A 72,089-nucleotide genomic window follows, 5' to 3' on the forward strand; every position below is an offset into this window, starting at 1 on the left:
GTTGGTGGCACCTTCATTGGGGAGGATGGGCTTGTGGTAATGGCTGGAGCAGAATTGGTGGACTGGTAGAACGGTTTCAATGTGTTTGATGCCATTCCATTTGCTCTGTTCCAGACGTTATTATGAGCCATCCTCCCTTCAGCATCCTCCATGGGTACAAATTTAGTCTTTCCTTGTCACTCACATTTGAGACCAACATCAACCTTTTTCTTGCTGATCATTTTACACAAATTAAACTATTTCACGCTCTTTTCCCAGGATTCAACAGCAAGCTGAAGATTGAAACATACCAGAACAACAAGAAGATTCTCCATCTTCTCCTCTGTGATGTTAATGAGGTCTCACTCCGAGAGAAAAGCCTCCTTCCCTGGCCTCTCAGCCCTGATGTCACCCACCTCCCCCATACAGAGAGACCTAAACTCCCCCAGGGGGTCCATCTTCGCACCCCTATCCCTTACCGATCCACCCAGCTGGGTGACGCTGGCCCTCTTCAATGTAGAGCAGGGTGAGAAAGAGCTGCATAGCCTGAGAAAACGACAGACGAGTGAGGTGGAGGAAATGAACCGAGAGCTTGACAACGCCATCATTGAGGCTCAGAGACAAGAGCGTCGACTGCTGGAAAAAGTTGAGCAGGACCACCGAGAAGCCCAGCGGCGCCTGGAGCAGGTGAAGAGGGAGAACGCTGCGGCTGTGCGGGTTGGACAGTCCCTGGTGGACCGGCAGCTCCGCAAACTGGGCCAACTGAAGGAGCAGGTCCAGAGATGGGGTGGAAGCAGTGGGGGACCCAATAAGAACCAGCTTCAGAGGGGTGTGGCAGAAGTTACACAGCCTTGGGAAATCTCCCTCTCCTTAAAGAGGGTCACTTTTCAGCCAGGTACGCAGCTGAAGGATGTTAGGTTAGGGGAGGTACATGTCCAGGATCAAAATCTGAACTACCCTATTGGTGTCTGCGGTGAAACAGGGAAGAAATGTGCTCTTCACTCAGGGGAGATGAAGTTTGGAGACAGTGGATCATTTGAAGTTCGGAAGGACCTTTCATCCACATCAAATAGTGGGAGCATGCGTGTAGTCAGGAAACTCCGCCTGTCCACCACAGACAAGGATGAGCCAAAGTCACCAGTCTCAAAGCCACCGCTCAGTCCCCGGCATCGAGGAGCATCTGAGTCATCCATGGATGAGGAGCTAGATACACATGGCCAGGACCTCTTCCTGGCTATCCCTCCAATCTCCAGCCAAGGAGAGTCGGAGGGAGACGAACCAGGCTGTGGACAAACTGGAAACAAGAAAAGCTCCATCCTCAAGTGTCAGAGAAAGCAAAGGACCCTGGTTCTCGTCCCCAGCAAGGAACCCTCCTGCCCTCCAGAACATAGTGACCAACCACAGACCTCTCCCCAAATCAGCCATGGAGAACCCCATCCCATGTACAGCCTCCTGGACCTATCTTCAAGACGCGCTCACTCGCGTCGAAGCCTGTCACGCAGCAAATCCCCCCGTGGAACATCCACTAATGGGGGGAGTCCCCCATCCCCGGCTGGCAGTGAGGACTGCTACAACTACATCACCAGCCCCTCTCCTAGTAACAATGTCTCCCTGAACCAGGAACACCGACGCGCCATGTCGATGGCCGACCTCTCCAGGAAGACCCGTCCCTTGATCAATGGGGGAAAGGGTGCTCATCTGGGATTTAAGAGAGACAACCACTCCTGTCTATCATCTGCCTCCTCAACCCTGGAGCAAGGGAATGGATCTGAGTCTGGCGGAAGAAGCCCCACAAGCTCGGATGAAAGAGAATCAAGATACCAGGGAAGGAGTGTAGGTTCTAACTGTGTGAGTCGATCTCTGTCCATGTCGGCTATTGACGCCGAAAGCCACCCTACAGTCAAGGAGAAACAATCAGACAATAGAAGGAGAGACAAACCAGAGCCAATCCTGAGAGACCTGGAGGAGGATGCGGGTTCAAGTGCCTTTGAGTCAGCAAATCTGATCAAGCAGTTTGGAAAGCAGGGCTCAGGGCGCTCCGACTTCAACCTGCCCAGCGGGCTCCACGCCACTGTCAAAGGGCAGCTCTTTGTGGTGGACTGTGGCAACGCCCGAATTCAGGTGACCGACCTTCAGAAGTATGTTGTGCAGCAGGTGTCCCCTACTGGAACTGAGAGATCCGCCCGCATCTGCAACTACTTTGATGTGGCTGTGAACGACAAGGGCCTCATTGCGCTGACATGTGCTGCAGAGCGTGCCGTGTTGGTGTTCAGCCGTCATGGACGCCTCCTCCAGACCTTCGGGGGTAACATGATAGGATCCACCCACGAAGAGCTAGATGCACCCAGGGGAGTGACCGTCACCCGTCTGGATGAGTTCCTGGTGGCTGACATCAAGCGTGGAACTCTAACTGCCCTGATGCTGGACACCAAGACAGGTGCGAGGCTGGAGCGCACCATAATCACAGGATTCCACAGGCCCTACCTGGTGGCTGCCTGCCTGACCTCTGGGCTGATGGCTGTGTCTGAGCGGGGCAACGAGACTGGCCGTGCGCCTTGCATCCGAGTGCTGGAACCTGGCTGGAACACCATCCGTGTCCTAGGGTTGTGCTCCGGCATGGGGCCCGTCCTGGCCTGCCCCTGGGGCCTCAGCATCGACAGTGATGGGGATGTCCTGGTGGCAGACTGGGGCAGGTTGCACCGCATCCTGCTGTACCCTGCCAAGGGCCTAGGCTGGCCCCTTGTTACCCAGGGTCTGAGCAGCCCCCGAGGCCTGGCCCTGCTGCCGGAGGGCCAGCTAGTGGTGTCAGACAGCATGAACCACTGTATCAAGATCTACCAATACAAGTGAGACACTGGCGGGGTGAAGCTGTCAAGATGAGGATGGAAAGAGGAAGATGATGAAGAAGTAGGCATTCTCTAGTCAACACCGATGCCGATTTCAGTAAATAACAACTACTTTGGCATAATCCTAGAGGATCCTGTTGAGAATTTCATGTTCTTCTAGAAAAAGTGAATCATAAGTCACAATGTAGGGTACAAATTGTGAAAGATGACAGACTGTATAGAGTTGTGGAGAACAGTAGAGAAGATGACATCTTTATTACAGCAGAGGACAATTTCATTTGCAGCAAATGTTTTATCTTGTTTTTAATTTGCCCATTGTCTTAAATGTGATAATCATAGTTTGATAATGAACCAAATGAAAATGGTGAAGAATAGCTGTATATAGCAAAAATATATTTAGCAGAAGCATAATTGTATTTTAATAGCTACTACAGTGTAGAGCAGCAGTGAATTATTTACACCATATAACACAAAATTAAGGGTCCGTGCTCTCCGGCATCCTTGGGACATCCCTACCCCATAAATGTTTAAGGTAACGGTTAAGGTCAGGGTTAGGTAAGGGTTATGGTTAAGGTTAAGGTAAGGGTAGGGGTTAAGGTTAGGGTTAGGTAAGGGTTATGGTTAAGGTTAGTGTTAGGGTTTAGAGTAGGGATGTCCCAAGGATCCCCGATAGCACTGACCCAAAAATAAGGGTGGAACTTTGTATCTGTTATTAGAGTTCTAGGTATTTCAATGAAAATTGAAGACACATTTAAAATGGCTTGCTGTTGTTATGAGTAGTTGATTACTCACAAAATAAACTAATTGTTCGCAAAATTGGCCATTTTATATAATGTGTAACAACAGGTTATGTGATGTTGCTGTAATTTCACCTCTGCCCTTACAAAAAAAGATTGCCGTTTTGAAACTGCAGTAAAGTGCAGTAACTGCAGTCAATTGTGGTATTTTGGACGCAGTAATTGCAAAATTACTGCAGTAAAAAGAAAGTGGTATTTTGGACACAGTATTTGCAGCATACTGCAGTTATACTGCACTCTAACTACAGTTATACTACAGTGTACTGAAGTTACTGTACACTGCAGTCTGACTGCACATTTGCTTCGTAAGGTTGAAGTCTAAAAGCTTTTGAAATGCTGTCTATCCCCAGTAGTTATGTTGTGAAATACAGTAATGTGTAATAGCCTACGGTATGGTAATGACTTTGAATTGAATACATTTATCATGAGACTGCCACCTCAAATATAATCAAATATACTGTGGATTTAATCACATTTTATGTGTATTGATTGTCAATTACATTGTAAATATTTAATTAAAATTTGGATTGGGTTTAAATCTTTATTGCAGTGTACTCATTCTTTATTTTGACTTCTTTCTTAGAAATCCAGTGTCTATAGTTTGAAATGATAGAACAAAGATAAGCAAGGGTCCTTCTGTCACAGAGTGGTGTTTACCGCCCTGTCTGACTCTGATCTCTGTGCTTCTACTGTGTGAACTCGTCCAAAGTCCTGGCTAAAAAGTGTGCCACCGGGAAATTATATTTCATCTGACCCAATGATGTTGGCCAAACCAGATTAACGTGTAACATCCCAACATGTTCAATATTTTACTTTTATCATAATAGAATTTGCCATATAAACATATAGTTGGATTTATACTCATTTTTTTATGTGCTCATATTGATTGCATTGTATTAGATGCATATATAAAACAGTTTCCGCTAAATAATCGTTTTGCAACAGCAAAAAGTCCTACACTCCCCCTGCTCTTTCAGTAAACAGAGCACAGAACTACCCACACTCTCACACACAAAAGACACGTTGGGAAATTCACCCACTCACAGGCAGATCCAGTATAAACGGTCTGGTCAGCTCCTGCTCAGGCTCCTTTCTCAGCTCCGCTCTCTTTGGTACCTGGACCCAAAGGAGGACTGCTCAACGTGATGCTTCTCTTCCAAACACTCTGCCTGTGCTTGGCACTAGCACTCAGCTATGCTGCTCCAACGTGAGTACTGCTGATCAACTGCTAAGCCTTTACATTTACATGTTAGTCATTTAGCAGACGCTCTTATCCAGAGCCACTTAGGGTTAAGTGCTTTGCTCAACAGCACATTGACAGATTTTTCACCTAGTCGGCTCGGGGATTCGAACCAGCGACCTTCGGTTACTGGCCCAACGCTCTTAACCGCTGGGCTACCAAAATGGCATCCACGTTCAGTGTAGCCACAGCTAAATACACTGCCTCTAAATTGCCTCTGTACTTGCTTTGTTAAACTGTTACTTTATTCAACACATTATGAGCTTCGCTGTGCTGTGTTAAGACATGTCTTATGCAACACAATTGGATACTATGCTGCCCCACATTGGCTGGGTTAGTTCCATAAGTTTGTTTGCAATATCACAGAGGTCAAAGGCAGGATCAATAACCCAAACACACAAAGAGTGGTCAAAGTCAATCATGTACCTCAGCACTTCTGTCACTGATTCACCCCATTACCTCGTCATTACAGATCCCCTTCATATCAGTCAGGTATCCCTTTGAGCTGCTCTATTTGGAGTAGGGCCGTGTATACTACAGCATCATTATTGGTCTATCTACCCAGAGGGTGGAGTTATGATGTGCAGTGTATTATCTCATTTCCCATCTCTATTACCTGACTCATGTCTCATCAGAATGAGGACATTATGTTTTATGATGAATAATGTCTGCTTTTTTCTACGCAGGCTCCATGATGTAATGATGGCAGGTGAGTCTAAGATCCATATTCATTTAACAGCCTGTCAAAATGCAACTCATTGACTGATCCAGGCATGCTAGGCAAGGCAAACAACTAGGGTTGCAACTTGCCATGGGCACAGGTGTTATTCAATTCCATTTCAGCCCGTTACGCATGTCCTACATGTTTTTATATGAGAGTAGGATGCATGACTTCCAAATAACCACATCGCACCCTTTCATGCGGCGAAATGTTGGAATAATGAAAAGTCATTCAACCTGCATCTCACCTTGACTCTGACTGGCCCATTAGACCACGGCAACGACCACCACGAGGATCAGGTCCACCACAATGCCAACCCAGACCGGTGTGACGGCATCGAGTTTGATGCCATCGCCCCCGACGAGAAAGGAAACACCTTCTTCTTCAAGGGTATCAAAACCATGTTATGAGTCATCCTTTTTACCCTCATTCTCCCTTGTCATTGTCATGATATGTCATTATGTCCCCATCAGGATGGCCAGGGTTACGGGTACACTCTTAGAAAAAAGGTACAATCTAGAACTTAAAAGGGTTCTTTGGCTGTCCCCATAGGAGAACCCTTTGAAGAACCCTTTTTGGTTCCAGGTAGAAACATTTTGGTTCCATGTAAAACTCTATTGGGTTCCATGTAGAACCCTTTCCCCAGAGGGTTCTACATGGAACCCAAAAGAGTTCTACCTGGAACCAAAATGATGGGGACAGCCGAACATCCCTTTTGGAACCCTTTTTTCTAAGAGTGTAGTGGATTAGTTAGTGGCCATTTTGTTATGACCTGCAAACGCGTGTTTGTGCTAGATATTTTTGAATTGTGTAAGGAGCGTGTAAGCTTACATTTCCATGAGTATAACTGATCCCAGAGCTTAACTATGCTACTCTAAGGGGATCACCTGTGGAAGGGCTTCACTGGTCCAGCTCAGGTCTCCAGTGCCTTCTTCAAGGAGCTAGACGACTACCATCACCTGGGGCATGTTGACGCTGCCTTCCGCATGCACAACAAAGTAAAGCCTGAAGACCAGGATCACATCTACCTTTTCCTGATACTGTCAATATCAATGATGTAGTCGATATCCATATGAATAGGCCCTTAAACATGTAGTTTTACTAGTGACTCATCAGCTTGGGCAATCTTTTTAAAAGTCAAATTATGCAATCATGTGTTCCCATTACCATTGTAAACAGCATTCAGAGGCATCATGCCCATAGGGGGCATAGTAGCACGTGCCCCCTCATATTTGTCCTGTAAAAAATACATACAAAATATACTGCTCAAAAAAATAAAGGGAACACTTAAACAACACATCCTAGATCTGAATGAAAGAAATAATCTTATTAAATATTTTTTTCTTTACATAGTTGAATGTGCTGACGACAAAATCACACAAAAATAATCAATGGAAATCCAATTTATCAACCCATGGAGGTCTGGATTTGGAGTCACACTCAAAATTAAAGTGGAAAACCACACTACAGGCTGATCCAACATGGATGTAATGTCCTTAAAACAAGTCAAAATGAGGCTCAGTAGTGTGTGTGGCTTCCACGTGCCTGTATGACCTCCCTACAACGCCTGGGCATGCTCCTGATGAGGTGGCGGATGGTCTCCTGAGGGATCTCCTCCCAGACCTGGACTAAAGCATCCTCCAACTCCTGGACAGTCTGTGGTGCAACGTGGCGTTGGTGGATGGAGCGAGACATGATGTCCCAGATGTGCTCAATTGGATTCAGGTCTGGGGAACGGTTGGGCCAGTCCGTAGCATCAATGCCTTCCTCTTGCAGGAACTGCTGACACACTCCAGCCACATGAGGTCTAGCATTGTCTTGCATTAGGAGGAACCCAGGGCCAACCGCACCAGCATATGGTCTCACAAGGGGTCTGAGGATCTCATCTCGGTACCTAACGGCAGTCAGGCTACCTCTGGCGAGCACATGGAGGGCTGTGCGGCCCCCCAAAGAAATGCCACCCCACACCATGACTGACCCACCGCCAAACCGGTCATGCTGGAGGATGTTGCAGGCAGCAGAACGTTCTCCACGGCGTCTCCAGACTCTGTCACGTCTGTCACGTGCTCAGTGTGAACCTGCTTTCATCTGTGAAGTGCACAGGGCGCCAGTGGCGAATTTGCCAATCTTGGTGTTCTCTGGAAAATGCCAAACGTCCTGCACGGTGTTGGGCTGTAAGCATAACCCCCACCTGTGGACGTCGGGCCCTCATACCACCCTCATGGAGTCTGTTTCTGACCGTTTGAGCAGACACATGCACATTTGTGGCCTGCTGGAGGTCATTTTGCAGGGCTCTGGCAGTGCTCCTCCTGCTCCTCCTTGCACAAAGGCGGAGGTAGCGGTCCTGCTGCTGGGTTGTTGCCCTCCTACGGCCTCCTCCACGTCTCCTGATGTACTGGCCTGACTCCTGGTAGCGCTTCCATGCTCTGGACACTACGCTGACAGACACAGCAAACCTTCTTGCCACAGCTCGCATTGATGTGCCATCCTGGATGAGCTGCACTACCTGAGCCACTTGTCTGGGTTGTAGACTCCGTCTCATGCTACCACTAGAGTGAAAGCACCGCCAGCAAAGTGACCAAAACATCAGCCAGGAAGTATAGGAACTGAGAAGTGGTCTGTGGTCACCACCTGCTGAACCACTCCTTTATTGGGGGTGTCTTGCTAATTGCCTATAATTTCCACCTGTTGTCTATTCCATTTGCACAACAGCATGTGTAATGTATTGTCAATCAGTGTTGCTTCCTAAGTGGACAGTTTGATTTCACAGAAGTGTGATTAACTTGGAGTTACATTGTGTTGATTAAGTGTTCCCTTTATTTTTTTGAGCAGTGTATATACATTTGAAGTCGGAAGTTTACATACCCCTTAGCCAAATACATTTAAACTCAGTTTTTCACAATTCCTGACATTTAATCCTAGTGAAAATGCCCTGTCCTAGGGCATTTTAAGAATGTGAAATGTCTGAATAATAGTCGAGTGAATGATTTATTTCAGCTTTTATTTCTTTCATCACATTCCCAGTGGGTCAGAAGATTACATACACTCAATTAGTATTTGGTAGCATTGCCTTTAAATTGTTTAACTTGGGTCAAACGTTTTAGGTAGCCTTCCACAAGCTTCCCACAATAAGTTGGGTGAATTTTGGCCCATTCCTCCTGACAGAGCTGGTATAACCGAGTCAGGTTTGTAGGCCTCTTTGCTCGCACATGCTTTTTCAGTTCTGCCCACAAATTTTCTATAGGAATGAGGTCAGGGCTTTGTGATGGCCACTCCAATACCTTGACTTTGTTGCCCTTAAGCCATTTTGCCACAACTTTGGAAGTATGCTTGGGGTCATTGTCCATTTGGAGGATCCATTTGCGACCAAGCTTTAACTTCCTGACTGATGTCTTGAGATCTTGCTTCAATATATCCACATCATTTTCCTCCCTCATGATGCCATCTATTTTGTGAAGTGCACCAGTCCCTCCTGCAGCAAAGCACCCCCACAACATGATGCTGCCACCCCCGTGCTTCACGGTTGGGATGATGTTCTTTGGCTTGCAAGCCTCCCCCTTTTTCCTCCAAACATAACGATGGTCATTAAGGCCAAACAGTTCTATTTTTGTTTCATCAGACCAGAAGACATTTCTCCAAAAAGTACGATCTTTGTCCTCATGTGCAGTTGCAAACCGTAGTCTGGCTTCTTTATGGCAGTTTTGGAGCGGTGGCTTCTTCCTTGCTGAGCGGCCTTTCAGGTTATGTCGATATAAGACTCGTTTTACTGTGGATATAGATACTTTTGTTCCTGTTTCCTCCAGCATCTTCACAATGTCCTTTGCTGCACTTTTCGCACCAAAGTACGTTCATCTCTAGGAGACAGAATGCATCTCCTTCCTGAGCGGTACGACGGCTGCGTGATCCCATGGTGTTTATACTTGCGTACTATTGTTTGTACAGATGAATGTGGTACCTTCAGCCATTTGTAAATTGCTCCCAAGGATGAATCAGACTTGTGGAGGTCTACATTGTTTTGTTTCTGAGGTCTTGGCTGATTTCTTTTGATTTTCCCATGATGTCAAGCAAAGAGGCACTAAGTTTGAAGATAGGCCTTGAAATACATCCACAGGTACACCTCCAATTGGCTCAAATTATGTCAATTAGCCTATCAGAACCTTCTAAAGCCATGACATCACTTTCTGGAATTTTCCAAGCTGTTTAAAGGCACAGTCAACTTAGTGTATGTAAACTTCTGACCCACTGGAATTGTGATACAGTGAATTATAAGGGAAATAATCTGTCTGTAAACAATTGTTGGAAATATTACTTGTGTCATACACAAAGTAGATGTCCTAACCAACTTGCCAAAACTATAGTTTGTGAACAAGAGATTTGTGGAGTGGTTGAAAAACGATTTTTAATGACTTCAACCTAAGTGTATGTAAACTTCCGACTTCAACTGTATATTTTAATATATATATATACAGTGGGGCAAAAAAGTATTTAGTCAGCCACCAATTGTGCAAGTTCTCCCACTTAAAAAGATGAGAGAGGCCTGTAATTTTCATCATAGGTACACGTCAACTATGACAGACAAAATGAGAAAAAAAAATCCAGAAAATCACATTGTAGGATTGTTAATGAATTTATTTGCAAATTATGGTGGAAAATAAGTATTTGGTCATCTACAAACAAGCAAGATTTCTGGCTCTCACAGACCTGTAACTTCTTCTTTAAGAGGCTCCTCTGTCCTCCACTCGTTACCTGTATTAATGGCACCTGTTTGAACTTGTTATCAGTATAAAAGACACCTGTCCACAACCTCAAACAGTCACACTCCAAACTCCACTATGGCCAAGACCAAAGAGCTGTCAAAGGACACCAGAAACAAAATTGTAGACATGCACCAGGCTGGGAAGACTGAATCTGCAATAGGTAAGCAGCTTGGTTTGAAGAAATCATCTGTGGGCGCAATTATTAGGAAATGGAAGACATACAAGACCACTGATAATCTCCCTCGATCTGGGGCTCCACGCAAGATCTCACCCTGTGGGGTCAAAATGATCACAAGAATGGTGAGCAAAAATCCCAGAACCACACGGGGGGACCTAGTGAATGACCTGCAGAGAGCTGGGACCAAAGTAACAAAGCCTACCATCAGTAACACACTACGCCGCCAGGGACTCAAATCCTGCAGTGCTAGACGTGTCCCCCTGCTTAAGCAAGTACATGTCCAGGCCCGTCTGAAGTTTGCTAGAGAGCATTTGGATGATCCAGAAGAGGATTGGGAGAATGTCATATGGTCAGATGAAACCAAAATAGAACTTTTTGGTAAAAACTCAACTCGTCATGTTTGGAGGACAAAGAATGCTGAGTTGCATCCAAAGAACACCATAACTACTGTGAAGCATGGGGGTGGAAACATCGTGCTTTGGGGCTGTTTTTCTGCAAAGGGACCTGGACGACTGATCCGTGTAAAGGAAAGAATGAATGGGGCCATGTATCGTGAGATTTTGAGTGAAAACCTCCTTCCATCAGCAAGGGCATTGAAGATGAAACGTGGCTGGGTCTTTCAGCATGACAATGATCCCAAACACACCGCCCGGGCAACAGAGTGGCTTCGTAAGAAGCATTTCAAGGTCCTGGAGTGGCCTAGCCAGTCTCCAGATCTCAACCCCATAGAAAATCTTTGGAGGGAGTTGAAAGTCCGTGTTGCCCAGCGACAGCCCCAAAACATCACTGCTCTTGAGGAGATCTGCATGGAGGAATGGGCCAAAATACCAGCAACAGTGTGTGAAAACCTTGTGAAGACTTACAGAAAACGTTTGACCTGTCTCATTGCCAACAAAGGGTATATAACAAAGTATTGAGATACACTTTTGTTATTGACCAAATACTTATTTTCCACCATAATTTGCAAATAAATTCATAAAAAATCCTACAATGTGATTTTCTGGATATTTTTTTTCTCATTTTGTCTGTCATAGCTGACGTGTACCTATGATGAAAATTACAGGCCTCTCTCATCTTTTTAAGTGGGAGAACTTGCACAATTGGTGGCTGACTAAATACTTTTTTGCCCCACTGTATATTCTTTTTTTGTTACATTTTTGGTTGTTGTTTCTCTGTCATGCTACTAGCCACCTAGCAATTTTTTGAAGTTGGCTTAAGCTAGCCCAGATAGGTTCCCAATCTCCCAACCGCATAACTAGCTAGGAAGAAGCCATTACAGGCTATCAGTCAAGTTGGAGTAGCTAGCTTGTCAAACTGTCTTATCTGGCATGCCTACTAGCAAGGTTGGTCAACTTTATAAAAGCAAGCATTTACTAAATGTACTGAATAAGACTAATATTCCTTCAATCTTTTACCAAGATTTTAGCAGAGATGCATGGAAGCATATTTAGTTTCTTTAAAAAAAGAACCATCAGTCAGAAGCAGAGAGAAAGCTCGAGATATGCTTAGATATGCAGAAAAATAAACATTTTTTACGAAGAATTAAGCATAGTGATTATGGCTCAAGATTGCAGGAAAAGGCTGTGCAGGTGTCTGAAAAATGTTAAATTCTCCAACTTCGGACCACCCCCCTGCCATCCTCACATACTTTGTGCACCCTCAGATTTTGGGGGTGTATGACACCTCTGACAGCATTCACTTAATATACTCAGTATACTCAATCCCTCCTCCATTACAGGACGACAAGGTTTTCAGCTACTATAACCACAGTCTGGAGGAGGGCTACCCCAAGGACATCCAGCTGGATGCCCAAGGGAGAGTGTAACTCAGACTCTGTCCTTTTCTTCAAGGGTAAGCCTGTTAACCCTTTGATGAGACCATTATGAACATTTCTCGGGTTTATTGCTATAAACTCTGTCAAACTCTGTATTCTTATCGGCAGACTCAATAGCCTTGGTTTCTCAAATGACTGCCTCGCCTGGTTCACCAACTACTTCGCAGACAGAGTTCAGTGTGTCAAATCGGAGGGCCTGTTGTCCGGACCTCTGGCAGTCTCTATGGGGGTACTACAGGGTTCAATTATCGGGCCGACTCTTTTCTCTGTATATATCAACGATGTCGCTCTTGCTGCTGGTGATTCCCTGATCCACCTCTACGCAGACGACACCATTCTGTATACATCTGGCCCTTCTTTGGACACTGTGTTAACTAACCTCCAGACGAGCTTCAATGCCATACAACACTCCTTCCGTGGCCTCCAACTGCTCTTAAACGCTAGTAAAACCAAATGCATGCTTTTCAACCATGCCCGACTAGTATCACTACTCTGGACGGTTCTGACCTAGAATATGTGGACAACTACAAATACCTAGGTGTCTGGCTAGACTGTAAACTCTCCTTCCAGACTCATATCAAACATCTCCAATACAAAATCAAATCTAGAATCGTCTTTCTATTTCGCAACAAAGCCTCCTTCACTCACGCCGCCAAACTTACCCTAGTAAAACGGACTATTCTACCGATCCTCGACTTCGGCGATGTGGATTGGATTCAGTCTATCAGAGTGCCATCGTTTTGTTGCCAAAGCCCCTTATACCACCTACCACTGCGATCTGTATGCTCTAGTCGGCTGGCCATTACTACATATTCGTCGCCAGACCCACTGGCTCCAGGTCATCTATAAGTCAATGCTAGGTAAAGCTCCGCCTTATCTCAGCTCATTGGTCACGATGACAACAGCCGCCCGTAGCACGCGCTCCAGCAGGTATATCTCACTGGTCATCCCCAAAGCCAACACCCCCTTTGGCCGCCTTTCCTTCCAGTTCTCTGCTGCCATTGACTGGAACGAATTGCAAAAATCGCTGAAGCTGGAGACTTACATTTCCCTCACTAACTTTAAACATCAGCTATCTGAGCAGCTAACCAATCGCTGCAGCTGTACATAGTCCATCTGTAAATAGCCCACCCAATCTACCTACCTCATCCCCATATTGTTTTTATTTACTTTTCTGCTCTTTTGCACACCAGTATCACTACTTGCACATCATCATCTGCTCATCTATCACTCCAGTGTTAATCTGCTAAATTGTAATTACTTCGCTACTATGGCCTATTTATTGCCTTACCTCCTCACGCCATTTGCACACACTGTATATAGACTTTCTTTTTTTCTATTGTGTTATTGACTACGCTTGTTTATTCCACGTGTAACTCTGTGTTGTTGTTTGTGTCGCACTGCTTTGCTTTATCTTGGCCAGGTCGCAGTTGTAAATGAGAACTTGTTCTCAACTAGCTTAACTGGTTAAATAAAGGTGAAAAATGTTTAAAAAAAAGAAACATTAATAAATTATCCACAGACAACATACCAGGAAATGTGTTATGGATATCAAGTTTCCTAGTCTTGATGTGAGCTGCCTTGCGTATGTTTTCTCTCTCACAGGAGAAGAAGTGTACAACTATGACATCGTAAAGGAGAGACAGTGGGCCCACCTGCGCAACTGTACGTCTGCCTTCCGTTGACTAGAGCACTACTACTGTTTCCATGGTCACAACTTCACCCGGTTCCACCCTGTATCTGGGGAGGTGAATGGAGTGTACCCCAAGGACGCCAGACACGACTTCATGAGGTGCCCCAATTTCGGTAAGAGAACCATGCAAAGGATGTTACCCTTCCTCCTTTATCAAAATCAGTTCATTGTCAGAGAAGACTGGTGGGAGGAGCTATAGGAGGATGGGCTCATTGTAATGGCTGGAATGGAATTAATGGAACGGCATCATCAACACATCAAACATATAGAAACCACATGTTTGACTCCATTCCATTTATTCCATTCCAGCCATTACAATTAGCGTGTCCTCATATAGCTCATCCCACAAGCCCCCTCTGCCCAGTGTGAATGCTGTGAGATTGAACAGATGAATGGTGAATGGTAATAACAACACCATTTCAGGGAAAAAAAGCTTTTGGATTGTGTTGAGACATGTTATTGTTGGATTGTAGGCCATGGAGGTGAGGCAAAGGTTCCCAAATGCAGTGAAGTGACTCTGGATGCCATCACCTCAGATGACTCAGGCAAAACCTATGCCTTCCCTGGTAAGAACTAAGCCTTTGTGTTAAATTGTGCGTACAACTCGCATAAGACAGTTGCCAATTTTCACTTCCGTCCCACTTCCTCAGGTCGTATTTATATTTGTTTAGACACCCATCGTGATGGTAAACACGCCTTCCCCATTGCCAGAACCTGGAAGTGGCCAACGGGGTGGACGCAGTCTTCTCCTACAGTGACAATATCTACATCATCAAGGTGGGTCAAAGGTTACAGGATGTAGGGGAAGACAGGGACTTCACTTGCAATAAATAACATGTTCAAAGCTTTACTCGCTACAGTACCTTTATTGTTTATTGTTATTCACTGTATATTTACTCCTCATGTCACTTTAACTCTGCATTGATGGAAAAAGACCCTTAAGTATTTCACTGTTAGTCTACACCTGTTGTTTACGGAGGATGTGACAACAGAAAATTGATTTGATTGGAGTATTTAGGAAATTACTTTTTTTCAGTCAACTGTTTTGTTACCCATCATGCCTCTGTTTGTCCCATGGCACATAAAACACACCTGAATGCCACCATTTCCGATTGACAGGGCGACCAAGTTTACATCTACAAATCAGCAGCTTTCTCCACTCTGATTGAGGGCTACCCTAAAAGCCTGAAAGAGGAGCTGGGCATCGAAGGGCCTGTGAACAAGCCTTTGTTTGTACAGATCACCATATTGTGCACATTATTCAAGGTAACTAATTGGACATTGAACTTGAGTACATTCAAATCTATCCAAAAAAGGGTTGTTGATCTTTCTACATCAATATTCACAAAAAATGTGATTTTCCTGTGTGAGAAATTGTTTGATGTTGAGATAAAATCAGCTGCATTGGACCTTTAACACATTCAATGAAAAACAATTTTTCTGTCTCTATTTCCCCCTACAGGACAGAAGATGCAGGACATTGACCTGTCTGCCACCCCTAGGATAGTAGCCAGAGAGGCCCCACTGCCCATCTACGGCATCAAGGAAGGCATGTGTGGCCCTGATGGCATCAAAGTGTATGTGGGCTCTGAGTACTACCACTACGAGACACCCAGGCTCCTGGCTTTCAGCAGGATCCACCCAGACCCTAAAAAAAAATCACCCCAGACATGATGGGCTGTGTGGAATAGGAGTCAGTGTTTGTTAGATACCTTTTCAAAGAATGTCAACTGTGGTCATCTGTCCTCAATGGACAACATGGTGTCTTATTAGAAAATTTGCCAAATTTGCTGTCAAAACATATAACTGTCCAGTGAAAGTTAATTTGCTGTTAACTCATACCCAAATAAAATTATTGACTCATCCTATACTATTTTCTGTGGCCAAAGCATAAATTTGAGAAAAACACACTTCAGAAATCCCACCTTAAATTTTAATCTCAAACAGACCGTTTCAAAAATGCTTACTATTTCCTCATAGAGGATGATATCATCAGCGTTCTACTCGCATTAATATTTGTAATGATTGGTATATGCCAAAACCATTCTGTTGTGTTGGGGTAACTAACACAGAAAATCTGCATTTAAACATACTTAATTTTAAAAAATGTGGAAGGAAAACTATTTATCTCATATTGGAATTCATTGTAGGTCATATTTCATAGAAATCTGGAAACACTGGGCAGTTACTTTAACTTGATACCACAACTCACAAGTCACCCAAACAATGTTTTTTAAGGTTCTGTCACGGTTGTCGCAAGGAGAGGACCAAAATGCAGCAGGGAAGTGTATACTCATCTTCTTTATTACAGACAAAGAAGGAAAAACCAAAATAAACACGTACACAAAACACAAACGAACTAGACAGTCTTGTCAGGCACACACAGCAAAACAAGACACAATCTCCCACAAACACTAAACCAAACATATACCCATATATAGGATTCTCAATCAGAAGCAACTACAAAACACCTGCCTCCAATTGAGAGTCCAACCCCAATTAACTGGACATAGTGTCACGTCCTGACCAATATTTAGGTATTATTTGTATTATATTTTGGTCAGGACGTGGCAGAGGTATATTTGTTTTGTATTTTGGGGTTTTGTGCGTGGTGTAGTGGGGTGTTAGTTGTTGGTATAGGTTCTAGGTTTGTTTTTCTATGTATAGTTAATTGGGGTTGGACTCCCAATTGAAGGCAGGTGTGTTGAGTTGCCTTTGATTGGGAGTCCTATATAATAGGGTGTGTTTGCCTTTGTGTTTTGTGGGTAGTTGTTTTTTTGCACTGCTAGGTATAGCCTGCGAAACTGTCATTCGTTGTTTTCTTATTTTCACGTGTTCTCATTCAGATAATAAATCATGATGTTGAACACGCAACCCGCTGCGTATTGGTCCAGTTTCTCCGACAGCGATTTCGCTATATCGTCAGACGACGAAGAAATCTGTGACACATAGATATACAACTAACCAGAAAGAACATAGAAATACTAACACAGAACATAACCCCAAAACCCGGAACTAACTAACCAAACACCCTACTAAATAAACCACCACCCCGAACCACATAAACAAAATACCCTCTGCCACGTCCTGACCAAACTACAATTACAAATAATCCCTAATACTGGTCAGGACGTGACAGGTTCAAATAATACTTTATCACATTTTTGTTTTAACATTTTTGTATGACAGAGATGAGTTAAATTAAAAAGATACAAAGAAACTGAATTAGTATGATTATATTGCATTCATTCATTAAATAATTAAGATACAGGAAAAACCAAGTAATACATTCAGATAAGTAATTCTACAGTATGACAAGCAAAAATAAGTCTTACAGGTAAATGTGATAATGAACTGGTTAATTATGTGTAAGCATTTCTTAATGATATTATCATGCAGATGTAAAGAAAAGGTTCAGAGTCTGATGGTTGTTTCAAATCAAGGTGTCACAGTCACAGTGCCTCCACCCCAGAGAGGATGGGATTTTCTTCAGCAGGGCCGTCCTTGGTCTCTAAAGCCAGCCGTAGTTGCTGCCAGAAGACCCCGGTGTGCTCCCCAGCTCTGGGCCAACTCAAGTAGGTGCGTCTCTTAACTAGCTTCCTCATCCGGTGGTAGGGTGACAGCTGGTGGGTAGGGATCTCCTCCAGGAACACCAGAATCAGGACGTCCTTCTGCTCATCAAAGAGCCGGAAGCTGGCCACCTGGATCTCCCGGGAGCACCACTCACTCTCCAGGTAGCGGTGGCTGATCACACAGATGGTCTTGCGGCTTCCGTAGATGCCTTCCATAATGTTGTCTATGATTGGTTTGCCTGGCTGAAAGTCCCGGTGGTGGAGACACAGCTTCCAGCCCTGCTCTCCCTCCAGCTCTGGCAGAAGCTCCCTCAGGACCCAGGGCTCATCGTGGGCATTGTATGAGATGAACGCATCGTATTGACAGCCATGAGGAGTGTGCTTATTCCTTTGCTTGGTGTCATAGAGGAAAGCCAGGAAGAGGTAATAGCCGTAAATTACCTGCCATTTCAGGAAGTGGTAGGCAAAGGATGCTACCAGGGTGAGGAGGACCAGACAAGTGGTAGAGATGTAGTAGTAAAGTCCTAAGTGTACTGTACAGAACTGAAGCTCAATGTACAACAGCTTGGTGCCCTTTAGATCGGCAGGATAGTTGCAGGTAAATTCTCCTGCACCAACAACTTGTGTTTGGTTGTCGCTCACCATCCACTGGACGAACCAAGCATCGCTGCAGCCACAGGTGAAAGGATTATCTTGCATGTCCAGGTATGTCAAGGCAGGGAGAGAACGCAACACTGTCTCATTGAATGCTGTTATATCGTTCTTTCTCACCTGCAAGTAAGTGACTCTACTGAGGTTTGCTCCTATGAGGAAATCTAAGGACTGAAGTTGGGCTTTGGGCAGATAAAGTCTGTTGAGACTTGGGGTTGGGTGAAACAGCTTTGACGTGAGTGCTGTGAACTCATTCTTACTGATATCAAGGAACCACAACTTGGGTGTGTGAATGAATGTGTCTGGGTGCAGGTCCTTAATATTAAGACTCCCTGCCTGGAATGACAATAAAGATTTCAGACCTTCAAGAAAGTTGATTGGTAGATGAGACAGTCCCTTGTGACGCTGACTAAATATCCTGAGGTTCTCCAGAGATGTCAGATGAGAGAAGGGTGGAGGGTCTAATTTATCATCATTTACATATGTGATATAATTACAGGATATATCAAGAGTTCTTAAGCGTGGAAGTCCTGAGAGCACAGTCTTTCTTATGTCTATTTGAGTGATCTTATTTGACTGTAGTCTAAGTTCTGTAAGATTCACCAATCCCTCAAAGGCTCCATCTTCAAGACTAGCAATCTGATTGTCAAATAAAAGCAGAGTCTTGAGCGATGATAAGCCTTTAAAGTCTCCTTTAGAGATTGAGCTCAGCTTATTGTATGATATCGACAAATATTCTAGTTTGTACAAACCACTCATAAAGTCATCATTCAAGGTCAGGATTTTGTTTGATCCCAGTTTAAGGATCCTTAATTCTTTCAAATCCTGGAATACACATCCTGGAAGTTTGGAGATTTGATTGTGGAAAAGAAAGAGTTGTGTGATTCCTGTAAGATTGGCGAAATCTGAGCAGCCTAGTTTATTGATGATATTGAAGCTGAGATCCAGGAACTTTAGTGTGGATACATTTCTTGTGGCATCTGGTACAGATGAAAGCATGTTGTGGCCCAGTTTCAAAGTACTTAGTTGCTCCATTGATCTGAATGATACCGCCGACAACTGAATAATATTATTATTTTCTAAGTCCACTTTGGTCACTTGTTTACATGACTGCAGAAATTCCTCAGACAAAGCACTTATGTTGTTATGATGCAGTCGGAGCAAGCTAAGTGTAGGTATTTGGCAGGCAATATCAGTGAGAGCCTTGACCCTATCTTCACCAATGTCATACATTCTCAGATAGACTAATGAGGAGTTGACAGTCTGCAGCACCATAGCCATCCTCTCGAAAGACATCTCAATGCCGCTCAAGTTGAGACCTTTGATGTTGCTCAGAAAAGACCTGTCCAGCACATCCCATTCCATGCGTCCAAGTTGGCCACAGTAGGCGATGTCTAACACCTCAAGGTAAGGAAGAACATCTGCCGTGATCCTGAAGATTCCCAATGGATTCCGGGATAAATCCAAAAGCCTCAGCCCTATTGACTTGTTTGATATTTCTTGTGATTGGAAAGAGGTGAATCTGTTGCTCCCAATGTACAATTCCCGTAAGTGTGGTAATTGTATGACGGGCTGAACTTCCTTCATATTATGAAGGTTGTTCTTGGTTAAATTCACTGTCTTCAAACTGGAGAGAAGTTGAAAGCATGAGGACCCGATGGTTGAGATTAGGTTGTTGTCCAGATGTAGCAGGGAGAGGTTGACCAGGCCCTGAAACAAGTGGTCTGACAGGGTTGTGAGTCTGTTATAAGCCAGATTCAGCTCTTGAAGAGCCTCTAGGGGTGCAAGAGCGTCATTGTCCACTTGAGAGATCTGGTTCATGGAAATGTTTAGAATTTTGAGGTTTGACAGGCCTATAAAATCAAACTTTCCAATTTTGGAAATGTTATTCATGGCCACATCTAAAACACTTACTTTCCACGGAATATTTATAGGCATGACTTCAAGATTCCTGTTATAACAGAGTACTTTTAAGTTAAAGTTGTCACTGAGATTACCCCGGATTGTGCAGTTTTTCAGGAAGTACCCGCATACTGGATCAGCAAGAATCCAACAATACAGCAGGAAACAAAGAAAGAGCCTCAGCTGAGAGAATGTAGACCCACATCGTTGTCCTGGCATGGTTATATTGAGTGTCACTGTGAGGGGCTTGACATCTACTTCAGATCTAGAGAGAATAACAAAAACAAATACAATGACTAACTGTTACATCATTTGGGGGCTGGAAATATAACTTAATTAGACAATCTAATGAAATTGCAATAACACTGATAGCTGATGATATTGTGGTCCTCAAAATAACTGAGAGATTATTAATCATAGGTAATCCAAATTCTCAACATATACTGCCTTCGGGAAAGTATCAGACCCCTTGACTTTTTCCACATTTTGGTAGGTTACAGCCTTATTCTAAAATTGATTGAATTGTTTTTTCCCCCTCATCAATCTACACACAATACCCCATAATGACAAAGCAAAAACAGGATTTTATACATTTTTGCTAATTTATTAAATATAACACAAGGAAATATCATATTAACATAAGTACTGAGAACCTTTACTCAGTACTTTGTTGAAGAATCTTTGGCAACGATTACAGCCTCGAGTCTTCTTGAGTATGACGCTTCAAGCTTGGCACACCTGTATTTGGGGAGTTTCTCTCATTCTTCTCTGCAGATCATCTCAAGCTCTGTCAGGTTGGATGGGGAGTGTTGATGCACAGCTATTTTCAGGTCTCTCCAGAGATGTTCGATCGGGTTCAAGTCCGTGCTCTGGCTGGGCCACTCAAGGACATTCAGAGACTTGTCCCGAAGTCACTCCTGCGTTGTCTTGGCTGTGTGCTTAGGGTCGTTGTTCACCCCAGTCTGAGATCCTGAGCGCTCAAGATCAAGGATCTCTCTGTACTTTGTTCCATTCATCTTTGCCTTGATCCTGACTAGTCTCCCAGTCCCTGCTGCTGAAAAACATCCCACAGCATGATGCTGCCACCACCATGCTTCACCGTAGGGATGTCGCCAGGTTTCCTCCAAAAGTGACACTTGGCATTCAGGCCAAAGAGTTCAACCTTGGTTTTATCTTCATTCTCATGGTCTGAGAGTCTTTAGGTGCCTTTTGGCAAACTCCTAGCGGACTGTCATGTGCCTTTTACTGAGGAGTGTCTTCCATCTGGCCACTCTACCATAAAGGCCTGATTGGTGAAGCGCTGCAGAGATGGTTGTCCTTCTGGAAGGTTCTCCCATCTCCACAGAGGAACTCTAGAGCTCAATCAGAGTGACCATCAGGTTCATGGTCACCTCCCTCACCAAGACCCTTCTCCCCGGGCGGCCAGCTTTAGGAAGAGTATTGGTGGTTCCAAACTTGTTCCATTTAAGATTGTTGGAGGCCACTGTGTTCTTGGGGACCTTCGATGCTGCAGAAATGTTTTGGTACCCCTCCCCAGATCTGTGCCTCGACACAATCCTGTCTCGAACCTCTACAGACAATTCCTTCAACCTCATGGCTTGGTTTTTGCTCTAACATGCACTGTCAACAGTGGGACCTTTATATAGACAGATGTGTGCCTTTCCAAATGATGTCCAATTAATTGAATTTACCACAGGTGGACTCCGATCAAGTTGTAGAAACATCTCAAGGATGATCAATGGAAACAAGATGCACCTGAGCTAAATTTCGAGTCTCCGGTTGCTGACCTTTTGCACCCTCTACAACCACTGTGATTATTATTATCTGACCCTGCTGGTCATCTATGAACATTTGAACATCTTGGCCATGTTCTATTAGAATCTCCACCCGGCACAGCCAGAAGAGGACTGGCCACCCCTCATAGCCTGGTTCCTCCCTAGGTTTCTTCCTAGATTCTGGCCTTTCTAGGGAGTTTTTCCTTGCCACCGTGCTTCTACACCTGCATTGCTTGCTGTTTGGGGTCTGAATTCTTATGAATATAAGGTATTTCTGTTTTTTATTTTTTATAAGTTTGCAAAAATGTCTAAAAAGCCTAGAAGGCCAGCATCCCGGAGTCGCCTCTTCACTGTTGACGTTGAGACTGGTGTTTTGCGGGTACTATTTCATGAAGCTGGCAGTTGAGGACTTGTGAGGCGTCTGTTTCTCAAGCTAGACACTCAAATGTACTTGTCTGCTTGCTCAGTTGTGCACCGGGGCCTCCCACTCCTCTTTCTATTCTGGTTAGAGCCAGTTTGCACTGTTCTGTGAAGGGAGTAGTACACAGCGTTGTACGAGATCTTACGTTTCTTGGCAATTTCTCGCATGGAATAGCCTTCCTTTCTCAGAACAAGAATAGATTGACGAGTTTCAGAAGAAAGTTCTTTGTTTCTGGCTATTTTGAGCCTGAAATCGAACCCACAAATGCTGATGCTCCAGATACCCAACTAGTCTAAAGAAGGCCAGTTTTATTGCTGTGCTAACATAATTGTGTGCCATTGGAACACAGGAGTGATGGTTGCTGATAATGGGGCTGTCACGTCCTGACCATAGTAAGTTGTTATTTTCTTTGGTAGAGTAGGTCAGGGCGTGACAGGGGGTGTTTGTCCATTTTTGTATTTCTATGTTTAGTTTCCTGTTTTGTATTTCTAGGTTAGTTTTTGTTTGGCATGACCTCCAATTAGAGGCAGCCGGTTGTCGTTGTCTCTAATTGGAGGCCATATTTAAGTTGATGTTTTTCCCACTGGTGTTTAATTTTGTGAGTAGTGTATGCCTGCTCTGCGTCACGGCTTTCTTGTTTTGTATTTCAAGTTTATTGTTTATTGCATTAGTTTCATGATTAAATAAAAGATGTGGAACTACGATCATGCTGCGTATTGGTCCGATCCTTCTGAAAGCCCTGACAGAATCACCCACCAGAAAAGGACCAAGCAGCGTGCCCAGGAGGAGCAGGGATCCTGGGCCAGGGAAAGGAGTGAATGGAGGACGTCCTGGACATGGTAGGAGGTAATGGCAGGGGACAAGACCCTGCCATGAAAGCAGGTGGAGACAGCAAGGGAGGAATGGAGACATTACGAGGAGCTGGTCCAACGAAGGAAGCACGAGAGGCAGCACCAAAAACGTTTTTTGGGGGGGGCACACGGGCAGATTGGCTAAGGCGGTTTCGAGACCTGAGCCAACTCCCTGTGCTTACCGTGGGGAGCGATTGACCGAGCTAGCACCGTGTTATGCGGTGATGTGCATTGCGTCGCCAGTGCGCACTCACAGCCCGGTGCACTCGGTGCAAGCTCCTCACCGTTGTCGTGCTAGAGTTGGCTGTCAGCCAGGAAGAAGTGCGCCGGCTCAGCGTATCTGGTCTCCAGTGCGTCTCTTCGGTCCAGGTTTATCCTGTGCCTGCTCTACCCCCTTTCACCAGCACAGCCCAGTTCATCCTGTGCCGGCGCTCCGCCCTTGCTTGGCTCAAATAACCACCCAGCCAGGACGGGGTGTGCCAGCTCTAAGCTCCAGACCTCCAGTGCGCCTCCGGAGCCCAGTACGTCCTGTGCCTCCTCCTCACACTCGCCCTGAGGTGCGTGTTACTAGTCTGGCGCCTCCTATGCCAGCTCCACGCATCAGGCCTCCAGTGCGCCTGCCCAGTCCGGGGTGTCCTGTTCCTGCTCCCCGCACTCGCCCTGAGGTGCGTGTTACCAGTCTGGCGCCACCTAGGCCAGTCCCACGCATCAGACCTCCAGTGCGGATGCCCATTCCGGAGTGTCCTCTTCCTGCTCCCCACACTCGCTCTAAGGTGCGTGTTACCAGTCTGGCGCCACCCATGCCAGTACCACGCATCAGGATTCCGGCGACAGTTCCCCGTCCAGAGCTTCCGGCGACAGTTAGCCGTCCAGAGCTTCCGGCGACAGTTCCCCGTCCAGAGCAACCGGCGACAGTTCCCCTTCCAGAGCTTCCGGTGACAGTTCCCAGTCCAGAGCTTCCGGCGATGTTTTTCAGTCCGGAACCTACTGAGACGGCCTACAGTCCGGAGCCTACTGAGACGGCCTACAGTCTGGAACCTACTGAGACGGCCTACAGTCCGGAACCTATTGAGACGGCCTACAGTCCGGAACCTACTTTGACGGCCTACAGTCCGCAACCTACTGAGATGGCCTACAGTCCGGAACCTACTGAGATGGCCTACAGTCCGGAGCCTCCAGCGACGCTCCTCAGCCCGGAGCCTCCAGCGACGCTCCTCAGCCCGGAGCCTCCAGCGACGCTCCTCAGCCCCGAGCCTCCAGCGACGCTCCTCAGTCCGGAGCCTCCAGTGATGCTCCCCAGTCCGGAGCCTCCAGCGGTGGTCTGCAGCCCGGAGCCTTCAGCGGCGGTCCGCAGCCCAGAGCCTTCAGCGGCGGTCTGCAGCCCAGAGCCTTCAACGGCGGTCTGCAGCCCAGAGTCTTCAGCGGCGGCCTTTAGCCCAGAGTCTTCAGCAGTGGTTGGCGGTCCGAAGCCTGCGGTGATGATCCATGGTATGGTTCCTCCGGACATACAGAAGCGGGGGGATCAGCGGGCAGTGGGGGTACTACGCCTGGAACCAGAGCCGCCGCCATAGACATTAGTCACCCACCCTACCCTCCCTTTGTGTTCCCTTTGTGTTTTGGGGGGGGGGGTGGGGGGGGTTTGTTGTTTAGGTATTTTTTTATTTTGTTTTGTAGGTGCGGTCGGAGTCCGCACCTTTGGGGGGGGTACTGTCACGTCCTGACCATAGTAAGTTGTTATTTTCTTGGTAGAGTAGGTCAGGGCATGACAGGGGGTGTTTGTCCATTTTTGTATTTCTATGTTTAGTTTCTTGTTTTGTATTTCTAGTTTAGTTTTTGTTTGGCATGACCTCCAATTAGAGGCAGCCAGTTGTCATTGTCTCTAATTGGAGGCCATATTTAAGTTGATGTTTTTTCCACTGGTGTTTGTGGGTGATTAATTTTGTGAGTAGTGTATGCCTGCTCTGCGTCACGGCTTTCTTGTTTTGTAGTTTTCAAGTTTATTGTTTATTGCATTAGTTTCACGATTAAATAAAAGATGTGGAACTACGATCACGCTGCGTATTGGTCCGATCCTTCTGAAAGCCCTGACAGGGCCTCTGTAGATATTCCATTAAAATCAGCCGTTTCCAGCTACAGTGGTCAATTACAACATTAACAACGTCTACACTGTATTTCTGATCAATTTGATGTTATTTTAATGGACAAAAAAAGTGCTTTTCTTTCAAAAGCAAGGACATTTCTAAGTGACCCCAAACTTTTGAACAGTAGTGTATAACATTTTTTAAGAGACAAAGACAAAAATTAAAAACAGCCAGACTATAGAGTAATCATTTTTACTCACAATTGTCAGAGGAAGACAGTCACAGTGAACACTGGTGCAGCATAGGACTGTAATCAGCTGAGTCCCGGTCCTACCACCCTGCTCCAAAGAGCACTTCCCTGACGTTTTACTTCACTATACTTTGTTCAAAATATATCTTGGTATTTGTCTAGATTTACTTCTGACATACAGCTACAACACGAGCATAAACTGAGTGGGTAGACTAGACACACAGTTGATTAAGTACAAGGGGCAGAAAAGAAGAAGTGAGAGAGTGGGGGGGGGGGTCGGGCTTGTCTGCTCCCTCTCAAAATTGGACTGAATCAAATACTGATGTTGACCATATAAGGGAACTTTCTGAGAACTGAGATATTTCCTAGAACTAAGGACATTCTGATCCAAAATTCAAACTGGTTCTAACACCGACAATTCTTCATCTCCTGCTGTTGGTAAAAAACAACATGTTTTAATTGCTGCTCAAACCACACCAGTAAATCCCTGCAGGAATGTCCACCAGAGCTGTTGCCAGAGATCTGAAGGTTCATTTCCATAAGCTGCCTCCAACATTGTTTTCCAGAATTTGGCAGTACGTCCAACCGGCCTCATAACCGCAGACCACCTGTAACCACGCCAGCCCAACACCTCCACATCCGGCATCTTCATCTACGGGATCGTCTGAGACCAACCACCCGGATAGCTGATGAAACTGTGGGTTAGCACAAGCAAAGAATTTCTACACAAACCGTCAGAAACCATCTGAGGGAAGCTCATCAACATGCTCATTGTCTTCATCAGGGTCTTGACCTGACTGCAGTTCGGCCTCGTAATCGACTTCAGTGGGCAAATGCTCACCTTCGATGGCCACTGGCATGCTGGGGAAGAGTGCTCTTCACAGATGAATCCCGGTTTCAACTGTACCGGGCAGATGGCATGTGGGTGAGCGGTTTGCTGATTTCAACGTTGTGAACGGAGTGCCACGTGGTGGCAGTGGCATCATGGTATGTATGGGCAGGCATAAGCTATGGACAACAAGAACAATTGCATTTTATCAATGGCAATTTGAATGCAAAGAGAATGCAACTTTGCTCGGCCATTGAAGAGGAGTGGGACATAATTCCGTGGGGCACAATAAACAACCTGATCAACTGTATGCGAAGGAGATGTGTTGTGCTGCATGAGGCAAATGCTGGTCACACCAGATACTGACTGGTTTTCTGATATACGCCCATACCTTTTTCAGCTTTTAAACTCTCCATTTCTGATAGAGCTCAGTTTATTGCCTGCCAAATTCAAATTCTCAAGTTTGTGCAAACCATTCATGAAGGCATTATTCAAGGTCAGGAATTTGTTTGATCCCAGTGTAAGGCTCCTTAATTCTTTCAAATCCTGGAATACACATCCTGGAAGGTTGGAGATTTGATTGTGGAAAAGAAAGAGTTGTGTGAGTCCTGCCGTGATCCTGAAGATTCCCAATGGATTCCTGGATAAATCCAACAGCCTCAGCTCTATAGAAGTGTTTGATATTTCTTGTGACTGGAAAGAGGTGAATCTGTTGCTCCCAATGTACAACTCATGTAAGTGTGGTAATTGTACAATTGGCTGAACGTCCTTCATATTATAAAGGTTGTTCTCGGTTAAATTCACTGTCTTCAAACTGGAGAGAAGTTGAAAGGATGAGGACCCGATGGTTGAGATTAGGTTGTTGTCCAGATGTAGCAGGGAGAGGTTGGCCAGGCCCTGAAACAAGTGGTCTGACAGGGTTGTGAGTCTGTTATGAGCCAAACCCAGTTCCTGAAGAGCCTCTAGGTGTCCGAGAGACCCATCGTCCACTTGAGAGATCTGGTTTCTTGACATGTTCAGATTTTTGAGGTTTGACAGGCCTTTAAAATCCAACTTTCCAATTTTGGAAATGTTATTCATGGCCACATTTAAAACACTTACATTCCGTGGAATGTCTATAGGTATGACTTCTAGGTTCCTCTTTTGACAGAGTACTATCATGTCAGAAGGGTCACTGAGATTACCCCGGATTGTGCAGTTTTTCAGGAAGTACCCACAGACTGGATCAGCAAGAACCCAACAATACATCAGGAAACAAAGAAAGAGTCTCAGCTGAGAGAATGTAGACCCACTTCGTTGTCCTGGCATGGTTATATTGAGTGTCACTGTGAGGGGTTTGACATCTACTTCAGATCTAGAGAGAATAACAAAGACAAATCCAGTGACTAACTGTTACATCATTTGGGGGCTGGAAATGTAACATAATTAAACAATTCAATGAAGTTGCAATAACACTGATAGCTGTTGGTATTGTGGTCCTCAAAATAACTGACAGATTTTTCATTATAGGTCATCCAAATTATCAACATAACTCACAAAAAGTTTGCTTTACTGATAAAGACAAACTAGAGTAGAAAGGAATAAAGGAAAAGACCACTATCAAATTAGAAATGAGTAGATAAGGGTAATAACATTGTCTGAATGAGAATAAAACACACATTTGTATGATATTTTTGAAGAGATAGACCAGCAAAAGACAACTAAAAACAGCCAGACTATAGAGTAATCATTTTTACTCACAATTGACAGAGGAAGACAGTCACAGTGAACACTGGTGCAGCATAGGACTGTAATCAGCTGAGTCCCGGTCCTACCACCCTGCTCCAAAGAGCACTTCCCTGACGTTTTACTTCACTATACTTTGTTCAAAATATATCTTGGTATTTGTCTAGATTGATTTATCACAAACAGCTACAACACAAAGCGAAAACTAAACAGACAGGGTTGATCTGACACACAGTTGATTAAGGGGCGGAAAACAAGGGGCAGAAAAGAAGAAGCGAGAGAAAGAGTGGGGGGGCTATTTCCTGTGACTAGAAAGAGGTAAATCTGTTGCTCCCAATGTACAACTCATGTAAGTGTGGTAATTGTAAGATGGGCTGAACTTCCTTCATATTATAAACAGCTACAACACAAAGCGAACACTAAACTGACTGGGTTGATCTGACACACAGTTGATTAAGGGGCAGAAAACAAGGGGCAGAAAAGAAGAAGCGAGAGAGAGAGTGGGGGGGATGTCGGGCTTGTTTGCTCTCTCTCACAGTTGGACCGAATAAAATACTGATGTTGACCGTATACGGGAACTTTCCGAGACCTGAGATATTTCCTAGAACAAAGAACATTCTGATCCAAACATCAAACGGGTACTAACACTGACACTTTTTTCATTCCAGAGAATTTAATGTTCATTTCTTTACCAGAAGCAGCCTCCAACACTGTTTTCTAGAATTTGGCAGTACATCCAACCGGCCTCATAACCACCGACCACACCCACCGACCACTGAGACCAGCCACCCGGATAGCTGAGGAAGCTGTGGGTTTCCACAAACTGTCAGAAAGCGTCTCATCTGCGTCCTCGTCGTCCTTACCTGGGTCTTAAACTGAATGCAGTTCGGCATCGTAACCGCCCTCAGTGGGCAAATGCTCACCTTCGATAGTCACTGGCATGCTGGAGAAGTGTGCTCTTCACAGCCATTTTAGATGAGTGGAACAACATTCCACAGGCCACAATCAACTGCTTGATCAACTTTATGCGAAGGAGATGTGTCGCGCTGCATGAGGCAAATGGTGGTCACACCAGATACTGACTGGTTTTCTGATCCACGTCCTACTTTCTGTGACCAGCAGATGCATACCTGTGTTCCCAGTCATGTGAAATCCATAGGTTAGGGCCTAATTTATTTATTTCAATTGATTTATGTCCTTATATGAACTGTAACTCAGTCAAATCTTAAATTGTTGCATGTTCCATTTATATTTTGTTCAGTGTAACATAAGGTAAAAGTTATTGAGCAAAACATCCCAGAATTGGAAACCATAGTAGATCTACCTTGCTTGTATGTTCTTTATGATGTAATATAACTAATATGGATACTGTTTCCCTTTGTGCACTGACTTTCCCCTTGTTATTGTTCTATTTATCATTCATACTTCATAGACTATATTTCATCCACAGGTGAGAGGAAAGAACATGGAAGGAAGAGGAGAATGACGCCTCTCTCATATCAAGGTGTGTGTGTGTGTGTGTGTGTGTGTGTGTGTGTGTGTGTGTGTGTGTGTGTGTGTGTGTGTGTGTGTGTGTGGAGGGTTAAGGTTAGAATTAGCGTGAGTGTTAGAATTAGGTCTAGGGTTATGGTTAGCAGCTAGAGTTAGTTTTAGGGTTAGGATCCAGGGTTTGGTTTAGGGTTAGGGTTAAGGTGAAGTTTTGGGGTTAAGGTAAGGGTTAGGGGAAATTAGGATTTTCAATGGGACTAAAGAAATAAAAATGAAGGAATAGAGCCATAAAGAAGGGTGTCCTGGGGGATGATAAAACAAAAGTGAATGAGGAAGTGAGAAAAAAATGATTGAGCAAACAGACCAAAATTGGACTTCTGTATAATTGTATGACGGTGAAACTTTATGGTGAAACTTAACTGATATGGATACTTTGTGTGACTTTCCCCTTGTATTTATTGTTCTATTTCTCGTTCATATTTCATAGACTTTATTTCATCCACAGGTGAGAGGAAAGAAAATTGAATAAGTGGAGAGAGAAGGACATAAAGACCACAGGAGGCTGGTGAAAGGAGGACAGCTCATAATAATGGCTAGAATGGAGTGAATGGAATGCTATCAAACACATGGAAACAACGTGTTTGATGTGTTTGATACACTCTTGGAAAAAAAGGTGCTATCTAGAACCTAAAAGGTTTCTTCAGCTGGCCCCATAGTAGAAGCCTTTGAAGAACTAGTTTTAGTTCCAGGTAAAACCCTTTTGGTTCCAGGTAGAGCCCTTTCCACAGAGGGTTCTACATGGAACCAAAAAGGGTTCTACCTGAAACCAAAAAGGGTTCTACCTGGAACCAAAAATGTTTTTCCTATGGGGACAGCTGAAGAACCCTTTTGGAACCATTGTTTCTAAGAGTGTACCATTCCATTTATTCCGTTCCAGCCATTACAATGAGCCCATCCTCCTCAATTAAGGTGTTACAAGCTGCCTGTGATAAGGACCTGTCTGCCACCTCTAGGGCAGTAGCCAGAGAGGCCCCACTGCCCATCTCCGGCATCAAGGAAGGCATGTGCGGCCTACATCAAAGTGTATGTGGGCTCTGAGTACTACCACTACGAGACACCCAGGCTCCTGGCTTTCAGCAGGATCCACACAGAGCCTAACAAAATCCCCTCAGACATGATGGGCTGTGTGGAATAGGAGTCAGTGTTTGTTCAATGAATAACAACTGTGAACATCTGTACTCAATGGACAACATGGTGTCTTATTAGAAAATTAGCCAAATCTGCTGTCACAACATAAAATCACATCACCACAATACACAAGTCACTCAAACAATGTTTTTTTTAAAGGTTCAAATAATACAATCTAGCTCCATCAAAGATACTGGTAACTAACCCAAGATTTATCATCGGCATTGTTTCCAATGAGAGCAGAACAAGCAAGAAGGTGGCAAGAGCCAAGCACATGCTTGTGAGATCCTATTGGCTCGTTATAGCATGTATTTGCATATATCCTTTAGGGAAAGTCTACTCCGAAGTTCAAATGTTCAATAACTCAGTTCACCCTTGCACTCCTAAACAGCTCCATTTTTAAAAACTTTTGCAAAGGATCAAGTCTACAGAACTTAGAGCATTCTGTCCGTAACAGACAATACACTACAATTGAGGTCGACCGATTATGATTTTTCAGCGCCGATACCGATTATTGGAGGACCAAAGAAAACCGACCCCGATTAATCGGCCGATATATATACATATATATACAGTCTTGGCCAAAAGTTTTGACAATGACAAATATACATTTTCAAAAAGTCTGCTGCCTCAGTCTGTATGATGGCAATTTGCATATACTCCAGAATATTATGAAGAGTGATCAGATGAATTGCAATTAATTACAAAGTCCCTCTTTGCCATGCAAATGAACTGAATCTCCAAAAAACATTTCCACTGCATTTCAGCTCTGCCACAAAAGGACCAGCTGACATCATGTCAGTGATTCTCTCGTTAACACAGGTGTGAGTGTTGACGAGGACAAGGCTGGAGATCACTCTGTCATGCTGATTGAGTTCGAATAACAGACTGGAAGCTTCAAAAGGAGGGTGGTGCTTGGAATCATTGTTCTTCCTCTGTCAACCATGGTTACATGCAAGGAAACACGTGCCGTCATCATTGCTTTGCACAAAAAGGGCTTCACAGGCAAGGATATTGCTGCCAGTAAGATTGCAACTAAATCAACCATTTATCGGATCAAGAACTTCAAGGAGAGCGGTTCAATTGTTGTGAAGAAGGCTTCAGGGCGCCCAAGAAAGTCCAGCAAGCGCCAGGACCGTCTCCTAAAGATTATTCAGCTGCAGGATCGGGGCAGCACCAGTACAGAGCTTGCTCAGGAATGGCAGCAGGCAGGTGTGAGTGCATCTGCACGCACAGTGAATATTGATAATAGAGTTTAAGTTACCTGTGATGTATGTTGAAAACAAAAACTGTAATTTCTATATGCAGGATATTCTATTTTAATAATGGCCATGGTAAGAATTGACTACCAAAGTGTGAGTCATAATCCCCATGACACCATCCAGCAAAATCTGAAAAGCGGTTCCTTCATTCGTTTATTCCATAGGATATTTTTAGATTGACTTCAAATAAGGTCTGGGTTTCGTGTAGGCTTACACCACCTTGCCAATTTGATAACCATGTAGATAGGACAAAGGAACTGATCCATATTGGCTAAATATAAGCGAAGATAAAAAAAAATTGTAGAGTGGCTTTCTGAAATATTTTGACAAAAACGTTACCTTTTCCTAGTGAGATTTACACGAGTATCAAAACGCCAAGGCGGTTTAAGCCTGCACGAAACAGACCTTATTTGAAGTAGATCAAGACATTCTCTATGGAAGACATGAACGGTAAAATAACGAAGGAACCCCTTTTAAGTTCAGCCGCAAGTTATTATAGGAATTTTGACGTGTCGACTATTTCTCTCTATACCATATGTATTTCATATACCTTTGACTATTGGATGTTCTTATAGGCACTATAGTATTGCCAGCCTAATATCAGGAGTTGATTGGCTTGAAGTCATAAACAGCGCTGTGCTTCAAGCATTGCGAAGAGCTGCTGGCAAACGCAGGAAAGTGCCGTTTGAATGAATGCTTACGAGCCTGCTGCTGCCTACCACCGCTCAGTCAGACTGCTCTATCAAATCATAGACTTAATTATAATATAATAAACACACAGAAATACGAGCCTTAGGTCATTAATATGGCCAAATTCGGAAACTATCATTCCAAAAACAAAACGCTTATTCTTTCAGTGAAATAAGGAACCTGTGACGATCGTCGTAAGGAGTAGACCAAAGTGCAGCGTGGTAAGTGCTCATGATTCTCTTTATTTAACTCAGAACACTAAAACAAAACAATAAACAACGGAACACGAACATCACGTTCTGCAGGCTAACTGAGCTGTACAAAAACAAGATCCCACAACTGAAAGTGGGGAAAAAGGGCTGTCTAAGTATGATTCCCAATCGGAGACAACGATAGACAGCTGCCTCTGATTAGGAACCATACTGGCCAAGCAACAAAGAAATAGAAAACATAGAATGGAACATAGAACTACAAAATCTAGAATGCCCACCCAAATCACACCCTGACCTAACCAAAATAGAGAAATAAAAGGGCTCTTTATGGTCAGGGCGTGACAGAACCGTTCCATATTTTATCTAAATATTGCTGTTACATTGCACAACCTTCAAATTTATGTCATAATTATGTAAAATTCTGGCAAATTAGTTTGCAACGAGCCAGTCGGCCCAAACTGTTGCATATACCCTGACTCTTCGTGCAATGAAAGCAAGAGAAGTGATACAATTTCACTAGTTAATATTGCCTACTAACATGAATTTATTTTAACTAAATATACAGATCAATCGATCGACCTCTACACTACATGACCAAAAATATGTGGACACCTGCTTGTAGAACATCTCATTCCAAAATCATGGGCATTAATATGGAGTTGGTGCCCCGTTTGCTGCTATAACAGCCTCCACTCTTCTGGGAAGACTTTCCACTAGATGTTGGAACATTGCTGCAGGGACTTGCTTCCATTCAGCCACGAGCATTAGTGAGGTCGGGCACTGATGTTGGGCGATTAGGCCTGGCTCGCAGTCGGCGTTCCAATTCCTCCGAAAGGAGTTCGATGGGGTTGAGGTCAGGGCTCTGGGCAGGCCGGTCAAGTTCTTCCACACCGATCTCAACAAACCATTTCTGTATGGACCTCGCTTTGTGCATGGGGGCATTGTCATGCTGAAACAGAACAGTGCCTTGCCCAAACTTTTACCATATAGTTGGAAGTACAGCATCATCTAGAATGTATACGAAATTATACGAAATTGTTTGACCACAGAGGTAGCAAGACTGTACTTCAAATCGATGATACTCCCCCACTTAACATACTGCTTGACTAGTTGGACCCAAGCTTGCTATACAACATTAAAACCTATTCAGTCTGTCTATAAACAGGCTCTCAAAGTGCTCGATAGGAAGCCCAATAGCCATCATCACTGTTACATCCTCAGAAAGCATGAGCTCCTGAGTTGGGAAAATCTGGTGCAATACACCGACGCATGTCTTGTATTCAAGATCCTAAATGGCCTAGCTCCCCCTCCACTCAGTATTTTTGTTAAACAGAAAATCCAAACATATGGCAGCAGATCCACAAGGTCTGCCATGAGAGGTGACTGTATAGTTCCCTTAAGGAAAAGCACCTTTAGTAAATCCGCTTTCTCTGTGAGAGCGTCCCATGTCTGGAATACACTGCCATCAGACATACATAACTGCACCACATATCACACTTTCACAAAATGCATGAAGACATGGCTAAAGGTCAATCAGATTTGTGAACATAATCCCTAGCTGTGTATTGCCGCTTTCCATGTTGTCTGTTGTCTGTAGCTTGTGAGGTGTGGAAACACTTTGTTGTTTTTATGGATTTTGTCTTGTTGCTTTTTGTTCTATGTTGCTCTGTCTGTATGCTATGTCTTGCTTGTCCTATGTTACTCTGCGTGTGCTCACTGTTCTATGATTGTCTATATTGTAATTGTTTTTAATAACCTGCCCAGGGACTGCGGTTGAAAATTAGCCGGCTGGCTAAAACCGGCACTTTTACTGAAACGTTGATTAATGTGCACTGTCCCTGTAAAAATAAAATAAACTCAAACTCAAACTCAATGTCATTGTATGCTGTAGCGTTAAGGTTTCCCTTCACTGGAACTAAGGGGCTTAGCCAAAAGCATGAAAAACAGCCCCGGACCATTCATTTGGGCAGGTAGCATTCTCCTGACATCCGCCAAACCCAGATTTGTCTGTCGGACTGCCAGATGGTGATGCTTAATTCATCCCTCCAGAGAACGCGTTTCCACTGCTCCAGAGTCCAATGGCGGCAAGCTTTACACCACTCCAGCCAACACTTGGCATTGCGCATGGTGATCTCAGGCTTGTGTGCGGCTGCTTGGCCATGGAAACCCATTTCATGAAGCTTCTGACGAACAGTTATTGTGATGAAGTTGCTTCCAGAGGGAGTTTGGAACTCAGTAGTGAATGTTGCAACCGAGGACAGACAATTTTAACGCGCTACATGCTTCAGCACTCACCGGTCCCGTTTTGTAAGCTTGAGTTGCCTACCATTTCGCAGATGAGCCTTTTGTTGCTCCTATACATTTCATCTTCACAATAACAGCACTTGCAGTTGACCGGGGCAGCTCTAGCAGGGAAGAAATTTGTCAAACCTCCCTGTTGGAAGTTGACAGTGCCACGTTGAAAGTCACTGAGCTATTCAGTAAGGCCATTCTACTGCCAGTCTTTGTTTGTGGAGATTGCATGGCTGTGTGCTCAATTTTATACACCTGTCAGTCACGGGTGTGGCTGAAATAGCAGAATCCACTCATTTGAAGGGGTGTCCACATACTATGCATATATAGTGTACTTTATTATCATATTTTATGCTGAACATTTTGTATGACATATTATAATTAAAATATGCAAATAAACTGAAATAGTGTGATTATATTGCATTCATTTATGAGATAAATGAGATCAAGTATAAAAATCAAGAAAATCTATGACAATGAAAAAAAAGGTATCACTTATTCAATTTCCCATTACACATTTAAGCACATATTACAAATATAAGCATTTCTTAACTAAGCTAACATAAGGAATTGTTTTAAAAAGTTATAACATAGATCATTTGGGTATTAGATTTGGAATTTTATGACCCCTTTAAGTATCCCCCAAAAAATATAAAAAAATGATTTGATAAAATATTAAATTTGCCTTTTACTACTATAGCCCATAGAAACGCATTGAATAACATACTCATAAATGACAAAAAAGACAATCCAAAAATAAATCATAAGGAATAAGGTTTTGAAGTGTCTGTCGTATATGTAGAAGATCTAAGAAAGCTCAGGAAATTTTTCAGTTTTTTTGGACACATATTTAACCCCTTATTTTTGTCGGCAAAACTACCTCCTTACTTCCATTCGTTTCTATGGGTTACCTTCAGACGAGTCCCATGACATTTGTGGGGATCGTAGAGTAAAACGGAGAACACCGTCGTGTTAGGGAAAGTTTCCCCTTTCCATAGAGTGGAACCGGTACTGGTTTACCTTCAGATGAGTCCGAGTGTCTTTCCATAGAAGGGTCAATAGTTTGTTGGCCAAACCGTTCGGACTCTACGGACGTTTTCGTGAGAAGATTTTCAGGATATCTCATGGTCTGACAAACATTGCTGTAGCTCGGTCACCTTCCACTGCAGATGCGGAAGGCCGACATAACAGGTTGCAAACCTGGTCTTAGAGCGTTTCGTATTATTCTGTACTTAAATCCGAGACACCTCATCTAATATGGTATGTTACGTTTTGCATGATTACGTAAGACAGTTGGGTGGGTGTATAACACAAATGTCTAGCAACCCGAAGGTTGCAAGTTCAAATCTCATCATGGACAACTTTAGCATTTTAGCTAGTTAGCAACTTTTCAACTACTTACTACCTTTTAGCTACTTTGTAACTACTTACAATATTAGCTAACCCTTCCCCTAACCCTTACCTTAACCCTTTAAACTAACTCCTAAACTTACCCTTAACTCCTAGCCTAGCTAACGGTAACCACCTAGCCACTTAGCGAGATTTCATAACGTATATTATGTTTTCCAAATTGGTAACATATTGTACGTTTTACATTAATACATTAATACACACCATACGAAACATAACATATCATACTAAATGTGGTCTTTCAGATAAATGTACAGAATAATACGAAAAGCTCTGAGACCAGGATTTTTTTTCTTATGTTACTTAGATCGATGCATTGGTGCGTCAGTACTATTAACGATTTCTTAAAGATGCACTCCAGGATGCAAAGCACAGCAAAATCATAACATACTATATAGTACAAATAAGATTCGTAATATATCATACAAATTGGTTAAAAAAACTTTAGATGACGTAATACACAGAGAATGGGGACTACTTCTGGCTCGTGAGCTCCACTTTCAAAACAACTGGCTGACATAATACAAAAGTTTGAGAGTGCATCTTCAATGTAAATATACAGAAAAGGTTCAGAGTGTGATGGTCGTTTCAAATCAAGGTTTCACTATCACAGAGCCTGCACACCAGAGAGGATGGGATTTTCCTCAGCAGGGCCGTCCTTGGTCTCTAAAGCCAGCCGTAGTTGCTGCCAGAAGACCCCAGTTTGCTCCCCAGCTCTGGGCCAGCTCAGATATGTGCGTCTCTTCACTAGCTTCCTCATCCGGTGGTAGGGTGACAGCTGGTGGGTAGGGATCTCCTCCAGGAACACCAGAATCAGGACGTCCTTCTGCTCATCAAAGAGCCGGAAGCTGGCCACCTGGATCTCCCGGGAGCACCACTCACTCTCCAGGTAGCGGCGGCTGATCACACAGATGGTCTTGCGGCTTCCGTAGATGCCTTCCATAATGTTGTCTATGATTGGTTTTCCTGGCTGGAAGTCCCGGTGGTGGAGACACAGCTTCCAGCCCTGCTCTCCCTCCAGCTCTGGCAGAAGCTCCCTCAGGGCCCAGGGCTCATCATGGGCATTGTAGGAGATGAAGGCATCATACTGACAGCCATGAGGAGTGAGCTTATTCCTTTGCTTGGTGTCATAGAGGAAAGCCAGGAAGAGGTAATAGCCGTAAATTACCTGCCATTTCAGGAAGTGGTAGGCAAAGGATGCTACCAGGGTGAGGAGGACCAGACAAGTGGTAGAGATGTAGTAGTAAAGTCCTAAGTGTACTGTACAGAACTGAAGCTCAACATCCAACAGCTTGGTGTCCTTTAGATCGGCAGGATAGTTGCAGGTAAATTCTCCTGCACCAACAACTTGTGTTTGGTTGTTGTTCTCCATCCAATGGACAAACCAAGCATCGCTGCAGCCACAGGTGAAAGCATTATCTTGCATGTCCAGGTATGTCAAGGCAGGGAGAGAACGCAACACTCTCTCATTGACTACTGTTATATCGTTCTTGCTCACCTGCAAGAAAGTGACTCTACTGAGGTTTGCTCCTATGAGGAAATCTAAGGACTGAAGTCGGGTTTTGGACAGGTACATTCTGTTGAGCCTTGGGGTTGGGTGAAACAGCTCTGGCTTGAGGGCTGTGAACGCATTCTTACTGATATCAAGGAACCACAACCGGGGTGTGTGAATAAATGTGTTTGGGTGCAGGTCCTTAATATTGAGATTCCCTGCCTTGAATGCCAATAAAGATTTCAGACCTTCAAGGAAGTTGCTAGGTAGATGAGACAATCCCTTGTGACGCTGACTATGGATGTGCAGGTTCTCCAGAGATGTCAGATGAGAGAAGGGTGGGGGGTCTAATTGATCATCATTTACATATGTGATGAAATTACAGGATATATCAAGAGTTCTGAAGCGTGGAAGTCCCGTGAGCACAGTATTTCTTATGTCTATTTGAGTGATCTTATTTGACTCGAGTCTAAGTTCTGTAAGATTCACCAATCCCTCAAAGGCTCCATCTTCAAGACTAGCAATCTGATTGTCAAATAAAAGCAGAGTCTTGAGTGATGCTAAGCCTTTAAAGCCTCCTTTAGAGATTGAGCTCAGCTTATTGTATGACATCGACAAATATTCTAGTTTGTACAAACCCCTCATGAAGGCATCATTCAAGGTCAGGATTTTGTTTGATCCCACTTTAAGGATCCTTAATTCTTTCAAATCCTGGAATACACATCCTGGAAGTTTGGAGATTTGATTGTGGAAAAGAAAGAGTTGTGTGAGTCCTGTAAGATTGGCGAAATCTGAGCAGCCTAGTTTATTGATGATATTGAAGCTCAGATCCAAGATCTTCAGTGTGGGTAGATTTCTTGTGGCATTTGGCACGGAAGAAAGGCTGTTGTGGCCCAGTTTCAAAGTACTTAATTGCTCCATTGATCTGAATGAAAACTCAGACAGCTGATTAATATTATTATTACATACGTCCATTTCGGTCAACTGTTTACATGACTGCAGAAATTCCTTAGAGAGAACACTTATGTTGTTATGATGCAGTCGGAGCAAGCTAAGTGTAGGTATATAGCAGGCAATATCAGTGAGAGCCTTGACCCTCTCTTCACCAATGTCATACAGTCTCAGATGGACTAATGAGGAGTTGACAGTCTGCAGAACCATAACCATCCTCTCGAAAGACATCTCAATCCCGCTCAGGTTCAGACGTTTGACGTTGCTCAAAAAAGACCTGTCCAGCACATCCCATTCCATGCGGCCAAGTTGGCCACAGTAGGCGATGTCTAACACCTCAAGGTAAGGAAGAACATCTGCCGTGATCCTGAAGATTCCCAATGGATTCCTGGATAAATCCAACAGCCTCAGCTCTATAGAAGTGTTTGATATTTCCTGTGACTGGAAAGAGGTGAATCTGTTGCTCCCAATGTACAACTCCTGTAAGTGTGGTAATTGTACAATTGGCTGAACGTCCTTCATATTATAAAGGTTGTTATTGGTTAAATTCACTGTCTTCAAACTGGAGAGAAGTTGAAAGGATGAGGACCCGATGGTTGAGATTAGGTTGTTGTCCAGATGTAGCAGGGAGAGGTTGACCAGGCCCTGAAACATGTGGTCTGACAGGGTTGTGAGTCTGTTATGAGCCAAACCCAGTTCCTGAAGAGCCTCTAGGTGTCCAAGAGACCCATCGTCCACTTGAGAGATCTGGTTTCTTGACATGTTCAGATTTTTGAGGTTTGACAGGCCTTTAAAATCCAACTTTCCAATTTTGGAAATGTTATTCATGGCCACATTTAAAACACTTACATTCTGTGGAATGTCTATAGGTATGACTTCTAGGTTCCTCTTTTGACAGAGTACTATCATGTCAGAGGGGTCACTGAGATTACCCCGGATTGTGCAGTTTTTCAGGAAGTACCCACATACTGGATCAGCAAGAACCCAACAATACATCAGGAAACAAAGAAAGAGTCTCAGCTGAGAGAATGTAGACCCACATCGTTGTCCTGGCATAGTTATATTGAGTGTCACTGTGAGGGGCTTGACATCTACTTCAGATCTAGAGAGAATAACAAAGACAAATCCAGTGACTAACTGTTACATCGTTTGTGGGCTGGAAATGTAACATAATTAAACAATTCAATGAAGTTGCAATAACACTGATAGCTGATGGTGTTGTGGTCCTCAAAATAACTGACAGATTTTTCATTATAGGTCATCCAAATTATCAACATAACTCACAAAAAGTTTGCTTTACTGATAAAGACAAACTAGAGTAGAAAGGAATAAAGGAAAAGACCACTATCAAATTAGAAATGAGTAGATAAGGGTAATAACATTGTCTGAATAAGAATAAAACACACATTTGTATGATATTTTTGAAGAGATAGACCAGCAAAAGACAACTAAAAACAGCCAGACTATAGAGTAATCATTTTTACTCACAATTGACAGAGGAAGACAGTCACAGTGAACACTAGTGCAGCATAGGACTGTAATCAGCTGAGTCCCGGTCCTACCACCCTGCTCCAAAGAGCACTTCCCTGACGTTTTACTTCACTATACTTTGTTCAAAATATATCTTGGTATTTGTCTAGATTGATTTATCACAAACAGCTACAACACAAAGCGAAAACTAAACAGACAGGGTTGATCTGACACACAGTTGATTAAGGGGCGGAAAACAAGGGGCAGAAAAGAAGAAGCGAGAGAGAGAGTGGGGGGGATGTCGGGCTTGTTTGCTCTCTCTCACAGTTGGACCGAATAAAATACTGATTTTGACCATATACGGGAACTTTCCGAGACCTGAGATATTTCCTAGAACAAAGAACATTCTGATCCAAACATCAAACGGGTACTAACACTGACACTTTTTTCATTCCAGAGAATTTAATGTTCATTTCTTTACCAGAAGCCGCCTCCAACCACTATTTCTCATTCATACTTCATAAACTTTATTTCATCCACATGGGACAGGAAAGAAAATGCAATGAAGTGGAGAATCTCTGTCATATGTGTGTGTGTGTGTGTGTGTGTGTGTGTGTGTGTGTGTGTGTGTGTGTGTGTGTGTGTGTGTGTGTGTAGCAAGAGTGGGAGTAAAGGTGTCATTCTCAGAAAGAATGAAGGAATAGAAAAATAAAGAGGGATGGCCAGGGGGATGAGTGAGTTAACATAAGTTAGAAGAAGGTTATAGAGAAAACATACCGAAATTGGACTTGTCTGCTCCATCTCACAATTGGACTGAATAAAATACTGATGCTGAAAATATAAGGGCACTTCCTGAGAACTGAGACATTTGCTGGCTGAGCTAGCTGGATATTTCTACCCAGAGACCACCAAAGAAAATCCTGATTGGATATTTTTTTCTCTTCAGTATTAACCTTCCAACACAAACCGAAGAGATGAATTCAGGTCATACAAATGATTGTAAATATTACATAGAAATTAAAACAGAATTTAGTTTGAAATATATCAATACAATTGTAAATCCTTAGGCTTTTTCTGAAGGCATAGAAAGCCCTCGCGGTTCCCCACTGCTGAATATCTCTCTCAATTCCTTGTTCAAGGAAGATGACTAAACCAGAGTTCTCAGACACACTTCTGTCTCCTTTGTGTAATAACAGTTTGTGTCCACTAGATGACAAAGTATACAAAGGAATGTGTTAGTAAAGAAAGCTCAGAATGCAATTCTAATGCAGCATAGAACTTTTTTCAAGATGATACATGTTTAGGCTCACAATGAATAGCTTAACAAAACCAACTGATGAAATTGAAACCGAGTCCCATAGAGATGACAATGATAAGACGGTGCATAATGTGTAAGTCTCAGGTTAGAATTCAGTGCATTTTCATTGAAGATTATTGAGTCAGGGAGAGAGTTATTTTATTCAGATTCAGATCAGATTGTTTAATAGTCACATGAACAGGGTTGCAGGTGTGATTGCAGGGTACAGTGAAAATCTTAGGCTTCCACCTCCAACATGCAGAACCAGTGAAATAACATAATGAAAAGGGTGATAAAAACAATAGAAATAGCACTATGTACATAATAACAACAATGGCATGCATGGTTAGATCATCTGTGAAGACAAGATCTTCATGGGAAAGTGTTCAGTGATTTACAAAGCAGGTATGAGAGAAGTATTCACAGACGTCATAGCAGACATAGTCCTTATTCGTGAGCCAGAACTGATACCACATTGTGATACCACAGTAGATCTACCTTGCTTGTATGTTCTTTATATCATATAACTAATATGGATAATGTTTCCCTTTGTGCACTGACTTTCCCCTTGTTATTGTTCTATTTATCATTACAAGCATAAAGAAGGGTGTCCTGGGGGATGATTTAACAAAAGTGAATGAGGAAGTGAGAAAAAAATGATTGAGCAAACAGACCAAAATTGTGTACTTCTGTATAATTGTATGACGGTGAAACTTTATGGTGAAACTTAACTGATATGGATACTTTGTGTGACTTTCCCCTTGTATTTATTGTTCTATTTCTCGTTCATATTTCATAGACTTTATTTCATCCACAGGTGAGAGGAAAGAAAATTGAATAAGTGGAGAGAGAAGGACATAAGCACCACAGGAGGCTGGTGAAAGGAGGACAGCTCATAATAATGGCTAGAATGGAGTGAATGGAATGGTATCAAACACATGGAAACAACGTGTTTGATGTGTTTGATACACTCTTGGGAAAAAAGGTGCTATCTAGAACCTAAAAGGGTTCTTCGGCTGGCCCCATAGTAGAAGCCTTTGAAGAACTAGTTTTAGTTCCAGGTAAAACCCTTTTGGTTCCAGGTAGAGCCCTTTCCACAGAGGGTTCTACATGGAACCAAAAGGGTTCTACTTGAAACCAAAAAGGGTTCTACCTGGAACCAAAATGTTTTTCCTATGGGGACAGCTGAAGAACCCTTTTGGAACCATTTTTTCTAAGAGTGTACCATGCCATTTATTCCGTTCCAGCCATTACAATGAGCCCATCCTCCTCAATTAAGGTGTTGCAAGCCTCCTGTGATAAGGACCTGTCTGCCACCTCTAGGATAGTAGCCAGAGAGGCCCCACTGCCCATCTCCGGCATCACCAAAGCCCCATACACTACCCACCATTGCGACCTGTACGCTCTCGTTGGTTGGCCCTCGCTTCATACTCGTCGCCAAACCCACTGGCTACAGGTTATCTACAAGTCTCTGCTAGGTAAAGCCCCGCCTTATCTCAGCTCACTGGTCACCATAGCAGCACCCACTTGTAGCACACACTCCAGCAGGTATATCTCACTGGTCACCCCCAAAGCCAATTCCTCCTTTGGTCGTCTTTCCTTCCAGTTCTCTGCTGCCAATGACTGGAACGAACTGCAAAAATCTCTGAAGCTGGATACTCATATCTCCCTCACTAGCTTTAAGCACCAGCTGTCAGAGCAGCTCACATCACTGCACTTGTACATAGCCCATTTGTAAACAGCCCATCTATCTACCTACCTCATCCCCATACTGTATTTATTTATTTATCTTGCTCCTTTGTACCCCAGTATCTCTCCTTGCACATTCATCTTCTGCACATCTACCATTCCAGTGTTTAATTGCTATATTGTAATTACTTCGCCACCATGGCCTATTTATTGCCTTAACTTACCTCTTTTGCACTCACTGTAAATAGACTTTTTGTTTTCTTTTGTTCTACTGTATTATTGACTGTATGTTTTGTTTATTCCATGTGTAACTCTGTGTTGTTGTATGTGTCGAATTGCTATGCTTTATCTTGGCCAAGTCGCAGTTGCAAATGAGAACTTGTTCTCAACTAGCATACCTGGTTAAATAAAGATGAAATAAAAATAAAGAAAATTTAAAAAATCAAGGAAGTCATGATGACATCACAGTGTTTGTGGGCTCTGAGTACTACCACTACAAGACACCCAGGCTCCTGGCTTTCAGCAGGATCCACCCAGAGCCTAACAAAATCCCCCCAGACATGATGGGCTGTGTGGAATAGGAGTCAGTGTGTGTGCAATCTCTGTTTGATGAAAAACAACTGTGAACATCTGTACAACATGGTGTCTTATTGGAATATTATCCAAACCTGCTGTCAAAACATATAATCACGTGTTAACTCAAACAACACAACACACAAGTCACTCCAACAATGTTCTTTGAACGCTTCAATTTATACTTTATTATCACATTTTATGCTGAACATTTTGTATGACAGATATCAAAATATACAAATAAAATGAAATAGTGTGATTATATTGCATTCATTTAGTAACAAAATCAAGAAAATCTATGACAAGGAAAAAAGAAGCAAATATGATCATGAATTGGCTTATTCAATTTCCTAATACAAATATAAGCATTTCTTACCCTCTTAAAAAATTATTTGATAAAATATTGAATTTGCCCTTTACTACTATAGCCCATAGAAACGCATTGAATAACATACTCATACAATTAAAAAAAGACTGTCCAAAAATGAATCATACAGATTAAGGTTGTTGAAGTGTCTGTCCCAGTGGTTAATTTTGCCTTTAGTTAACTCTCCGGCCCCCAGCAAGAAAAGTAATGTGAAAAAGTTAATGGTTAATGGTTTGCATAACATTGTAAGCTATGTTTGAGACCAACGAGTGGCCTTGGCTGTGTGAGATGCGCGCCAGTTTCTCACAGAACTGGAATGAGATTCACTTTCTATGACCTCTCTCCCTCTCTCTACTCTGATAGACATGAGCCTGCAACTCACATCTCTCATTTATTTCTTTACAGAACCATAGCCATGCGAAGGATTCTGAACGAACTACAGCACCCTTGATACATTTAAATACATTTTCCAAAGTTATATTACTACTGCTGTCTGTTCAGACATGAATTAAATCATTCAGAATGGCCTACTACACCATGACAATAATTTATAATTTAGCGACAGAGGCTCAGTAGCTGTGGATTGTGACCTAATAAACAAGGAATAGCCTACAGTCGGGAACGCGTGGCAAATCTGTCAGTGAAAAAACACCACGCAGACAAAACAGGCCTTTCGCAATATTTCAAGTACAATCAAGCGAAAACACAGGTTGTAAAGCAAATGACTCCTGCTGAAAAGAGAAGACTCTATGATGTAGGCTACCAAAATATTTGATCAACTTCGAAATATTATTTTTACAAAAGAGAGCGAGAGAGAGACAGGCTTTTGGCACGAGCATCGGCCATCACCAGCGAGTTTGCTGGGTGAGTCAGTGAAACTGGAAAGCATTTTTAGGACTATAATTTCCTCTGCATATTGTAGCCTACAATATGTGTCTTCACACAACTAGGCCTAGACTATTGATGGATTCTAGACAAGGTCGTTTTTAATTGATCTTAGATTCTCAGTTTGTCAGTGTCAAAGTAGCCTGTTATTTTGATTATTTGTGTGGTGTTAAAAATGATTCTGGCAAAGTCTCCAGTCAGGTAAAATGACATAGAATTGCATGAAATGCATTTATAAAATGCCAACATTTTCCCGGACCCTATGCCACTATGCAAATGTGATGATATGCATGCAATGCTTTATTATAAAGGTCATTCATTTTTTTCATTCGTACCGATACCTTAGAACTCCCCAGGTCACCTGACTCTCGCTCTCACATTTTGTTCCGGCACCTCATGATTTACAAATGAAGCACTGGTCTCGCCAATATCTAGGGGATATAAGAACTCCACCTTCCACTGCAGATGCGGAAGGCCAACATAGACGGTTGCAAACCTGGTCTCAGAGCATTTCCTATTATTCTGTATGTACAGTGCATTTGGAAAGACACCTTGACTTTTTATTCAGACACCTTGACTTTTTATACATTTTGTTACATTACAGCCTTATTTTAAAATTGATTGAACAGTTTTTTCCCCCTCATCAATCTACACACAATGCCCCATAATGACAAAGCAAAAACAGCTTGTTTGAAATGTTTGCAAATATATTCGATTTTTTTTTTAAAACTGAAATATCACGTTTACATAAGTATTGAGACCCTTTACTCAATACTTTGTTGAAGGGCAGAGCATTTCCATAATGAATATTTACTTCCCCCCTGCCCACCCCCCTGACTTCCTCACTAAGGTATTTCTAGACTTTTCAGAATTAAACTCAGACACTGCAGTGGTCGGAGGGGATTTTAATTGTTTGTTGAACCCCCTTATTGATAAGCTTCCCAGTGGTATAGCCTCGCTCTCTCCTCAAGCTAAGTCACTTACAGCCATTTGTGATGATCTGGGGTATGCTGATGTTTGGAGAGCTTTTCATCCCTCCAACAGAGAGTTCACTTTTTTCTCTGCACCACATGGATGTCAGACTAGAATAGATTACTTTTTTATGCCCAGGACGTCGCTGCAGTCTGTTTTATCCGCTAGGATAGGAAGCATAGTCATATCTGATCATGCGGAGGTGATCCTGGAAATAAAACTCAACGGGGCATTCAATCAGTCAAGACATTGGAGGTTGAATACAACCATTCTTAAAGACCATACATTCACATCATATTTTATTACAGAGTTTAAAGCATTTTTCTCTATTAACTCTCAATCAACAGATAACCCCTCACTCCTTTGGGAAACCTGTAAGGCGTACGCCAGGGGTCTGATTATGTCATACACAGCCACTAAGAGGCGGAAAAAGCGTGAAAAGCAAAAAACACTAGAGGGTGAATTGGGAACTAAAGAGAAGGACTACATTAAAACTCCCACTCCTGCCCTATTAAAGGAAATAGCAGTCATTAGATCAACGCTGGACTCCCTCCTAACACAGGACGCTGAAAAGAAAATGAGATTTGTCAAGCAAAAGCTATATGAACATGGCGATAAGCCAGGAAAGTACTTGGCGTACCTAGCTAAAAAGAGAGCTGACTCACAGTCAATTGCGGCTATTACTGATTCTGATGGCAATCATTTATATGAAAATAAATTGATAAATGACTCATTTAAGACATTTTATGCAAATCTTTACGCCTCAGAACTGCCAAATGACGCACCCAAGTTAATGGAGAACTTATTTTCTAAGATTGAGCTCCCTACTATCTCCGAAGAACAGAAGTCTCTCCTTAATGCCCCTATTACTGAGGAAGAGATAATGTCCGCAATTAAGAATCTGCAAAATGGTAAGGCCCCAGGACCGGACGGGTTTTGTAGTGAGTTCTATAAAGAGTTCCATGGCCTGATCCTTGAGCCATTGCGTGATATGTTTAACCACTCATTTTCAAATGACCAGCTCCCCCAAACGCTGCGAGAAGCCAACATATCACTTATTCTCAAAAAGGGAAAATGTCCGGAGTCTTGTTCCTCGTACAGACCAATTTCCCTTCTGAATGTGGATAGAAAATTGCTTTCTAAAATCCTAGCCACAAGATTAGAGGACTCACTGCCACTAATTGTGAAAGGAGACCAAACTGGCTTCATTAAGGGACGTAGGTCATGTAACAATGTCAGACGGCTCCTTAATGTAATTGAAGTCTACCAACAAAGTGCTATGGATGGTCTTGTGCTCTCCCTAGATGCTGAGAAAGCATTTGATCGTGTGGAGTGGTCTTACCTATTCTTTGCTCTAAATAAATTTGGTCTGGGGGACAACTTTATAAAATGGGTGAAAGTTTTATATGATGATCCTCAGGCTGCTGTCCTTACTAATGGACTACGGTCAAATAGCTTCTCTATACACAGAGGTACCAGACAGGGCTGTCCTCTGTCCCCCCTCCTATTTGCACTTGTTATGGAACCACTGGCCGAGGCCATCAGGGTAACGCCTGCTATACAGGGGCTGCTCATTGGTGATGTTCACCATAAAATAAGCTTGTATGCTGATGATGTCCTGATATTTATTTCTAATCCCGAGACTTCAATCACATCTCTGATTAACACTATTGAGTTATTCAGCGAATTCTCAGGCTACAAGATTAACCTAACTAAATCAGAGGCTATGCCACTTGGTAACCTTCACTCTGTACCTAACACTTCTCCCCCCTTCCCTTTTAAATGGTCTCCCTCAGGTTTTACGTATCTGGGTATATTTGTAACTCCTAAATTCCAACAAATGTACAAAGCCAATTTTGTTCCCTTGTTTGACACAATAAGACAGGATCTGGAGCGCTGGAACTCTCTTCCGATTTCATGGTTGGGTAGAATATCCCTCTTGAAAATGAACATTTTACCTAGGCTACTTTACCCAATCCAAATGATCCCAGTATTACTCTCCAATAAGGTAATAAAGGATGTAAATGGATGGCTAAGTTCCTTTATATGGAGTAAACGCAAGCCAAGACTTAAGATGGCAATATTGCAGCTGCCAAATTCTATGGGTGGCTTGGATCTACCCAATATCAGGCTCTATCAGTGGTGTGCCCACCTATGTTATATCTCAGACTGGATCACAAATGATGACTCCTCTATCTGGTTAGACATTGAGACTTCTCTTTCAAACTACCCTTTACAGGACCTTTTGTTTCTCACAAGTTTCAAGTCTGTAAAAGATCGCTGTAACAACCCCATTACACTTTACACACTCAAAGTATGGAGGTCAGTTCAACGTTTCCTGGGAAGGTCCAAACTAACCTCTGCTCTTACCCCAATTCTCAACAACCCAGATTTTGTCCCAGGATTGCTGGATGCTGGCTTTAACGTTTGGCTTAATAAGGGCATACGCAGACTAAATGACTTATTTGCGGATAAGATTTTATTGTCATTTGAGCAGATGGTCGAGAAATATCAACTCCCAAAGCAGGACTTTTTCCGTTTCCTACAAGTAAGACACTATATTCTGAAGAGCACCACCTTAATTGGTAACCCTGATATGTCTGTCATTGAAAGAATGCTTTTTTCCCCACAAAGGAAAATGTCTGTAAGTCTGTTTTATGATGCTTTAAGGTCCTTTTCCGCTGTCGACACACAGAGAGTGAAACAAGTGTGGGAGAAAGAACTGTCTGTTACCATTGACGAAGAGATGTGGGAGGACATTTGGAAATATGCAAAAACAATATCTATATGTAATCGTACTAGAGCAATTCAATTAAGAATAATACACAGATTGCATATATCCCCAAATCGCAGACATGCATTTAGCCCCGCTTCCTCCTCTCCTCAGTGTCTCAAATGTAAAACTGATACAGGCACCCTAACACATTGTTTATGGTCATGTCCCAAAATACAAAGATACTGGTCTGGTGTTCTGCAAGAGATTGAAAAGATCCTAGGGGTCGATCTAGAATTGAACCCAGTTTCTCTACTGTTAGGTCTCCCTAGTAGGCATGTAACTTCTGTGGGTAAGAGGAGGCTTTACAACATCCTCACCTTCGCAGCGAGAAAAAACATACTTTTACAGTGGATTAGTGATAAGGTTCCCTCTATTAAAGATTGGCATAAGATACTATTTGAATGGGTCCCGCTGGAATATCTGACATGTACATTGCACTCTAAGACAGATCAGTTCTACAAAGTATGGGAACCTTACCTAAATTACCTAGAACCTGAAGTATCAGCTATTATGCTGCAAGGATTCTCTTAGAATGGTGATCGATGTATTCCAGAATTACACTGTACGGTCCGTGTGAGGAACTCAACTTCTTGGTTTAAACTGAGCATTTTATTTTATTTATTTATTATGTCTTTATTGTTATTTTTTTTCTGTTTATGTTTGTTTAAAATGTATGTATTGAGGGATGCAATGGGGGGATGGGGTGAGAGAAGCGGGGAGAGGGAAACGGTGGGTGTGTGTGTACGTGCGTGCATACATACGGATATGTGTAAGCGAGTGCTGTTTCTTTTGCCTTGTCTTTGTTGTTGTATCTCTTAATATGGGTGAAAATTGTGAAACTCCAATAAAAAATACTGTTACAAAAAAATACTTTGTTGAAGCGCCTTTGTCAGTGATTACAGCCTAGAGTCTTCAAGCTTGGCACACCTATATTTGGGGAGTTTCTCCCATTCCTCTCTGCAGATCCTCTCAAGCTCTGTCAGGTTGGATGGGGAGTGTTGATGCACAGCTATTTTCATGTCTCTCCAGAGATATTCGATCGGGTTCAAGGCTCTGGCTGGGCCACTCAAGGACATTCAGAGACTTGTCCCGAAGTCACTCCTGCATTGTCTTGGCTGTGTGCTTAGGGTCGTTGTCCTGTTGGAAGGTGAACCTTCACCCCAGTCTGAGATCCTGAGCGCTCTGAAGCAGGTTTTCATCAAGGATCTCTCTGTACTTTGATCCGTTCATCTATGCCTCCATCCTGACTAGTCTCCCAGTCCTTGCCGCTGAAAAACATCCCCACAGCATGATGCTGCCACCACCATGCTTCACCGTAGGGATGGTGCCAGGTTTCCTCCAGACATGATGCTTGGCATTCAAGCCAAAGAGTCAATCTTGGTTTCATCAGACCAGATAATCTTGTTTCTCATGGTCTGAGAGTCCTTCATGTGCCCTCTGCAGAGATGGTTGTCCTTCTGGAAGGTTCTCCCATCTCCACAGAGGAACTCTAGAGCTCTGTCAGAGTGACCAACGGGTTCTTGGCCATCTCCCTGAGCAAGGCCCTTTTCCCCTGATTGCTCAGTTCGACCCTGCGGCCAGCTCTAGGAAGTATTGGTGGTTCCAAACTTCTTCCTTTAAGAATGATGGAGGCCACTGTGTTCTTGTGGACATTCAATGCTGCAGAAATGTTTTGGTACCCTTCCCCAGATCTGTGCCTCAAAACAATCCTGTCTTCGGAGCTCTACGGACAATTCCTTTGACCTCTTGGCTTGGTTTTTGCTCTGACATGCACTGTCAACTGTGGGACCTATATAGACAGGTGTGTGCCTTTCCAAATCATGTCCAATCAATTGAATTTACCACATGTGGACTCCAGTCAAGTTGTAGAAACATCTCAAGGATGATCAATTGAAACAGGATGCACCTGAGCTCAATTTTGAGTCTCATAGCAAAGGGTCTGAACACTTACGTAAAAGGTATTTCTGTTTTTTTTAGCTAAAACCTTCAAAAAGCCTAATGTTGCTTTGTCATTATGGAGTATTGGGGGTAGATTGATGAGGATTTTTTTAAAATACATTTATTAATAATAAGGCTGTAACGTAACAAAATGTGGGCAAAGTCAAGGGGTCTGAATACTTTCTGAATGCACTGGGAATCCGAAACACTCCATTTAGTATGATATGTTAGGTTTGTCATGGTTGCATATGACAGATGGGTGGGCATATAACTCAAACATCTAGCAACCCAAAGGTTGCGAGATTGAATCTCATTACGGACAACTTTAGCATTTTAGCTAGTGAAGAACTGTTCAACTACTTACCACATTTTTGCTAATTAGTAACTACTTAGTTTATTAGCTAACCCTTCCCCTAACCCGAAACCCTTTAACCTAACAACTAAACTTAACCTTAACCCCTAACCCTAACCCCTAGCCTAGCTAACATTAGTGAATTAGCTAACATTAGCAAGCTAGCTAACATTAACCACCTAGCCACCTAGCTAGATTTCATAACATATATTATGTTTTGCAAATTTGTCACATATTGTAAGTTTTGTATTAATACATACCATACTAAACATATCATACTAAATGTGGCATCGAAGATATATGTACAGAATAATATGAATTGCTCTGAGACCAGTTTGTCGGAAGCAGCGGACTGAGAACCAGCTCATGCAAAAAACCTGATAGCTTAAACTGACTTTGATGGGGATTTTTTTTATTATGTTACTTAGATTGACCCATCAATACTCTTAGGAACTTCTTAAAGATGCACTCCAGGATGATAAGCACAGCAAAATTGTAACATACCGTATAGTATGAAATAAATGCGTAACATATCATAAGAATATGTAAAAAAAACACTTCAGATGGCGTAATACACAAAAAACAGTGACCACTTCTGGCTCGTGAGCACCACTTTTAAAACTACTGGCTGAAATTGTACAAAAGTTTGAGTGTGAATCTTTAAAGTTCTCATGTAAATATACAGAGAAGGTTCAGAGTGTGATGGTTGTTTCAAATCAAGGTTTCACTATCACAGAGCCTGCACACCAGAGAGTATGGGATTTTCCTCAGAAGAGCCGTCCTTGGTCTCTAAAGCCAGCCGTAGTTGCTGCCAGAAGACCCCGGTTTCCTCCCCAGCTCTGGGCCAGCTCAAGTAGGTGCGTCTCTTCACCAGCTTCCTCATCCGGTGGTAGGGTGACAGCTGGTGGGTAGGGATCTCCTCCAGGAACACCAGAATCAGGACGTCCTTCTGCTCATCAAAGAGCCGGAAGCTGGCCACCTGGATCTCCCGGGAGCACCACTCACTCTCCAGGTAGCGGCGGCTGATCACACAGATGGTCTTGCGGCTTCCGTAGATGCCTTCCATAATGTTGTCTATGATTGGTTTTCCTGGCTGGAAGTCCCGGTGGTGGAGACACAGCTTCCAGCCCTGCTCTCCCTCCAGCTCTGGCAGAAGCTCCCTCAGGACCCAGGGCTCATCATGGGCATTGTAGGAGATGAAGGCATCATACTGACAGCCATGAGGCGTGTGCTTATTCCTTTGCTTAGTGTCATAGAGGAAAGCCAGGAAGAGGTAATAGCCATAAACTACCTGCCATTTCAGGAAGTGGTAGGCAAAGGATGCTACCAGGGTGAGGAGGACCAGAGTAGTGGTAGAGATGTAGCAGTAAAGTCCAAAGTGTACTGTACAGAACTGAAGCTCAACATCCAACAGCTTGGTGTCCTTTAGATCGGCAGGATAGTTGCAGGTAAATTCTCCTGCACCAACAACTTGTGTTTGGTTGTTGTTCTCCATCCAATGGACAAACCAAGCATCGCTGCAGCCACAGGTGAAAGCATTATCTTGCATGTCCAGGTATGTCAAGGCAGGGAGAGAACGCAACACTGTCTCATTGACTACTGTTATGTCGTTCTTGCTCACCTGCAAGAAAGTGACTCTACTGAGGTTTGCTCCTATGAGGAAATCTAAGGACTGAAGTCGGGCTTTGGACAGGTACAAGCTGTTGAGCCTTGGGATTGGGTGAAACAGCTTTAGAGTGAGGGCTGTGAACTCATTCTTACTGATATCAAGGAACCACAACTGGGGTGTGTGAATGAATGTGTCTGGGTGCAGCTCATTGATATTAAGACTCCCTGCCTGGAATGACAATAAAGATTTCAGACCTTCAAGGAAGTTGATAGGTAGATGAGACAGTCCCTTGTGACGCTGACTAAATATCCTGAGGTCCTCCAGAGATGTCAGATGAGAGAAGGGTGGAGGGTTTAGTTTATCATCATTTACATATGTGATGTAATTACAGGATATATCAAGACTTTTTAAAAGTGGGAGTCCCGTGAGCACAGTATTTCTTATGGCTATTTGAGTGATCTTATTTGAGCTCAGTAGAAGATCTGTCAGGTTGACCAATCCCTCAAAGGCTCCATTTTCCATACTGGCAATCTGATTGTCAAATAAAAACAGATTATTGAGTGATGTTAAGCTTTTAAACTCTCCTTTTCTGATAGAGCTCAGTTTATTGCTTGCCAAACTTAAAGTCTGAAGTTTGTGCAAACCATTCATGAAGGCATCATTCAAGGTCAGGATTTTGTTTGATCCCAGTTTAAGGAGCCTTAATTCTTTCAAATCCTGGAAAACACATCCCGGAAGGTTGGGGATTTGATTGTGGAAAAGAAAGAGTTGTGTGAGTCCTGTAAGATTGGAGAAATCTGAGCAGCCTAGTTTATTGATGATATTGAAGCTGAGATCCAGGATCTTCAGTGTAGGTAGATTTCTTGTGGCCTTTGGCACGGAAGAAAGCCTATTGTGGCCCAGTTTCAAAGTACTTAATTGCTCTATTGATCTGAATGAAAAGTCAGACAGCTGAGTAAGACCAGTATCTGATATGTCCACTTCTGTCGTATGTTTACATGACTGCAGAAATTCCTCAGAGAGATTACCTATGTTGTTATATTCTAGTCGGAGCACGCTGAGTGTAGGTATATGGCAGGCGATATCAGTGAGAGCCTTGATCTTGAGCCTTGAGCCATTGACGAGGTCATTCAATCTCAGATGGACTAATGAGGAGTTGACAGTCTGCAGTACCATACCCATCCTCTCGAAAGACATCTCAATGCCGCTCAAGTTGAGACGATTGACGTTTCTTAGAAAAGACCTGTCCAGGACATCCCATTCCATGTGTCCAAGTTGGCCACAGTAGGCGATGTCTATCACCTCAAGGTAAGGAAGAACATCTGCCGTGATCCTGAAGATTCCCAATGGATTCCTGGATAAATCCAACAGCCTCAGCTCTATAGAAGTGTTTGATATTTCCTGTGACTGGAAAGAGGTGAATCTGTTGCTCCCAATGTACAACTCCTGTAAGTGTGGTAATTGTACGATGGGCTGAACTTCCTTCATATTATCAAGGTTGTTATTGGTTAAATTCACTGTCTTCAAACTGGAGAGAGGCTGAAAGGATGAGGAGCTGATGGTTGCAATGAGGTTGTTGTCCAGATGTAGCAGGGAGAGGTTGGCCAGGCCCTGAAACAAATGGTCTGACAGGGTTGTGAGTCTGTTATGAGCCAAACCCAGTTCCTGAAGAGCCTCTAGGTGTCCGAGAGACCCATCGTCCACTTGAGAGATCTGGTTTCTGGACATATTTAGAATTTTTAGGTTTGACAGGCCTTTAAAATCCAACTTTTTAATCTTGGAAATCTTATTCATTGCCAAGTCTAAATTGATTACTTTCCGTGGAATATCTATTGGTATGACTTCAAGATTCCTGTTATAACAGAGTACTTTCATGTTAGAGGGGTCAAAGGGGTTCCCCCGGATTGTGCAGTTTTTCAGGAAGTACCCACATACTGGATCAGCTAGACCCCAGCAATACATCAGGAAACAAAGAAAGAGTCTCAGCTGAGAGAATGTAGACCCACTTTGTTTTCCAGGCATGGTTATATTGAGTGTCATCGTGTTAGAGGCTTCCCACTGGGCACACACTGGTTGAATCAACGTTATTTCCACCTAATTTCAATGAAATGACGTTGAACCAACGTGGAATAGACGTTGAATTGACGTCTGTGCCCAGTGGATTGACGTCTTCTTCAGTTCTAGAGTAAATAACAAAGACAAATATAGTGACTAACTGTTACATGATTTTGGTGCTGGAAATATTACATAATTAGACAAGCTAATTAAATTGCAATAACATTGGTAGCTGTTGGTATTGTGGTCCTCAAAATAACTGACAGATTATTAATGGTAGGTAATCCAATATATCAACATAGCTCACAAAAAGTTTGCTTTACTGATAAAGACAAACTATATTAGAGAGGAAAAAAGAAGACCACTATCAAATTATAAATGAGTAGATAAGGGTAAAACAATATCTGAATAATAGAAAACACAAAACATGTATCATATTTTTTAGTAGCAAAAGACAATGAAAAACATAGCCAAAATACGTGGTAATTATTTTTACTCACAATTTTCAGAGGACAATCACAGTGAACACTAGTGCAGCATAGGACTGTAATCACCTGAGTCCCGGTCCTACCACCCTGCTCCAAAGAGCACTTCCCTGACGTTTTACTTCACTATATTAAAACCCTTTGTTAAAATAATAGTCTTAGTCTTGGATAACTTTTTGACTTGTAAGCACAGATACAGCACAAAGTGACTGGGTAGACTAAACACACCGCGTTGAGAGAGAGAGAGAGAGAGAGAGAGAGAGAGAGAGAGAGAGAGAGAGAGAGGAAATGTGTCATTCTCATTTTTTGGGGGGGAACAGATGATTTACCATAATTGAGGAGGAAGTGAGAAGAAAGTTATTGAGCAAACATCCCAAAATTAGACTAGACACATCACGTTGATTAAGATAAAGGGACAGAGGAGAGAGAGAGAGAGAGAGAGAGAGAGAGAGAGAGAGAGAGAAAGAGAGAGAGAGAGAGAGAGAGGAAATGTGCCATTCTCATTATTTTGGGTGGAACAGATGCTTCACCATAAGTGAGGAGGAAGTGAGAAGAAAGTTATTGAGCAAACATCCCAAAATTGGACGTCAGAAGAAAATGCTGTTGCTGACCCCAGTAATAAAGTAAACTTAGAATTAAGAAATAATTTCTGAGAACTAAGATCTAAAGCACATTCTGATCCAAAATTCGAACTGCACTTACTAATCACCCGCTGTTGATGAAATACAAAATGCTTTGATTGCTGCTCACCCAAACAAGTACATCTCTGAAACATCAAGTTATGTCTAATTGCTTGGTCAAGGAAATGTCTAAACCAGTGTTTTAGAAGAGACACTTCTTTGGCTCCTTAGTGTAATAACAGTTTATGTCCACTAGATGAAGTAATATGCAAAGTTATGTGTTAGTGAAGAAGGCTCAGGATGGCAGGGAATGCAACATGGAATTAGTCACTTTTTCAAGAGGCTCCCCGTTTAGGCTCACAGCAAATATAGCCTAACAACACGAACTGATGAAACTTAAACAAAGAGCTTCACAGAGCTGAACATTATAAGTATTATAAATTGGTCCATAATGTGTAACTCTCATGTTTGAATTCATTGCATTGCCTTGGACGATTATTGAGTGAGGGAGCGTTATTTGTGTGCAGTGGTGTAAAGTACTTAAGTAGACATACTTTAAAGTACTACTTAAGTAGATTTTTGGAGTATCTGTACTTTACTTTACTATTTATATATTTGACTACATTTACTTTTACTTCACTACATTCCTTAAGAAAATATTGTACTTTTTACGCCATACATTTTCCTTGACACCCAAAAGTACTCGTTACATTTTCAATGCTAAGCAGGACAGGAAAATGGTCCAATTCACGCACGTATAAACCAATAAATCCCTGGTCATCCACACTGCCTCTGATCTGGCGGACTCACTAAAAACACATGCCTCGTTTGTAAATGATGTCTGAATGTTGGAGTGTGCCTCTGGCTTTCTGATTTTTTTTTTTAATGGTGCCATCTGGTTTGCTTAATATAAGTAATTTAAAATGATTATTACTTTTACTTTTGATACTTAAGTATATTTTAGTAATTACATTTACTTTTGATCCTTAACTATATTTTAAACCAAATACCTTTAGACTTTTACTCAAGTAGAATTGTTCTGGGTGACTTTTACTTTTACTTGAGTAATTTTCTCAAGTATGATGATTGGGTACTTTTTCCACCACTGTTTGTGTGATACTCTGTGAAGACAAGAACTTCATGTTAAATGTTTCCGTGTTTTACAAAGCAGGTATGAGAGAATTATTCACAGACATCATAGCAGACATAGTCCTTATTGTGAGACAGAACTGATGGTCTTCATGGTGTAATAGAACTAATATGGATACTGTTTCCCTTTGTGCACTGACTTTCCCCTTGTTATTGTTCTATTTATCATTCATACTTCATAGACTATATTTGATCCACAGGTGAAAGGAAAGAAAATGGAATAAAGGGAGATAGAAGTACATGTCTTTCTCATATCAAGGTGTGTGTGTTCAACCTGGCTTCAGGACAATTCGTAGGATTTGGTATGTTGATCTTCGCCCTCCATTTAGTATGATATATTGTGTGTGTGTGTACACACCAATGAGTGTATACACAACTATGACTGTATAGTGTACTCCCACTGACACTGTTGGAATACTCTATTTTAAAGTTGGGGGAGTTCTCATCGCTGCTGCTGAGCAGAGCAGAGCGGGTACCCCCACATATTAAATTAACCACGCCTGGTCTCGACTAGTCCGACGGCCATATTGAATGTCTTCACCAATCGCCTTACGGTGGATCTCAATTGCACGGTTTTCTCACTCATGTCCGTTCTAACAGGCTTCACGAGAAAATTGGAGGCGACAAGAGTTCATTTAATATAGTCGTTTAGTTTACAGCGTGGATAACCCGAAAGCATTAAATACTCAGGATTGTGTCGGTCTTTGAAGCCGTAGTCCTTCACCAGAGGTGAGTTTGTCTGTCTCCTTAGAAGAGCTTCTGCAAGCTGATGAAAAAGGGGCGATGTTTGTACTCTGCGTGTTGTAAAAGTTGGCTAAGGCAGGCCTTCATTTTAAACTATTACTGATACGTGTGAGAGAATTAACAGTCTTTGTCTCTGAACACCGTTTTTTGGGAGATAAGCTACTTTTATTATTTGCGCAGTAAGAGTTTGCACTTAGATGAAAGCACAACATTAGGCTATGGGACACGCGGTCACATCTGTCTCGCGAAGATTTCAAAACCTGACTTAACTTATCTTGTTTGCATTAACGTTTTTGTTAGTCTGGCATGCACTGCCTCGTGTTATTAGACCTGAAACGTAGCCTATAATATAATTCCAGTTTTCCTTAGCCATAGTGTATCATTATTAGCAAGTATAATTTCGTTTCATTAGTTGGGTTAACCTGTTACAATGTAGCATTGGCGCGTTTCGAAGGTTGTCATCTATTGCAAAGGGAGGCGGGCGGGTGAGTAGTGTAACCAGTGTTGCAATGATTGAAACAATATTGCTCGACGCGATCACGGTCCATAAATTACAGCCTAGCCTACAAATAATGCCGTTACTTTCTACAGGCGCCAATACTTAAGTAACGTTACCCCAGTGCCATAAACACCGGTCCTACCCAACGTTTTTTACACATGACCATATTTTTTTCCCACAAAATAATCACCAACTGTACATAAGTGCTTTACACGTCTATCTTACTAAACTTAACTAAATGTACCATCTACATGAAACATGTTGAGGGTCATTAATGGTAATGAACATGCACTTGGAATTAACCAAATATTGGGAGTGTTTGCCCATGACTCAATGCATTGCATCAGAGGTGCAAACAATGTTACAACTTATCACTGACAGTCTGATAGGGCCGGGACGATACCAGTATCGCGATATTCGTTATCGTTAGTGTTATTGGCAAGCAAACCAAACATAAAGCAGATTTAACTTCTCTCCATTTTATCCCTCCATTACCCAAAAGGCACAGGCTTTTCTGTTCCCATCTACACTGCCAGCTATGGCCCCTGTCTCAGTGGGCCATAGCTCCAGCTGACCTGCCCTCACATGGGGCCAAAGCTATCGTTTACATCACAATGGCTAACTGTGAACTTTAACACCTTTCCACAAAGCAACTGTATAAATTATGCAGAGGTTGTTGATTCTGCTCTTCACAAATCCTCATTGTCAGCCCTAGCTATGAAAACTAAATTTCCCAGTATAACATCAGTATTCACTAAGTGTAAAGGCGTCATCACTTCATGCTTCAGTTCGACTGGCGCCTACCCGAACTCGGCTGGTTGAACCGAACGAGTGTGCTCGCATAGTCCCTTAAAAGACCTTTTCTCGAAAAACTAGAAAAAAATCGCCAATAGTACTGTTTGTGCAGTTTGAGATGCCGTAGCCAATATATGCTTCCTCAAAATAGTTAGAATTCATCTAAAATAACTAAATTAATCAGTAATTCATTTTGACTTTTTTGCCAAGGATGTTTGGAGCAGTATTTCTCAAGTGAAAACATTTGCATGAAAGCAAGTTGCATCTTGTTGAATGGCAACAAACACTTAATTGAATAATCCCTACTGTTGACCAATCACCTACGAAGGGGCCTCGACTTCGGCTGCCTACTTCGGCTTGTCTCAAAATGTTTGTGTGCACGAACAACCAAAAATGAATTACCAAAACGAACAAAAACGTCACAAAATGTTGTCATAATATATGCAGGAACTGTTTTGGATGGAATGCCTGCAGAAGCCCTAACACTGGTGTTAGTCGAAAAGCAGCTCTGGGCAAAAAGGGTCAATATCAGGGGGTGTCTTTATCTGTATATATCCGGATATCTGACATTTCATTAGATATAAGGAGTAGACATGCTCCAGAAACGCATGTCCTTCATTTCATATATTCTGATAGGATATTCCCCCTAATGGGACAGTTTCTACAGGCATCCAATCCAGACCTCAAATCTCCCTACTACTGTATGAGTCCAGGGAGATATCTGGGGTGAGATCCCTTCAAATCATGCCCATGATGCGCATGTTTGTTTACATATTTGTAGAACATTTTAACTCAGGAAAGGGTATGTGTTCACATGCTGACATATCTAAGCCTTTATGCTTAGGCATGAACATACTTTCTGAAATGTATCATATCTGTAGTCATTACCTGATCATTTATGGATCCATACTTATCCCCAAATGATTAATTTCAATAGATATCCTTACATGATATGTAATATTCATCCTCATATGTCTGATCGAAAATGGACTAAATCAGACTCATGATCAATGTCCAGGATCCAAATGATTTGACCTGTTCAGGCACTGAAAATCATTGTGCTTCTTCACATGAAGGCGACATATCTGAGCATACAGCACCATATTCAGTAGTAGGCCACAAGGTACGGAAAAGCAAATGTTGTCCGATTTAATCCAAAGAAATCTGCTATTTCTGTTTTAAAAAAAATGCAGCATAGCAAATCCAGAGCTCCAATCAGAACACCTGTTTTCTGTAAAGATAGAAACGTAGGCCAATCTTTGCTAAAAATGTATTTGATTTATTAAACAGAAAATAAAAGTTGCACACCCTCAATCCCCCTTCCAGCCCTGTTTGTTAAGGACAATGGATGCGATGGGTGCAGATTGGGTTGTCAGCGGGGCGGTCCCTGGCAGTCCAGACCCTACGTGGTGGTAGTGTTGTTTTGTGATCCACTCCAAACTGTCAATGCATAAATCATTCATCAAAATTGTGTCTATTGCAAGAAAATATTGTCATTTTGCATAACCAACAAGGTAGCTACGTACCTGCTTCATTCATGACGAGAAAGCGAACTGGTACAAACTAGCTAGCCAAGTTGCTGGTTAGCTATCTTGTATTAACCAGTAATACAAAATACACCCAAACGTATTCCCTGAAGGGAAAGAAATGTTATTTTTTAGCTAGCTAGGCTACCAGTTAGCTTTCACACTCCCCCCTAATTAGCTAACTTTCTTGATTCTAGTTACTAAGATAAATAAAACATCTCAAATTAGATACTCACTTTAGCTTTAACTTATTTGAGGTATTTTTGGAACATTTTCTAATTTCTTTGTTTCTCCAGTTGTCAGTTAGACCACACACTGTTTGCAATCTAAAAAATGACATCACTCTCCACATCAGAAAAAGGGTGATTCTTGTTGCTAGGCTACCAGTTAGTGCTTTTACCTTGCGGTTTACGTGTGCCTTTATCTAGATGGAATACAAAAAGTTCAGCAAGTGTCAAAGAATTATATGGATTTAATATTTGTCAAATTATTGACCATGTCCTCAAAATTCAAATAAGCACCAGAAATTGTCCTTATTTAGCATATCAGAATACTGATTATGAACCTCGGCATATGCATTGCTTGTGCCGAGAAAATATACTCTGCAGGCCTACTGTCAGTATTTGTCATTATATAGAGAAAATAAGATGTCCACATAGGCCTCTCTCAGGATATCTAATGACTCAATATCCGGCCATATCATGTATGATATCCGGAGGGAATCCCAAACTGATTTGTGCATGAAAGAAAAAAATGGTTTCATATTTGACAAATTATTGAGCATGTGCGGAAAACTCAGAAATGCATCAGAAATCGTCCTTATTTATTTCTGTCCTTTGGTAACCCTGACACCACAGTGACAATATCATCGTCACCCTCTCTACCCACTGTCCTAAACTCCCTTTCCTCTCTTTCATCCGTTCCCCTTTGCCCTGGTTTTTCTGTTTCATCCATGCGTTGCATCAGCTGTTCTACCTGCATTAGATCTGCTACAATGTCCCCATAACTGAACTGATCTTCTCTGTCTCCCAGGTCCTGTGAAACAGGGAAGCTATCCATCCTGTGAGTTGTCTTCTCAGCTGCCGGGTGAAGGGAGGAGAGGAGACAAACATGCCGAAACCGGTAAGACCCCAGAAACTGAACTATGAACTGAATTATAATGCAGTGGAAAGGACGAGATAACCAATTCAAAACCATCTGTGGTCTTCATTGGTCAGACTGCTTCCTGTCCAGTCGATGGGAGCTTAGTTTGTACTGCTGGCAACACAAGGGATGTGGGTTGACTTCCTACTTGGGGCCACATGCACTGACCTGACTATTGACTGTCTAAGATGCTCTGGATAAGACTAGTGTCTTGGGTGTACAGGAAGTGTGTATGTGCTTGTACCTCCCACCCTCCCTCACCCTTGCCCTTGATGGTTCCCTTCCAAGACCCATGGTGTGAGGTAGTGTAGGCCTGTGTGTACGTCTGCCTCCTAGACTCTCAGCCCATCTCAGGCACAGACACAGGGCCAGAGGCTCTGCAACACTGCTGCTATTGTTTCCAGCTAATTGGACAGCGAGAATACCAGGGCCCTCTGCTGTACAAAGAGACGCCAAAACAAACCGTTCAATGCAGTGCATGGTGTCAGATATCCACTGAACATTCTCACTGTTTCTCCTAGTTTCTCTGTTCATGTCTTAAGAAGCAGGTCGGGACATGGAGCTAGAGGATGAGTCATGTGCTTCTGTTGCACAACTCCTGCTTTGATTTTATGCTCAGTTATGATAAGGGGTTTGGTTTACGGTCCCTGGAGGAGAACTTTGTAGGGGAGAGAGCGTTTTGGAAGCCCTGGTAGGGGAACTGTTCTTGCCTGAGACTGGAGTTAAGGAGGGCTGGTTTTGGCTCTTGTCAAATTATTAAGATGGCAGTTGGCTATACACACTCCTCTCTCCTTGTGGATATATTGGGAATCTGGGGTGGTGGGGGAATGGCAGTAGAGAGAGGCGCAGACATGCACTGATGATGTCGTCATCCTCTGACTCTGTCTCCTGAGTCATCAGCGCACCGTCCCGACACAGTACACAGCAGGAACAGGCCAGGCAACCTTTTCTATAAGGACAATGTCACTGTCAAAGGCACTAGAGAATAGTATGTCCCCCAGAGTTTGTCAGCCACCCAGGGGCCACTCAAAGGCTCTTAAAAACCACCAAGGGGAATTCAGGGTGGCTGAATTCTGATCTGGAATATCCATAAGTTTCATTTATCCATTAATCCTTAGCCTAGAATTTCCATGCCCCCACGGCAATCTAATTAACATACTGTGCATTTGGAAAGTATTCAGACCCCTTGACTTTTTAGTAATTTTCTTACATTATAGCATTATTCTAAAAAAACATTCTCAGCAATCTACACACAATACCCCATAATGACAAAGTGAAAACAGGTTTCTAGAAATGTTATCAAATTTATTTAAAAACAAAAGTAATTTACATAAATATTCAGACTCTTTGCTATGACTTGAAATCAAGTTCATCCTGTTTCAATTGATCATCCTTCAGATGTTTCTACAACTTGATTGGAGTCCACCTGTGGAAAATTCAATTTATTGGACATGATTTGGAAAGGCACACACCTGTCTATATAAGGTCCCACAGTTGGCGGTGCATGTCAGCAAAAACCAAGCCGTGAGGTCGAATTAATTGTTCGTAGAGCTCCGAGATAGGATTGTGTCGAGGCACAGATCTGGGGATGGGTACCAAAACATTTCTGCAGCATTGAAGGTCCCCAGGGCCTCATCATTGTTAAATGGAAGAAGTTTGGAACCACCAAGTCTTTCTAGAGCTGGCGCCCTGCCAAACTGAGCAATCGGGGGAGAAGGGCCTTGGTCAGGGCGGTGACCAAAATCCCGATGGTCACTCTGACAGAGCTCCAGAGTTCCTCTGTGGAGATGGGAGAACCTTCCAGAAGGTCAACCATCTCTGCAGCACTCCACCAATCAGGCCTTTTATGGTAGTGGCCAGACAGAAGCCACTCTTCAGTAAAAGGCACACGACAGCCTGCTTGGAGTTTGCCAAAAGGTACTTAAAGGACCCTGACCATGAGAAACAAGATTCTCTGGTCTGATGAAACCAAGATTGAAATCTTTGGCGTGAATGCCAAGCGTCACGTCTGGAGGAAACCTGGCACCATTCCTACGATGAAACGTGGTGGCAGAGGCATGCTGTGGGGATGTTTTTCAGCAGCAGGGACTGGGAGACTAGTCAGGATCATGGGAAAGATGAATGGAGCAAAGTACAGAGATCCTTGATGAAAACCTGCTCCAGAGCGCTCAGGACCTCAGACTGGGCTGAAGGTTCACCTTCCAACAGGACAACGACACTAAGCACACAGCCAAGACAACGCAGGAGTTTTTTCTGTTCAAGTCTATGAATGTCCTTGAGTGGCCCAGCCAGAGCCCGGACTTGAAAATAGCTGTGCAGCTACGCTCCCCATCCAACCTGAAAAGACCTTGTATTTTTTGGATACCTTAAGGGGTCTTAAAATTCAAAATCAAATATCTAAATAATTATTGGTTTGACCATCTTAAAACAATTCCATATGTTAGCTTAGAACCCCTCCCCCAGCTTAGACGGGGCTTAGACTCTAGGTTAACCCAGCTACAATTCATGATGGGGTTAGTTAACCTGTTTTTAAAATTGCTCTGAGGATGGAACATTTCAATATGTTCAAAATGGCTTTAGGGAGTCAAATGGCTCATAACTCAGAATGGCAGGCTGCTAAGTAGTGCTGAGAGGCCATGTGCTTGTTTTGTACCCCAGGCCAGGCCTGCGTTTTGCTGTGCTGGTAGCCCACCTCTGGGGTAGCGGTAACAGTGTGAGGTCAGGGGGGTTGGGGTAGCCTATACTGAATAATCTGCATTATTCATTTGACATAAGAACTGCCACACTCTGACCAACGCCCCGAAAGACCTGACAGGAAGGGGCCCCTGCAGGGACGTGCCTGTTTTCTCTGCCTTGTTTGCTGCAGAAGGGCCTGAGTGTGAATTGGGCCCATATAAATGGGCTGTGTCAACATCCTGTGAAAGAAGGGTGAGGGGCTGTAAGTGGCGGATGGCTAGCTTTGTTTTCCGGTCTATTTCTGTCTACTAGTGAAAGCTCTGCAAGGCCATAGTGAGCTCTGAGGGCCTTGGTGAGCTCTGCCATATCACATAGATAAACCAACAACACAAAGTTGGAGCAGCATCCATTATAGAGATCGACCGATTAATCGGAATGGCCGATTAATTAGGGCTGATTTCAAGTTTTTATAACAATCGGTAATTGGTATTTTTTGCCACCGATTTGCCGTTTTTAAATACATTTTTATATTTTTTTTATATAAATACTTTAAAAAAATAGATACATTTTTTTTATATAAAAATATTTTTTAACTCGGCAAGTCAGTTAAGAACACATTCTTATTTTCAATGACGGCCTAGGAACGGTGGGTTAAATCGTTGCACGACTGTACCTAACCATAAACATCAATGCCTTTCTTAAAATCAATACACAAAAGTATATATTTTTTAAACCTGCATATTTAGCTAAAAGAAATCCAGGTTAGCAGGCAATATTAGCCAGGTGAAATTGTCATTTTGCGTTCATTGCACGCAGTCAGGGTATATGCAACAGTTTGGGCCGCCTGGCTCGTTACGAACTAATTTGCCAGAATTTTACGTAATTATGACATAACATTGAAGGTTGTGCAATGTAACAGGAATATTTAGACTTATGGATGCCACCCGTTAGATAAAATACGGAACGGTTCCGTATTTCACTGAAAGAATAAACGTGATAGTTTCCGGATTCAACCATATTAATGACCTAAGGCGCGTACTTCTGTGTGTTATTATGTTATAATTAAGTCTATGATTTGATAGAGCAGTCTGACTGAACGGTGGTAGGCAGCAGGCTCGTAAGCATTCATTCAAACAGCACTTTACTGCGTTTTGCCAGCAGCTCTTCGCAATGCATTGCGCTGTTTATGACTTCAAGCCTGTCAACTCCCAAGATTAGGCTGGTGTAACCGATGTGAAATGGCTAGCTAGTTAGCCGGGTGCGCGCTAATAGCGTTTCAAACGTCACTCGCTCTGAGACTTGGCGTAGTTGTTTCCCTTGCTCTACATGGTAACGCTGCTTGGAGGGTGGCTGTTGTTGTGTTCCTGGTTCAAGCCCAGGTAGGAGCGAGGAGAGGGACGGAAACTATACTGTTACACTGGCAATACTAATGTGCCTATAAGAACATCCAATAGTCAAAGGTATATGAAATACAAATCGTATAGAGACAAATAGTCCTATAATAACTACAACCTAAAACTTCTTACCTGGGAATATTGAAGACTCATGTTAAAAGGAACCACCAGCTTTCATATGTTCTCATGTTCTGAGCAAGGAACTTAAACGTTAGCTTTCTTACATGGCACATAATGCACTTTTACTTTCTTCTCCAACACTTTGTTTTTGCATTATTTAAACCAAATTGAACATGTTTCAGTATTTATTTGAGGCTAAATTGATTTTATTGATGTATTATATTAAGTTAAAATATGTGTTCATTCAGTATTGTTGTAATTGTCATTATTACAAATAAATAAAATAAAAAATCGGCCGATTTAATCGGTAGCGGCTTTTTTGGGGGGGGGGGGGGGGTCCTCCAATAATCGGCATCGGCGTTGAAAAATCATAATCGGTCGACCTCTAATCCATTATCCTCACGCCTGCCTGTTGAAGTCCAAATTAACTGACTGGGCCCTAGTTAACATTCTAGCCTGCCCAGCGCTGCACTGTCCAGGGCTGCGTTCAGTACAAAAATGTAATGTTTAATTGAAATGAAACGGCGCTGTACTGAACAACCAGTTGAAAAACAGGGAGGGGTTGGATTGTGCGTTCAAAATGCACCACTGCCCTTTTAAATATCACTCATTGCTTCAAGCCACACCCACCGAACGGTGCAAACGTATCTGTCTGTTCAAGTACATACCAGAACGTTTTGGAAAAATGTGTCGTTCATTACCAACCGTTCCGCAACGTAGCAAACGTTCAAGCGAACTGAACACACCCCTCTTCTATGAGTCTGAGTGGAGCGCCTCTTGATCCCGAGTACATGTGTAGGTGGGGGTCCTCCCCTCTCTCCCCAGTAGGGGGGTTAATCAGCCGGACAGACAGCTGCTCAGAGCCCAGCGGGCCAGATTAGCAACTCCTCTCTGACTAAAGGAGAGCAGTCCTGTGTGTGTACGCTTGTGCGAGGCCTCCTCTCAGCAAAGCCTTTGTAAACAGCTTATGGACAAACAGCTGCACATTTACTGAGGGGGTTGTCTGAGAAAAGACTCATCCTCTAAACAACATGGAGAGATGCCATGACGAGCAACAGCATAAAGATTCTGACTGAAAAGTGACTCAACTAACTTCTCTAGAACTCTCTCTCATACACACACACACACACACAAGCAAACTGTGTGGCCCAATAGGCCTTCCCTTTATCACCACTCTATTCATGCAGGGCCTCTGTGGCATTTGGCCGTCCACATTTAGCTCTGCCCTACTGGCTCAGTCACATGGATGGTGGGAAACATGACCGCTAGAGCCAAAAGACAGATCCCTTTGACCATGTCCCTCACACACACCTCCTGATCACACTCCCAATTGACTTATATGAGTCCTCCTTAGATTCTTGTGCCGTTTTCTTCTAGGCCAGAATCAGAACCGGTGCTATCTCCAAGAGAAAGTGCTGCTGTACTGTTTTTAGGTTGAAATCCACCAGTTGTATCACATTGATGCTTTATGTACTGTATTTGGGGTGTCATGAGTAACTGGGGCTTGGTTCAGTGTTGTTTTCAGAGGACATGATTAGCTGTGGGGGTGCTGTGGCACGTCTGTCCTCCCCCCTTCCTTCTGTCCACACACGGGACAGCCAGGGATTATGGAGAGCCGTCTGTCTGCCTGGCTATAGCTAGACTACTCTCTTCTCCTTCACACTCCGTGGGCTAGTTGTGTTTTTGGCTCAGATACACATATGCAAGCGCACACGCAAGCACACACACACACACACACACACACACACACACACACACACACAGGCATACAGAGATACAGGCACACACACACACAGGGTGAAGTCTAACAAAGGTCAGCACTTTCACAGCTGATTGCTGGTGGCAGGCAGCCCCCACACAAACACCAGGAAAGGGACATACAAGACTTCTGTCGGAAACACAAGTTAAGCACTTGACTCCCCATAACAGCTTTGTCACTCTGATACCCAACAAGGATTTCGTTTGTCCTGCCGACACTGTATGTTGCTACTTCATTATGTAACGAGACAAAGACATGGTCTGTCCGAGTCAGTTTATCGCTGTTGGTTGGTTCTTTAGGAAAGGCTTGTTACTTTTAACCCTTTAACAAGTACGATCATGTAATTGTGATCATTGTTGAGTGGTGCCTGCAGCGTATGATCACAAATGTGATTGAAACAGTAGCAACAAATTTCACCTTTTATTGTAAAACTTCCATCATCCAAACAGCACGGAACACATCCACAGCTAAACTCATTCCGTAAACCATGACAAAAAAACTAAACAAAAGTTAGGTCGCTAACAGTTAGACTTTTTTACAATGTACCACCAGGGAGAAATGTAATATTGTTTAGAGAAGAGATGCGTGTCAGCTAAGCTAACAGAAGCTAAATTCTTTGATGGCGGCCATGTTTTTGTTTGTTTGATGCGCCGAAAACTCCCCAATCCCAGAATGCCGTTCACTATAAGACGCAAATAAACAAAGTCAAAGATGGCTGCACTTATTGCCTGAAAAATATGAACTTAGTTTAGCCACTTTTCAGCATATTACAAATCGTTGATGTACTTGTTAGTATATACAAGAACCAGAGCACATGACTTGACAAGTCGTTTACCGTTTTTGACAAATCACAAAGCAAGTAAAATATTTTCACCTCACAGATCATCACACCAAATACAAGCCTACTGCCAAGACTGACCGTAGCTAAACAGGGATTAAACCATTTTAGGGGGGTTTGTGTGGGGGGTTTTCAAGTCCATGGGGGATAGAAATGGGTGAAGGTATCGTGGGGGGATATGATTGCAGGAAATATTACTATGATGGGGATTTATCAATAAATGGGGGGCAAACACAGAAGTTTATACACAAAATAAAACCCCTGGAAAAGGGGGTCTGAGCTGGCAACCCTAAGGTACCAACGTTACAATCTGAGTGTTCAAAACAACTGAGAAATCTCCGACTTCAGTGCGTTCAAGACAAATGGGATCTCTGGGGGGAGGGGGGGAGCTCCGAGTGAGTGCAGTTTAATTTCCCCGTCTTCCAACTTGGGAACTCGTTCCTCTTTCTAGAGCTCCGACTTTCTGACCTGAAGATCATTGACGTCATGATTTTACCTAGTATTTTTCAGAGTTCACAGTTGTCTTGAAAGCCCCATAAATCAGTCGAGTGAACTATCCCTTGTTATAACGTCTTTGGTCTGACAGACGCTTACATGACAACCAGAATACATTGTATGATGTCAACAAACATGGCGCCACACTATAGGCTGCCACGACAAAGACGAGACAGCCTATAGGGAGGAGGTCAGAGACCTGGCCGGGTGGTCCCAGAATAACAACCTATCCCTCAACGTAACCAAGACTAAGGAGATGATTGTGGACTACAGGAAAAGGAGGACTGAGCATTCCCCCATTCTCATTGATGGGGCTGTGGTGGAACAGGTTGAGAGCTTCAAGTTCCTTGGTGTCCACATCAATAACAAACTATAATGGTACAAACACACCAAGACAGTTGTGAAGAGGGCACGACAAAGCCTATTCCCCCTCAGGAAACTAAAAAGATTTGGCATGGGTCCTGAGATCCTTAAAAGGTTCTACAGCTGCAACATCGAGAGCATCCTGACTGGTTGCATCACTGCCTGGTACGGCAATTGCTCGGCCTCTGACCGCAAGGCACGACAGAGGGTAGTGTGTACTGCCCAGTACATCACTGGGGCTAAGCTGCCTGCCATCCAGGACCTCTACACCAGGCGGTGTCAGAGGAAGGCCCTAAAAAGTGTAAGACCCCAGCCACCCCAGTCATAGACTGTTCTCTCTACTACCGCATGGCAAGCGGTACCGGAGTGCCAAGTCTAGGACAAAAAGGCTTCTCAACAGTTTTTACCCCCAAGCCATAAGACTCCTGAACAGGTAATCAAATGGCTACCCGGACTATTTGCATTGTGTGCTCCCCCCAACCCCTCTTTTATGCTGCTGCTACTCTCTGCTTATCATATATGCATAGTCACTTTAACTATACATTCATGTACATACTACCTCAATTGGTCCGACCAACCAGTGCTCCCACACATTGGCTAACTGGGCTATCTGCATTGTGTCCCGCCACCCGCCAACCCCTCTCTTACGCTACTGCTACTCTCTGTTCATATATGCATAGTCACTTTAACCATATCTACATACTACCTCAATCAGCCTGACTAACCGGTGTCTGTATGTAGCCTCGCTACTTTTATAGCCTCACTACTGTTTATAGCCTCACTACTGTATATAGCCTCGCTACTGTTATTTTTCACTGTCTTTTTACTGTTTTATTTCTTTACTTACCTATTGTTCACCTAATACCTTTTTTGCACTATTGGTTATATCCTGTAAGTAAGCATTTCACTAAGGTCTGCACCTGTTGTATTCGGCGCACGTGACAAATAAACTTTGATTTGATATTTGGAACTCCCGTGAAAAGGTTAGGTTAAGAAAGACTTGTTACTTAACAGGGGCCTTGTGGTGGTTTGTTTTTTTTGGTGTACATAATCCCATCCCCTGACTGACTTTATCAGCTAATTGAGGGAGGGGACCTGACCTGAGTTCATTAAAGGAAACACCTCAAGTAACCTTAACCCAGGAGGTCACCCACCATGAGAGGAAGTTGAACTCGCTAGTACTTTTATAGGTTGCTTAGGACAGGCATTAAAATGTCTGAGTATAACAGAACTGAAATGGCAGGCGAAACCCCGAGGACAAACCATCTACAAAAAAATTCAGCATACCACTGATTTCAATACCTGGCACTTTTATAATAGGGCGAAATCATCCCCGATTGCAGTTCCTAGGGCTTCCACTAGATGTCAACAGTCTTTAGAAAGCGTTTCAGGCAGTTTTTTGGAAAAATTAGGGAGAAGTTGTAGTTTTTGTAAGTGGCTCCCATTTTGGCTGTAGTTTCCAAGCGCATGGCTGAGACAGCGTGTTCTTTTTGTTTATCTCCGGTAAAGACAATAACGATTCTCCGTCTTAAATTTTGTTTATTTGCGTATTAGGGTACCTAAGGATTGACTTGTTTGGATAAGTTTATTGGTAACGTTTGGGATTCATTTTGTATGCATTTTAAAAGAGGGAAACCGATTGGGTTATTGACTGAAGCGCGCCAGCTAAACTGAGTTTTTATGGATATAAAAAAGGACTTTATCGAACAAAAGGACCATTTGTAATGTAACTGGGACATTTTGGAGTGCCAACAGAAGATCTTCAAAGGTAAGGCATATATTATATCGCTATTTCTGACTTTCGTGTTTCTGACTTTCGTGTCGCAACTCCCTGGTTGGAAATGATTTGTTATGCATTTGTGTGCTGGACGCTGTCCTCAGATAATCGCATGGTTTGCTTTCGCCGTATAGCCTTTTTGAAATCTGACACCTTAGCTGGATTAACAACAAGTTAAGCTATATTTTGATGTATTGCACTTGTGATTTCATGAACGTTTAATATTTATAGTAATTTAATTTTAATTTCGTGCTCTGCCATTTCACCGGATGTTGGCCAGGTGGGACGCTAATGTCCCACCTATCCCAAAGAAGTTAACCTGTTAGGGCTAGGGGGCAGTATTGACACGGCCGGATAAAAAACGTACCCGATTTAATCTGGTTACTACTCCTGCCCAGTAACTAGAATATGCATATAATTATTGGCTTTGGATAGAAAACACCCTAAAGTTTCTAAAACTGTTTGAATGGTGTCTGTGAGTATAACAGAACTCATATGGCAGGCCAAAACCTGAGAAGATTCCATGCAGGAAGTGGCCTGTCTGACAAGTTGTGTTTCATCTTGGCTCTGTTTATTGAAGACTGAGGATCTTTGCTATAACGTGACACTTCCTATGGCTCCCATAGGCTCTCAGAG

The 72,089-nt window shown here is 43.0% G+C and overlaps 4 protein-coding genes and 1 pseudogene across 5 annotated transcripts in view; 2 read left to right on the top strand and 3 right to left on the bottom strand.

The window, feature by feature from the left end:
* Window positions 1–4,597: 4,597 nt before the first annotated feature.
* Window positions 4,598–15,909, top strand: LOC115196130 (hemopexin-like; annotated as a pseudogene).
* A 1,361-nt stretch (window positions 15,910–17,270) lies between these two features.
* On the bottom strand, window positions 17,271–28,995 carry LOC115195136 (toll-like receptor 13). Its single transcript, XM_029754943.1, has 4 exons — window positions 28,966–28,995; window positions 28,118–28,164; window positions 26,997–27,731; window positions 17,271–19,700 (listed from the first exon to the last, which is right to left on the bottom strand). The coding sequence occupies exons 1-4, from the start codon at window positions 28,993–28,995 to the stop codon at window positions 17,498–17,500; spliced, it is 3,015 nt and encodes a 1,004-aa protein (XP_029610803.1). The 3' UTR covers window positions 17,271–17,497.
* Window positions 28,996–36,938: 7,943 nt separating this feature from the next.
* On the bottom strand, window positions 36,939–41,123 carry LOC115196129 (toll-like receptor 13). The gene is made up of 2 exons (XM_029756725.1): window positions 40,576–41,123; window positions 36,939–40,189 (listed from the first exon to the last, which is right to left on the bottom strand). Exon 2 carries the CDS (start codon window positions 40,141–40,143, stop codon window positions 37,252–37,254), a length of 2,892 nt encoding a protein of 963 aa, XP_029612585.1. The 5' UTR covers window positions 40,144–40,189; window positions 40,576–41,123; the 3' UTR covers window positions 36,939–37,251.
* Window positions 41,124–51,797: 10,674 nt separating this feature from the next.
* On the bottom strand, window positions 51,798–55,778 carry LOC115196131 (toll-like receptor 13). The gene is made up of 2 exons (XM_029756726.1): window positions 55,571–55,778; window positions 51,798–55,195 (listed from the first exon to the last, which is right to left on the bottom strand). The coding sequence occupies exon 2, from the start codon at window positions 55,053–55,055 to the stop codon at window positions 52,137–52,139; it is 2,919 nt and encodes a 972-aa protein (XP_029612586.1). The 5' UTR covers window positions 55,056–55,195; window positions 55,571–55,778; the 3' UTR covers window positions 51,798–52,136.
* A 2,058-nt stretch (window positions 55,779–57,836) lies between these two features.
* LOC115196132 (radixin) overlaps window positions 57,837–72,089 on the top strand; it is a 30,888-nt gene continuing 16,635 nt past the window's right edge. Inside the window, exons 1-2 of one of the 2 annotated variants that reach the window (XM_029756727.1) lie at window positions 57,837–58,053; window positions 61,921–62,010. In XM_029756727.1, the coding sequence (XP_029612587.1) occupies window positions 61,999–62,010 (12 nt within the window). In that variant the 5' untranslated portion in view covers window positions 57,837–58,053; window positions 61,921–61,998. The remainder of the gene's footprint in view (window positions 58,054–61,920; window positions 62,011–72,089) is intronic. The other variant, XM_029756728.1, reaches the window with a different exon arrangement.

Source organism: Salmo trutta, chromosome 6 (assembly GCF_901001165.1).
Source record: "Salmo trutta chromosome 6, fSalTru1.1, whole genome shotgun sequence".
Lineage (NCBI taxonomy): Eukaryota > Metazoa > Chordata > Actinopteri > Salmoniformes > Salmonidae > Salmo > Salmo trutta.

Bases quoted from the DNA above. Each gene is read 5' to 3' on its own strand.
- LOC115195136 (XM_029754943.1), bottom strand. From the start codon at position 28,995: ATGCCGAACTGCATTCAGTTTAAGACCCAG. The intron at 28,165-28,965 runs GTAAGGACGACG...AGCTGATTACAG, and splicing joins GCATTCAGTTTAAGACCCAG to TCCTATGCTGCACCAGTGTT. The intron at 27,732-28,117 runs GTGAGTAAAAAT...TATTCTCTCTAG, and splicing joins ACTGTCTTCCTCTGTCAATT to ATCTGAAGTAGATGTCAAAC.
- LOC115196129 (XM_029756725.1), bottom strand. From the start codon at position 40,143: ATGCCAGGACAACGATGTGGGTCTACATTCTCTCAGCTGAGACTCTTT.
- LOC115196131 (XM_029756726.1), bottom strand. From the start codon at position 55,055: ATGACACTCAATATAACCATGCCTGGAAAACAAAGTGGGTCTACATTC.